This window comes from Coffea arabica, chromosome 6e (genome assembly GCF_036785885.1).
Source record: "Coffea arabica cultivar ET-39 chromosome 6e, Coffea Arabica ET-39 HiFi, whole genome shotgun sequence".
In the NCBI taxonomy this organism is placed as follows: Eukaryota; Viridiplantae; Streptophyta; class Magnoliopsida; order Gentianales; family Rubiaceae; genus Coffea; species Coffea arabica.
This window is the reverse complement of record NC_092321.1, coordinates 48,663,178-48,735,266: the sequence shown is the minus strand read 5'-3', so window position 1 is coordinate 48,735,266 and position 72,089 is coordinate 48,663,178. Positions and strand designations below refer to the sequence as shown.

At 37.1% G+C, this 72,089-nt stretch overlaps 2 protein-coding genes and 1 long non-coding RNA gene across 7 annotated transcripts; 1 reads left to right on the top strand and 2 right to left on the bottom strand.

Annotated features, from left to right (window-relative positions):
* Positions 1 to 28,756: 28,756 nt before the first annotated feature.
* Positions 28,757 to 31,356, top strand: LOC113737074 (uncharacterized). Of its 5 annotated transcripts, none has more exons than XM_027264321.2 (5): positions 28,757 to 29,040; positions 30,200 to 30,353; positions 30,445 to 30,538; positions 30,835 to 30,884; positions 30,960 to 31,103. In XM_027264321.2, the coding sequence occupies exons 2-5, from the start codon at positions 30,240 to 30,242 to the stop codon at positions 31,032 to 31,034; spliced, it is 333 nt and encodes a 110-aa protein (XP_027120122.1). In that variant the 5' UTR covers positions 28,757 to 29,040; positions 30,200 to 30,239; the 3' UTR covers positions 31,035 to 31,103. The 5 variants fall into 5 exon arrangements, with proteins under 5 accessions (XP_027120122.1, XP_027120125.1, XP_027120124.1 ...); XM_027264323.2 differs by lacking the exon at positions 30,835 to 30,884 and adding an exon at positions 29,593 to 29,791 and having other exon boundaries at positions 28,761 to 29,040; positions 30,960 to 31,356; XM_027264322.2 differs by lacking the exon at positions 30,835 to 30,884 and adding an exon at positions 29,587 to 29,791 and having other exon boundaries at positions 28,761 to 29,040; positions 30,960 to 31,356.
* Positions 31,357 to 48,136: 16,780 nt separating this feature from the next.
* Positions 48,137 to 48,414, bottom strand: LOC140009224 (uncharacterized). The gene is made up of 2 exons (XR_011816578.1): positions 48,335 to 48,414; positions 48,137 to 48,246 (listed from the first exon to the last, which is right to left on the bottom strand). It is a non-coding gene; the product is annotated as an uncharacterized lncRNA (long non-coding RNA).
* A 1,351-nt stretch (positions 48,415 to 49,765) lies between these two features.
* LOC113737275 (uncharacterized) lies at positions 49,766 to 53,473 on the bottom strand. Its single transcript, XM_027264526.2, has 4 exons — positions 51,225 to 53,473; positions 50,832 to 51,032; positions 50,630 to 50,717; positions 49,766 to 50,539 (listed from the first exon to the last, which is right to left on the bottom strand). Exons 1-4 carry the CDS (start codon positions 53,471 to 53,473, stop codon positions 49,766 to 49,768), a joined length of 3,312 nt encoding a protein of 1,103 aa, XP_027120327.2.
* Positions 53,474 to 72,089: the final 18,616 nt, after the last annotated feature.

The following is a 72,089-nucleotide window of genomic DNA, read 5'->3' as shown; positions in this document are numbered from 1 at the left end:
TTGGAAAAGGGAGTTTGATTTTAGTTTTGCAAGATAAACCAGTCCAAATTCAATTTTCCAGATTTTACAATTCACAGACAGTCACGAACTAGCGTTGGTTAATTTCGTCTCCAATAGTTTTGGCATCGAGTCTTGTTTCCAAATTGTTAGACTGGTCAAATCTACTCATCTAAGTTAGTTTCGGTCACCAATCCGTGTCTTTTAGTCCCAAGAATAGCCAATTTTCGAGCAACAACCAGAAGACTACCTCTTATATGGTGTGGTCACATCAACTTAGTCATTTGACACCCAAGTGAACCAAGTGAAGTACCACAATCAGACAATTACCTCTTGTAAAGCGTGGGCATGTCAACATAGCCATTTGACATCCAAGTGAACTAAGTGAAGTACCACAACTTGAGTTGGTTTTTGGTGTTAAGTTGGTTGATATTCTTGAGGAAAGATTTTGATTACTTCAAGTAGGATAATCCGAGGCATTGAGAACTATCTGGTGAGAATATTAGAGTGCTCAAACACTTGAGTGATACACCAGAGTGAGTGAAACATGTAAGGGAGCGAGTGAGGTAATTTCGTTTATTGTTAATAACATTTTCTTGCAGGGATTACTTAAGCTATGTCAAACGAAGGAGAAAATCCTGTCATTGATCCAACATTGAGACTAGAATCTATCTTGGGAGACTTCCAACGGCAAATAAACATCAGCATGGAGTCTTTGCATGACCGGATAGATCGATTGGAGAAATCTCAAAGCAATCCAATAGGACGCTAGGAAGAAAGAAAGAGCCATGGAGAACGATAAATTGATGAATTTAGTGACTCTAACTCCGAGGATGACCTTAGACAACGTCAATCAAGAAGAAACACAAGACCAGTGGGAGATGTTATAAAGGGAATCAATATGAAAATACCACTTTTTAGGGCAAATCCAATCCTAATGCTTACCTTGAATGGGAAAGGAGGATTGAACTGGTGTTTGACTACAACGACTACACTGAGCAAAAAGTGAGATTGGATGTAGTGAAATTCACAGACTATGCCATAGTCTGGTAAGACCAAGTTCGTGCAAGTAGGAGAAGGAAAGGGGAACCAGCTATCACGACTTGGCTTGAATTAAAGAGGTTGATGAGAAAATGCTTTGTACCAAGTCATTACCACAGGGACTTGTACCAAAAGCTCCAAACCCTCAACCAAGGTAGTAGAAGCATTGAAGACTATTATAAGGACATGAAAATATCAATACTTAGAGGAGACATTGCAGAGGATAAGGAAGCAACCATGGCACGTTTCTTGAATGGACTAAGGCCAGAGATTATTGATCAGTTAGAAATTCAACATTACATCGAGCTTGAGGATATGGGGGAGAAGGCTATCAAGATTGAGTGAAGGCTCAAGAGGAGGGGTCAAGACCAAAGATACTCTTCTTATACACCCTTTATCCTGTGAAACGCAGCTCCTAAAAGAGAGGAGAGAGCCTCAGGTTCATCAACTAACCCAAGGCCGAGACTAGAGCTTGCTAAAACCAAAATGAAAAGTAATTCTAAGCTGACTAATGATGCATCCAAGATGAGGAATCGCGACACAAAATGCTTTAAGTACCAGGCTGAGGACACATAGCTAGTCAGTGTCCCAACTCAAGAGCTATGATTGTTTTGCCTAGCGGAGACATCGTCACAAATGACGAGTAGGAGTACGCGGACATGCCTCCATTTGTAGAGGAGGACGAGATTGAAGAAATTCCTACCAATGACAAAGTTGGGCTGGTTGCAAGGCGCACCCTAACTACACAAGCTAGTCACCAGGAACTCCAAAGAGAAAACATCTTCTACACTCGATGTCACGTGAGAGACAAAGTGTGCAGCTTGGTGATCGATCCAGGGAGTTGCACCAACGTAGCTAGCATCCTAATGGTGGAAAAACTTGGCTTGTCAACTGATGAACACCCTCGACCATAAAAACTCCAATGGCTCTACAACAATGGAGAGGTACGTGTTCTAAAGCAAGTCTTAGTTTCTTTCTAAATAGGTAGATACGAAGATGAGATTTTATGTGACGTTGTGCCTATGCAAGCTGCTCATATCATTCTAGGATGTCCATCGTAGTTTGACAAAAGAGTTAGTTATGATGGTTTTAGTAATAAATACTCTTTTGTCCATTATAATAGGAAAATAACACTTGCACCACTTACACCACAGCAAGTGCATAAAGATCAAACTCAATTGCAAAAAGAATGCGATCTTGAGAGTGAAAAGAGGCAAAAGCCGAAAGGGAAAAGTGAGTCAAAGGCCGAAAAGAATAGAGGGAAAAAAGGCTTAAATGAATCAGTCATAGTTGAAACCAAAGAGAAGAAAATAACATAATGGCAAAAACCAGAGATGTGATGAGAGCTTTATTTTCTAATAGACCTCTTTTGAAGATCTGGTGTAAACGTATTTCATTAATCACTAACGATCTTGATATGTCTCTGCCTAGTAGTGTCACTAACCTTTTGCAGGAATACCAAGATGTGTTTCCTGAAGAAATACCTAGTGGTTTGCCACCCTTACAAGGAATTGAGCATCAAATTGACCTCATTTCGGGAGCTTCATTGCCAAACAAGCCTCCTTACTAGACTAATCCTGAGGAAACCAAGGAGCTCCAGCATCAGGTCGAAGAGCTATTAGCAAAAGAATGGGTCTAAGAGAGCTTGAGTCCATATGCAGTGCCTGTCTTATTGGTACCAAAGAAGGATGGCAGTTGGAGGATGTGCACAGACTGTCGGGCCATAAATGCCATTACGGTAAAGTATCGCCATCCCATACCTAGACTTGATGACATGCTTGATGAACTGTATGGTGCAATTATATTTACTAAGATTGACTTAAAAAATGGATACCCCTAAATTAGAATGAAAGAGGGAGATGAATGGAAGACGGCTTTTAAAATAAAACATGGGTTGTATGAGCAGTTAGTCATGTCATTTGGCTTAACTAATGCCCCTAGTATATTCATGCGTTTAACGAACTATGCCTTGCTTCCATTTCTTGGTAAATTTGTGGTTGTCTATTTTGATGATATCTTGGTATATAGTAAAAGTCTAGAACCAAGTTGATACAAACCTACCAAGAAAGGCATGAACTCATACCCCACATAGCCCCGGACCTAGATACAGTATCAAAGTTGGATTGTTGAAGAACCTCGATCTCTCTAACCCGTGAAGTTATGAACCTTGAATCTAATCGTGACCCACAGCTCAACAGAATAGCAAACCAAGATTTGTTGGTAGCAGAAGCGACAACCAATTGTGATTATTGGTTGATAAGTCAAATTGAACACTCTCAAGGTCGACTCTCAAGTATTCAAGTGGAAAAGCCAACCGACAAAGAGAGTTTAGAACTCACAAGAAGCTGGAAAATCTATCAAATAAATGAACGAGTTTGGCTCCTTATAGCCTATAAAGTCTTGAGAAACTGAAATAATTAAGTTAAGACTCCTACCTTTACTTGGACAATGACTAATTCGGCCCAGCCATTCTGGCCGTTCTAACAAATAATGAAACACTTGATCAAATAACTAAAACTAATACCCAGTTGAACCAATGCTTATGCTTGACACTTGAACTCGACAAGCTCAAACTATTCACCCTCATTCTTGTGGACCCCAAGCAAGGTGTAAAGTGTTTGGTATTTATCTTTAAGATCTTCAATCACACTAGCTTATCCCACCTGACCTTGAACTGAGCATACCAAGGCTTGAAGTGAATCTTTAATGTTCTTCGCAAGAGCTCTAGTCATCAGACCACTTGAAATGTCCATCAATGCGTCTCTTTGCCTTCGACCAGCTTTGATCCCTTCATCAGCTACATTTCATATCAACCATTTACACAGTGTTTCTCTCACCATTATTTTTTCACCAACCCAATACAATAAAGTCACAAATAACAAAACATGAATAATCATCAAGACACATTATTTTCAACAATTCACCTAATATACAAACAAGATACACAATAGTGATTCGAACCCAAACTTTGATACCACTAAATATCATGCCCCGTACCTGGAATGTAACACCACCACGCCCTAAACAAAACTAATGGCATAAGGTAACAAATTTTCAAAGCAACTACATTCACCTTTATATAAGCTTTCTAAATCTGCAAATACAAGATCATGCATAATAGCAATTCTGCATCTTCCAAAACAAAAGCAAGATCAAACCTTCTACAATATATACAATATTCAAATCTTATCATAAAGTATCTTATATAGAAGTACAAAAGTCATTCTCTAACCAAAAGCCATCTCCATCTCCATTACCACCCCCACGAGCTATCAAGATCTATCTCAATGAACACATCATTAACTGCATAATAACAACAAATGGTGAGTAAAATCTCACTCAATAAGCAGCGCATGTATCTCATTATTGGTCTGAGCATGTTGCATACATAGTACATTTCAAACATCTTTAACTTATATATATAACTTTATAAGAACATGATCATTATAAACATTTCAATGGCATATCATACATCACAAACATAAAGGAGCTCAAACCATAAGACAACAATTGATCTTGGATATCCAATTGTTAACTTAACCGATTAACATAGTTCATAGTGCTAGCTATAACACGGGCCCATTTCATATTACTAACTACAATGCGGTTAGTCTATTTCATATACCAACTACAACTGGGGAACTAGTCCTGTCAAAAAAAGTTATAAGCAACTACATTTATATAAGCAACTGTTTTTTTAATGACAAAAAAAGAAGTTGCTTATACAAGAGCTCAACAAATGTTGCATTTCATCTCACAAATGACCATGGCAAGAGTAATAACAAATATCACAAGTTATACATGCTCATGATACTTTAGCAATTAAACAAGTAGCTTTCAAAATCATCTTCCAAAAGATATAGAATACATGCACCAGTTTCCTTGGTCCAATGGATGCCCACGCTAATTCAAGTAATCAGAATAATGGCTACCTTCCTCAACTAGACATAATAATAAAATACTCAATCACAACCTTAAAGATACCAAGCTACTCCAAATTATCATAAAAAGGAGTCTAAGACTTCCCTTAACCACTAATTCCTAGTAAAAGATCATTTCCTCATCTTTCCTAATACTGACAAATCCTTGAGAAAGATTCTAAAATCATCCAATAATCAATTACCAACTATTCTACTTATCTAATATAATAATATGTGTGCTAAGATGTTCTATTGCCTAATTTACTAAATAATAAGAGATTATCCTACATAAAATGATCATCCAAGATTCAAAATGGTATATACAAACTTAATAGCTAAATATATTACCCACAAGAACATTTACTTCATTTATAGTCAAAATGACTAAACTAAATTTGAAATAACATTAAAAGCCTAGAAAAGTCTCCATTAACCTCTCCAATTCCATTTCATTTATGGCCTATCAAACCCAAATGAAACTAATGATGAATACCAATATTTAGTAGTCTTAAGAATCTAAATAAACCTCCAATAAACTAAATTTAGGCTGATATAATCAAAGCCCTGAAATTCCAAGAAAATAGCAAAGTTTGACTAATTTTTAAAAATTCATCTTACATTCGAAAATCATGAAAATTCAATTGAAGATAGCCCATAAGAAGATGAACGAAGCGGTATTTTTAGTTTTCCAAAATTCTAAATTTTTTTGGAGAAAATTTGAAAATATTAAATTGCAGTGAATAGTAACTGCCAAACTTTTGACCGGCGATTGCCAGCAACTCCGACGACCAAATGCCATTAAATTTGATGAGGCAGTGCTTGAGGTCATGGGTAATCAGATGGTTGTGTGCGTGCATATTGCCGGTGCTCCGGTGATGGCAAATTAAACCTCTAAATTTTGGTATTTTTGGGAGGAAATAGAAGGAAGAGAGAGATAAGAAAGGGATGAATAAAATGAAGAAGAAAGTGTGTTTGTGGGTATCGGCTCCCTTAGTTTCTAATTTATCACATAATAGCCTCAACCAAGAAATCAACCTATCAAATTGCACTAAAGTACTGGAGTTGGCTATTACAAGAAAATTGTCCACGAGATGGAACTACGGCTAATTAAGTGAATGAACTCCTTAGCTAATAAATAATCTTTGAAAATCTATGTAATAGAAATAAGAAATATGCCGCAACAAGCAGAGGTGTCAAAATAAGTATAGCTTAACACCCTTCCCCTTTCCTTACTGTAGCTTGTAGGTGTGCAAAGTCTTAAGTCTCAATTTTGCTGCTACGTTTGCAAAAATATCATCATCTTCTGGTCCTTCTAATCCCTCTTTCAACCACTCAAGTTCTTCTAAACCATCAGATTTGGCATCACTATCATCATCTTCACCTGCAGGCTGTTCTTTAGCTTCATCTTGCTGCTCCACAGCTTTTTTGCCTTTTTCCTTTGCTGATTTTGTGATTGCTTTATTATGCTTTTTGTTTCTAGCTTCTTTGGTTGGTCTTCTTATAGACTTTTTTGACTATTTGTTTCCCCTTTTTGTTTGCCGGCTTTTTGGGGTGGCTTTATCAGATGTCACATTTTTTGCCCCACTACCCCCTCCCATGTTCATGCCTAATAGGTTGTTTCTATTATCATCATGACAGTTCACAAGATGTGGGGCATTAGTGGTGGCACTTTTAATAGACTTTTTCCTCTAGCAGAAGCAACTTGACTAGGTATTTCATCATGCAATTCAGCATATATGTTGACAACATCTACGCCTTCATGCATAGCTAATATTAACTCTACATCTTTATCTCCTTTGACTTCAACTGCTCCAACATCCCACCCACATATTGGTATTTCAAAATATAGGTTCACATCTAAGGCATCACCATACCTAGCATACATTTTACACAACATATCCCTGGACAATTTTCTTGTCTCACAATTTTTAAATATGGCAACGTTGTTGCTAGTATAGATAGTTTCTGGTTCCTATATGAATATACTACCAAAATGCAATTTTATAGTGATTCTTTTTGAAGTTATCATTTTTTCAAAGCCTGCATTAGAAGTACTGAAAACACATGATAAGAAAAAGACACAATCTGATAAAGAAAAAGACATGTAGTATATTACATACTTCAATGGACCACATGATGGCTAACAACCTGGCAAGCAAGGATTAGTCAATGGCCAAATTGCCAACACTTTATTGGTAGCCAAATCACTCTATATTATTGACAACCAAACTGTGACGACCCGCAAAATTTTCTTATTTTATATTATTTTATTTTATTTCTTCATATGCATTTTCTTCACTATACTATATTATATTAATTTCCAGAGATTTTTATAAATGAATATAGTTTTTAAATCACTGTTCTGGTATAAGTTAGTTCATGTTAATTTTGAAGTGCATTATGGACGTGGGACCCGCTAGTGTGGTAAGTGCGATAAATTTTGACGACTAAGTGAAGTTTTGCATAACGAGATATTATTTTATAAGGTATTAGGAGATAATTAGAGATTAGCTATATCGGTTAGTCTTGAAAGACAAAAGGATGAGAATAAACATAGGAAAAGCCAAGTGTCATGAAATCAATGGATGTTGGACTTTGACCTAACTTTCCTTCACCTTTACTAAATACAAATTTGACCAAAAATCATCCTCATTTTCTTGCATCTTGGCCGGCCCTCTTGAGAGAAAAAACCAAGAGAGAAAACTTCATTTTCCAACGTCAAACTTGCTTCAATCTTGAGTTCCAACCAATAAGTTTACAAATTTCTCTATAAAAGTTGTTTACTAAGAAGGTTTAGAGTTTTTGGTGGAGTGACCTTGGAGAAGAAAGCACTAAGCTTCCATTTTTCTTGGAGGAACAAGGTAACATTGGCTAGAATCTTCCCTTTTCTTCAATTAATTGTCAACTAGTGGTTTAGGGTTGTGATTTTTGTAGTTTTATGGAAAAATTTCAAGGAGAAAGTGGTGACATGGGAAATTTCAGTTTTATGGTGAATTTTCTGCTCTTATTTGATGCTTGAGCATTGGCCATGGATTGATAGCTTTGTTATGTGTAATATTGAGCTTTTATATGCTAGTTTTACTTGCCTACGAAAAATTCCAGCTTGTGTGCCTAAATTTCAGTTTTACGGTTTCTAATTTGAGCATGATTAGGGTTAGTTTTGGAGCTACCAATTGGTTGTATTTGAAGGGTATTGTGGCCCTAATTAAGTGCATGTAATAGCTTATGATTTGTGGTTGCTATTGAGGTAGAATTGCTATAAGTTTTGGTGTTGATTGTAGGGTGGAAAATAAGGAAATTTAGGGGAAGTGCTGTCCAATTTTGGAGTTACTTGATTCCTTTGAGTTTGGATTGATTTGAGCTAGAAATGAAGGGCTTTGGGGTTGTTCATGTTTCTAGGACCAATCGCTACCTTTTCACTCCGAAGCCACCCTTTTGTACCCTTGCATTCGTAGTTCATTTGGATAGGCTTACGACCCGTAATCGAGTCGCACTTGTGAATTCCGTTTACTATGTTTCGGTTGCGGGAACCATAATTATTTTACCTTGGTTGTTCGTAGGACGTGCCGGTGATTCAAGGCGTATTTCGGGAGGAAACATTTGAAGTTGTTTTGTTTAAACTGGTGAGTGTACCATTCGCATGAATTGTTGATTCGTTGATTTATTTGTACTTGAAATCCGTGACTTGAATGACTGTGATTTCCGTTTATTCTGGACGAGACGAGGGTGTACTTTATCACACACACTCATCTCTCTTGCTTATTTGACTGTTTACTGTATAAACTTGAATCTGTTACCTGTGCCTGATATGATGTCGTTCGGAGGCTTGTATCCAATGACCTTCCTGTTAAATCTGAGCTGAACCTCATGAGTAATTAATTGAATCGAGCCAGCAAGAGGTTTGGTTGAGGAAAATTGACAAACTATGGGGGTCTGTTTCTTTGGAATCTTTGAGTATTGGAGACTCTCGATTCCTGGTATACTCGAGTATTACCACCCCTGTTTCTATTGAGGCGTTCGGGCCCAATAAGGGGTATGTTTGGTGGACGGAATTTGGTGTAAAGTGGTGTTCTACTGGACTGGATTTTTTACTTGAAAGTTGACAGAGTGTCAACTACTACCTGATCAAGCTCCGGTAAAGCAATGGGAATTCGCTTTTGAGAGCCATCTGTATCCTTCCTATTTGAGATCTTTATTCATTTCCTTATTTGGTGTGTATATTTGACTGATTAAAAGTAAAGCTCCATGATTTTTGACTGCTTGTACTTTTGGTACTTCATTGGGCGAAAGCTCATCCCCGTTACCTTTGTTTTCCTTACAGGGGTCAATATATTTTGGAACTATGATTTTGAAGATAAGAGTTGAGCTAGTTATAGACATTTTGTTCATGCTCCTCTGTAACCGAAACCCTAACTGTATTTTGTATAAGTGTAGATATTATGGCTTGTACTTCAAGTAATTTGTTGAAGACTTCAATGTATATACAAGTGTGTTTTGTCATGTATCTTGAGTGTATTTGTTTGAGTTTGTACTTTCCTTTGGCTTTGGTGAACTTTTCCGGAACCCGTTGGGAAATCGGGCATGAGCGAAGCTTGAACAGAAAAAAAAAAAGTTTTGGCGGGAAAATTCTTCAAGGAATCCAGCCATATATCCGGCCAAATCTTAGCCGGATACTTGGCCGGATTGGCAGGGCAATTTGAAAAAAAATTTGGAAAGGCTACTGCCATGAATCCGGCCGGATTGTGACATGGCAGCTGTCCTTGTGATTTTCCGTCGGAGTGTTTAATCGAAGTTCCATTGTTTCGTTTGACTTGATAATCATGTGTTCGGCTTAGTACATTAAATCTCCGATCGTTCGTTTCTCGCAGTTCTATCGCATTTTGTAGGGTTCATTTTTGTAGGGTTTATGTATAATTTGACTCCGTAGTCCTGGTAAGAGATGGGCAGGAAATTCGCTAACTCTTGGGGTACGCCCTAGAGGAAGGTGGGGCTGTCACATAAACCACCCAAATCTAACACTAATCAACATTTTTCAAACTGACATAACCATATTTTAACCATATTTAGCTGTAATCCCAATGATTTTAGAACTCGTGTATGCATTTTTTTTACCCTAATCTTAACACATAAGTTGAATCCTAGCCAATAAAAACTCTGTGCTTAAACATGATAATACAGGTTATCCCAAATTAGAAAAATTTTAAATTAATCAATGCTTAAGGGTCATAATCACTCAATTTATAAGATTTCCAACGCTCGATAGTACTATTTCTATTCAAACTGCTCAAGTGCATCCCAGATTCTAAAGTTGATGTCAAAATACTTACAGGACACAACAATAGCTTTCGTGATAGTCTTACACAACTACCTCTATTTCTATTCAAACTGCTCAAGTGCATCCCAGATTCTAAAGTTGATGTCAAAATACTTACAGGACACAACAATAGCTTTCGTGATAGTCTTACACAACTACCTTTTGATCTTCAATGGCAGATCTAGGGTTTTTTATTTTGTGGGTTAACATTTTTGTGGGTTTATAGCCATTGTCACTCCTTTATTTGTTGGTCTTTTTTCTCTCTCTTTCTCGCGACAAAGATTAGAGCACGAGAAATCTGCCTTCATCTACTCCTCCTTTTGTATTTATATTGTGATGACCCCACTTCCCCCTAGGGCGTACCCAAGAATTTGACGGACCGCCTGCCCAACTCTCGCTAGGACTCACTCACTCACTCAATCAACTCTCAAGATTAATCATTCAAGCCTCTAAAATAACATTTAAGTTCTGCAATTCAACCAAAATGCAAACTTATTTACAACCCAAAAACCAAATGTATGATACAACGTCAAATATCAAAACACAACCTATCAACCAAGAGTACAAGAGGGTTACACACTCTAGTTCACATTCAATTGTTCTGGACCTCCATTCCTGTAAGGAAAACAAAAACTAAAGGAATGAGTTAAAAGCCAAGTGAGGTTCCTAAACAAGCAATCAGGTAGATAAACCATGGAAGTATGGTATTTAACAGTTTGAACACTTTGCACAACAATAAACAGTCATTCATGAAATAAACATTCATTCATTGGAAGGATACGTGCTCACTTGAAGGCATTCATTCAGTCATTCAGTCGCCAATCATTTCCCTTATTCCTCCATCATTTGGAAACATTTAACAGTCAAAACTCCTTCAGTATTCATTGTCACTCATTCATTGATTTTATTGCATTGAATTCACTGGTCAGTTCTGTGAGAACCCGTAAATTTTCTCATTTTCTCATTTTTTAGGTTTTATTCTATTTAATGGCATGTTTTTCTGCATTTTCTTTATTAGGAAAATTTTTCGAATAATTTTTATGAGTAAATATAGTTTTTAGATAATTTTTCTAGTATCGGTTAGTTTTTGAGAAATTAAAAACGTATATCGGACGTGGGACCCGCTAGTGCGGAAAGTTCGGTAAAATTCGGCCAATTGGGTTAAGTTTTGTATACAGGGTTTAATTTACTAGGTGCGAAAAGATAATTAGAGGATACCATATGGATGAGAGTTGAGGAAACAAAGGGATATGCATGCATTAAATAGGGTGACAAGTGTCACCATATGATTAAATCTTGCATTTTTTACCACTATTCATTACTTTACCAAATTAATACCAAAATTGACCAAAAATTCACCATTTTCTTCCTCTTCTTGGCCGGCTCTCTCCAAGCAAAAAAGAAAAGAAAACTCTCTACCATCTTACCTCTAATCTTGCCCAATCTCTCAATTAAACCGTTTAATCTTCAAATTTCTCCATAAAACCTCTTAGTTTAGTGAAGTTAAGCTTGGTTGTGGAGTTGTTTGGAAGGCTAAGGTGGTTAGTTGCTTCCTTTCTTGCATTTTAAGGTGAGTATCTAAGGAACTCCTCTTTTGTTCTTGATGATGTGTAATTAATGGCTTGTGGTAGCCTAAGAGGTGTTTTGTGGGTTATTTCATGATTTTAGTGAGATTGATGACATTTTTCTATTTATTCATGATTTTTCTGTTTTAAGATGATTACTATTGTGTGGCCATGTATGATGGTTGGAAATGATCTAGAATGAAGCTAGAATGCGTAAATTGTGGTTGTTTGCGGAAAATTTCCGCATTGAACGGAAAAATTCGGAATTAGGGTTGCAATTGAACCCATTCTGCCCGGTACTGTTGCACCTAGTTAGAGGCTGAATTAGCCTTGGGTTAAAACATGAAAGTTGTAGGGAATAATATTTTATAGGTGCCTACAAAATTTCAGGCCAATCGGAGCAACGTAGCCTATGAAAAGACTGAAATACCCCTGCTGCCCTGTTTCTGTCCGAACTTGGTAATCAGTTTTGGTATTTGGTTAATTTGATTGGGAATACGATTGATTTGGTTGTTGATGTCTTCTTAAGAAATATATCCTGGTATCTTAGCTTTCGGATGGCTTTGGAATCACTTGAATTGGACTTAGGTAGCCTGACTTATGATGATTTAACCAGAATGCGGTTTATTAACCTGTTTATGCGGTTCTGGTTTGGTATATTGATCTTTTGATCTAGTTGCACTACAAAATGGACTGAGTGGCCTTCTTCAATATTGTAGCCCTTTCTGTTAGCTTCGAAACGGTGTATATTGTACATCCATCCGATAATCGTAGTGCCGGTTGTGGCCAATACGCTTAATGACGGCAAAACTGGTTTTAGGTCTTAGAGCTTAACTTTCATTTCCGGACTTTCCTTAGCTTACTTTAGTACTTATACATGTTAATGAAGCCTTATTTTTGGTAGTATGTGGAAATTGGTTTATAACTTGTAATCGAGTCTTATTGTGCCTATTTGAATATTTTAGGGCGTGACGGTGATTAAAGACGCTCGTGGGGCGGAAGTGTATGAAATTTCACTTGCTTACTTGGTAAGTATACTACTCACTCGTTTGTTTACAATGTGGCTTTGTTATATTTGAACTTGATGCCTTGAAGGCTTATTTGCACCGGTGAAATTGATTAAAGTGAGGGTGTACTTGAGCGCCCTCACCCCTTTTGTATTATATATGACTGTTAACTGTGGTACTTGAATAGTACATGAAATATTGGATTTGGTGTCGTATGTGTGACGACCCCACCTCCCCCTAAGGCGTACCAGAGGGTTTGGCGGACCGCCTGCCCAACTCTCGCCAGGACTCACTCACTATCTAAAATGAATCGCGTGCGTACATCCATGAACCATAAATAACATCCACAATTAAAACTTATCATTTTACATTGATACCAAATCAAGGTACAAAGCCTCAATATACCCAAACGGTTCAAAGTATATACAATCCCATAACAAAACATTCTATTCGAGAAATAGCGCGAGTACAAGTCAAAAGTCAAAATAACTAGACTACGCTAGTCTTTACACGTCTCATACGTCACTCGTACCCCTGTAAGGAAAACAAAACTAATAGGGTGAGCCAAAGCTTAGCGATGTTCCAGATATCAAATTGTCCAGCAAACAAGATACTACCAATGTAATAGTGAAATAGCGAGCAAACAAGTTCAAGTAAAGAGATAATACTTCAAGTAGTCAAGAAATGTGTGGATCATGTTCACAAGTAAGGATACAGTTGCTCATGTCTCGGCTCCATCCCAACTTGATCGAATAGTAGTTGACACTCCGTCAACTTTCAAGTAATAACTAGTCCAGAAAGAAAACTTCACTTCTCGTCAGTCTCCGTCCACCAATCAACCCCCTTCTCCGGGCCCGCATGCCACACGAAACACGGGTGGTAATACTCGAGTATACCGAATTGCCGAGGAGATAACACTCCACTCGACCTTACTAGTGACCCAGGGTTTGTTATCTAATCGACCAGGCCCTTGCCGGCTCGACTCGATTAACTAGCCACAGGGTTTCTGGAATTCCAGGCATAATATAATTCATGTGCATGTAGGGCAAGTCAAGCAAAGTCGATAAACAAGAACAATTTAGATAGGGCAAGTGCGATAAAATACACCCTTGCTCTATCAAATCACATATATATCACGTATTCATGTTGATCAAAGATAAATGGCAAATATCGAGTTCAATTAGATATTTGGAAGCACTCACCAAAATAGTGCCTCTAGTGCTCGTGTCTGGGTGGTACTCCGGGTTTGGAGTCCAAATCTGCGATAAACTTAACTTGAGAACTTTGAAAATCAACTAAGGTTCGAAACTTAAGCGTTTCGTTCAATAAGAATCAAGAAATTGAAATTCACTTGAGAAATAGTCGTGAAATAGTTGCTCGCTTTTCAAACTGAAAAATTTGATAACATGTTTGCTTGGAGATGACTTTTGAGTCAAAAGTGCAAGTAAAACGGTTTCATAGTGATTCATATTGTTTTCCTAAGAGTACAAGTTCGGCCAAGTCTTAACGTATAACCCTCGATAAACAAAGTAGCAAAGGTCCTCGATAGTTCAAGTGATAATCACTTTTAACCTTTACTCAAGTTGCAAGTATAGTTTTCTAGTCCTCAAGCGTAAATTTGGAGATCACTTAGTCCAGTTTCCAATGCAACCTAGCTAAATCCCCAATTTACAGAACCAAAATCCAACTAGTCGGCTAATAAACCGTACTACCTTTAAATGACTATATCTCAGGTTACCAAGGTCCGATTAAGGTGTTCTTAGAGGCGTTTAAAAGCTAAGACAGAATACTAAAACTTTCATGTTTTGGCAAAGAGCTAAATCAATACGGACCATAGTGAATAAATACGATTAACTGGATGAATTGTCCAGAATGGATCACTGGAATGCATCCTAGGGCAGCGATAATATTTTGGCTTTTTCACAGTCTACATAGCTCCAATTGGGCTGAAATTTTGTAGGAACCTACAAAATACCATTCTCTACAACTTTCATGTTTTAGGCCAAACCTAATTCGGCCTCTAACTATGAGTACTAAAACCGGGCAGAATGTAAACATAAAATTCCAGAAATCTGGAGTTTTTGGGATTTCATGACAATCTATTTATTTTCTTGCTTCCAACACTACCAAAGCCCCTTATATAATCTTACATACAACATATACTGACTATACAACAAGTTTAGGCAGAAATTTATTAAACCCTAACTTGCATATATCATCCAAAATCATCACAACAACTTGCATATCTTGTAATCAAGCCAAAACATGAACTAGATAACATCTTAAACCAAAATTTAAAAGAACAAGAACCATGATCAGATCTTATACCTCAAAGACAAAGCTTGGAAGAGTGATACTCCACCTCCTTTGGAAATTTTTAGTTCCCCTAGCTTCTCAAACCCATAACTAACACTTTAACCGGTTTAGAAGTTTAATTTCTCACTTGGATGGCTAAAATCAAGAAGAAGGAAGTTGTTTCTTGCTCTCTCTTTCTCTCCTCTCTTGTTCGGCCAAGCAGCAGAAATAATGAAGGAAAAGGAGCAAAAATTGGGGATAAGAAGGAAGACCATCTCTTGGTCAAGAAACCCTTAGGTGGCGTCACCACCTCCTCTCATTTTTCTCTTTCTTTTCCTTGCTATTTCCAACCCTAAGTTTCGGTCAAGCTAGCTGGCAAATGAGAAGATATTTTGCTCAAGTATTAATGAGCTTGTATGGTAAGAAAGTGTTGCGTTCAATCGGTAATGCACGGTACCCGTCGGTTCACACCGTTTTTCTTAAAAACACATGTACTAGGGTTTTTTCTTCCTATTCACTAACCTTATATCATTGCCCCTAATCACATATTATTTCTCACTTAAAAGTCACTTTTAATCACCAAATTTGATCCTTGTTCCATACCGAAAATTCATCCGGCGAGAAATCGCGAAAACCCTAATTTTGCCCCAATCTTGAAACCAAAAGTGAAACCCTACTTTCTAGGTTTATTTGCACTTATTGTGGAATGATTGGGTGGTAGGGCTTTAATAAATAATAATTTCCAAATAAAAGGCATTTTTGAGGAAAATATAAGAAATTTGCGAGTCCTCACACTCTCTCCCCCTTAAAAGAATTTCGACATCGAAATTCATACCTTTCATCGTGAACAGGTCGGGATATTTTTCTTGCATGTCCTTTTCTAACTCCCAAGTTGCTTCTTCCACTTCATGATGCTTCCATAGAACCTTTACTAAAGGAATCTGCTTGTTTCTTAGGTCATTCACCTTTCGATCCAATATTTGAATAGGTCGTTCTTCATAGGTTAAGGACTCGTCAAGTTCAACATTTTCGGGTGGCAAAATGTGAGTCGGATCCAGATGGTATTTTTTAAGCAGAGAAACGTGGAAAACGTCATGGATCCTAGACAAACTAGCTGGTAGCTCAAGTCGATAAGCCACATTTCCTATTTGCTGAAGTATATTGAAAGGTCCTGTATATCGTGGTTGCAACTTTTTCCCTTTTCCTGCTCTAATATTTCCCCTCAATGGGGTAATCCGAAGAAACACTTTATCCCCTATCTCAAACTCCAAATCCTTTCTCCGATGATCGGCATAACTTTTTTGTCGGCTTTGGGCTGTTTGAAGTCTCTGACGGATCACCTTTACCCTTTCATAGGCTTTCTCAATCCATGGTATTGTGGTCGGATCTATAATTTTTCTCTTTCCTATTTCATCCCAATGGATTGGTGATCGACATCGTCGTCCATACAAGACTTCATATGGGGCCATTTGAATAGAGGAATAATAACTATTATTATATGCAAATTCAACCAAGGTCAAGTATTGACTTCAACCTCCTCCAAAATCCACAATACAGGCTCTCAGCATATTCTCAAGAGTTTGAATAGTTCTCTCAAATTGTCCATCAGTTTGCGGGTGATACGCTGTGCTATAACTCAATTTAGTTCCTAGAGCCTCTTGCAATTTCTGCCAGAATCGGGATACAAATCTAGGGTCTTTATCAGATACAATGCTCACTGGTACCCCGTGTAGTCTCACCACTTCATCCATATAAAGTTTAGCAAGTTTTTCTAAGGAATATTTCATATTTACTGGCAGAAAATGTGCAGTCTTAGTTAATCGATCCACTATTACCCAAATTGCATCATGCCCCTTTTGTATTCGTGGCAACCCTAATACAAAATCCATCGTTATGTGCTCCCATTTCCATTCAGGAATCTCTAAAGACTGTAATAAACCTGACGGCTTTTAATACTCAGCTTTTACTTGTTGGCACATAAGACACTTTTGCACAAACTGAGCCATCTCCGCCTTCATATTCTCCCACCAATACAGACTTTTAAGATCTTGGTACATCTTATTATTCACTGGGTGTACCGTATACCTAGAGCGATGTGATTCCTCCAAAATCTCCCTCTTCAATTTCTCATCCCTAGGTACAACAACACGATTTCGGAACTTCAAGATTCCATCAGGGCTTAGATTAAAATTAGGTAACTCCCCTTTCTTCACCTTTTCCACCCACTTTTACACTATTGGATCCTTTACTTGGCCTTCTTTGATCCGCTCCATCAATGCCGACTTCACCTCAATATTTTCAAAAATCACCTTCTTTGGTTCCAAACGAGGTCTCCACTCACAGACATCTTCTAACAGGCTTCACTCTCTCACTATGAAACTTGCTAGTTGGGCTTTTCGGCTTAAAGCATCTGCTACAACGTTGGCTTTTCCAGAATGGTAGTTAATTGTACAGTCATAATCCTCTAAGAACTCTACCCTCCGACGTTGTCTTTAATTTAGCTCCTTCTGAGAAAACAGATACTTAAGGCTCTTATGATCCGTATAAATCTCAAAAGTTACACCATAGAGATAATGTCGCCATTTCTTCAAAGCGAACACTACAACTGCAAGCTCCAAATCATTGGTCGGATAATTCTGCTCATGAGGTTTTAACTTCCGAGATGCATAGGCAATCACATTCCTATTTTGCATCAACACACACCCTAACCCTTCTTTGGAAGCATCGGTATAAACCGTATAATTATCACTCCCACTGGGCAGAGCTAAAACTGGAGCCATAGTCAATTGTTTCTTAAGCTCTTGGAAACTACCTTCACACTTGATATCCCAAATATACTTTCCTTGTTTCTTGGTCAAGTTAGTCAAGGGTCCCGTAATTCTCGAGAAGTACTGTATAAATCGACGGTAGTACCCTGCTAGACCTAGAAAACTTCGCACCTCTGTGGAATTTTCTGGCTGCTTCCATTTGGCTATGGCTTCCTTCTTTGCCGGGTCTACAGCAAGGCTATCTTTTGAAATTATGTGACTTAGAAACGTCACCTTTTCCAACCAAAATTCACACTTACTGAACTTAGCGAACAGTTGGTGCTCTCTTAGGGTTTGCAGCACTATCCGCAAATGTTGTTCATGTTCCTCCCTTGACTTCGAATACACTAAGATATCATCAATGAACACCACTACAAACCTATCCAAGTAAGGTTTGAACACTCGATGCATCAAATCCATGAATGCTGCTGGGGCATTGGTTAAACCAAAAGGCATTACCGCGAACTCAAAATGCCCATATCGAGTGTTAAACGTCATTTTTGGCACATCTTCCTTTCTAATTCTCAATTGATAGTACTCTTGTCGAAGATCCAATTTAGAAAACACCAAAGCCCTTTGTAACTGATCAAACAACTCATCAATATGAGGTAATGGGTATTTATTCTTAACAGTTACTGCATTCAACCCTCGATAGTCAATGCACAACCTTAAACTCCCGTCCTTCTTCTTAACAAATAGCACTGGAGCTCCCCACGGGGACTCGCTCTCATGAATAAACCCTCGTTCTAGTAAATCTTACAATTGCACCTTTAACTCCTTAAACTCAGCAGGAGCCATTCGATAAGGAGTTTTAGAGATGGGAGTAGTTCCGGGTACTAGATCAACCATAAATTCAATTTCTCTTTCAGGTGGCAGAGACTCCAACTCCTCCGAAAATACGTCCGGGTATTCACTGATTACTGGCATGTCTTCCAACTTAATCTTTTCTCCCGGAGTGTTAATCAGAAAAGCTAAGTAACCACGTGCCCCACGACTAAGCAATTTCCTAGCCTTTATTCCCGAAATAAGCGCAGAAGAGGCTATCATACCCCTCACGTCTAACTTTAGAGTTGCCTCCCCCGGTATACAAAATTCAACCACTTTCATCCTACAATCTACCCGAGCATGATAGTGAGCTAGCCAATCCATACCTAGAATGACATCGTACCCCTTGATGGCTAGACTAATGAGGTCAACTACCAATTTTCGTTCACCAACCCAAATATCACAATTCCTATACACCTCATTCGCAAGCAAAATTTGATTACCCGTAGGTGTTCTTACCTCTAAGTCATAAGGTAACCTTTCAACTTTCAAATCAATTCCAAGCATAAATGCGGGATTAACAAAAGAATGAGTAGCACCGGGGTCTATCAAAATTCTGGCTAACCGGTGAAAAACAGAGATTGTGCCTTCTACCACCTTCGTCGGTTCAGGCACGGTTGTTTGATCCAGCGAATATACTCTGGCCGGTACCCTCGACTTGGCCCCTCCAGCATTGGTCGGCTTTGGGTTTGACCTGGCAGTCGACTGGGTGTCACTGATCAACGGGCAGTTGACTATCTGGTGATCCACACCTCCGCACCTCAGGCACTTTCGAGCCTTTCTCCAGCACTCATCCTCGGTGTGGTTCGATTTCCCGCAGTACCCACACGTTACCCAGGGAGTGGAGGTTTGGCCTCCCTGGGGAATACCTCTACCTTGGCCTCTACCGCTTTGGCCTCCCCTCTGGGCACTTCCTCTCGGAGCACTTTCCCTAGATGTGCTAAAAAACCGTCCACCTCCAGCCCCACGACCGGATTTAGCAGGTGGCATGCTCCGATCACCTCGTACTGACCCTTGGGCTCCACTAGGTGCCCCTCTCCGCTTAGCATGGAATTTTCTCACTTGCCCCCTAGCAGTCTCTATCCTTAGGGCCTTCTCCAGAACCTCCGTGAATATATTAATTTGGGCCGCCGCTAAGACTTCTTGTAACTCCACATTCAGTCCTTGCTCAAACCTCCATACTTTTCTTTGCTCCGTAACTATTAGTTCGGGAGCAAATTTGGACAACTTTGTAAACTGAGTCTCATACTCAGTTACACTCAACATTTCCTGGCGGAGTTTAATGAAATCATCCTCTCGCTTCTCCTGGACGATGGGTGGAAGGTATTTTTCGTTAAATTCTCGTACGAAATTTAACCAGGTCCATGCAGTCGCCTCTCCCTCCCACTTGGCCCTCACTACGTTCCACCAAGCCCTAGCTGGCCTCTCGAATTAGAAAACAGCGAATTGGACATGCCTCTCCTCTGTATAGTTTAGGGCGGCAAAAATATTAATCATGGCCTCCAGCCATTTCTCGGCTCCGTCAGGGTCTGGTCCTCTCAAGAACTTGGGTGGGGAGAACTTTTGGAATCTCTCCAAGGCCCTATCCTACCCCATCTTGGGGTCCCTAGGTTGATTTACAGGGGGCTTGACCCTGTTGTTCCACTAAACGGGCCAGAATGTTAGTCATCTGTTGAATGGCAGTTGCCATTTGATCTCCCCCTGTAGCCTGGGGTTCAGGTTGTGGCTCAACCATTGCCTCTCTCTCCTCCCTCGGTTCTGGCACCGGTTCCTGTGCCTGTCTACCCCCACGGTCTCGACTAGGACTGCGTCCTCGGTTAGTTCCCCTGGTTTGACTTCTTCTACCCTCCATATTTTGGATTTAGGCAACTATAAACATATAAACAAGGTAAGGTATAGCTCGTATAGCTTGTATAACACGTTATAAAAGGCTAAATAAAGGCAATAAAACACGTAATAAACAAGCACTTTATATACATAGCAAACAAGTCATATTTACATGCCAGCCTAGGCAAGTCAGAGGCTATACTAGCCAAGGAACATAGAACAAAAGAAGCCCTTTTTACATCCACCGTAACACGTCAAAGTCGAAAACAAAAGGAAACGTGTCGTCCTACTATGTTCCTAACTATCCTACAAAAATCTCCTCAGTCCTAAATCCTAACAGGTCGTCTGACTAGACGCCGACCCCACAGACTCCGAGGATGCACTTGGCTCCTCCTCCGGGTCCTCCTCAGGATCCTTCTCAGGAGCACCAGGAGCGCCAGGAGCTACAGGCGCTTGGCCTTCTCCGGCCAAGTCCTGAAGCACATCATCCACTAGTGCCTCGCACTCAGTCAGGATGTGGCCGGTCCGGTTTCGTATATCCGCAACTACTCGCATAAGGCGTCCGGTCGTCGCCTGAGCCTACACGCGGAAGGCATCCGTCCGCTACGGCTCCTCCAATATCGAGGCCTCCAGCTCTCGGATCCTAACTCCCTGGCCTAGGAGGGTAGCCTGAAGGCGCTCTATCTCTGAGTGGCACCTACGATTGGCGCTACCCAATCGTCGCTGCTCGTCATCCACGGCAAGCACTACCCGATCGGGGTAGGAGTAGGTCTTCCAGCAGTCGCAGCGTCGGATCTTGCGCGCTGGGGACCACCACTGCACTGACCCACCGGGGCTCTCCTGATACGTGGTCACACGGCTAACAGGCCCCTCTAGGTACGGCTCGTCAATAGGAGCGTCAGTAGGCGCGTCAGTCGGTAAGTCAGTCGGCACAGGCTGGGACGGTCCAGCACTCCCAGAGGCGTCAGTACCCGCCATAACCTAGGTTTACAAGTAACATGGCAAAAATAAGTGCACGACACGTAGAAAACAAGGCTAAAAGCTAAGCTCAAAAATAAAATCCTAGCCTATCGTATCAAGCATTCAATCTACCCAGATCAATTCACAACCTAGGCTCTGATATCACCTGTGACGATCCCACCTTCCCCTAAGGCGTACCAGAGGGTTCGGCGGACCGCCTGCCCAACTCTCGCCAAGACTCACTCACTATCTAAAACGAATCGCGTGCTTACATCCATGAACCATAAATAACATCCACAATTAGACCTTATCATTTTACATTGATACCAAATCAAGGTACAAAGTCTCAATATACCCAAACGGTTCAAAGTATATACAATCCCATAACAAAACATTCTATTCGAGGAATAGCGCGAGTACAAGTCAAAAGTCAAAATAACTAGACTACGCTAGTCTTTACACGTCTCACGTGTCACTCGTACCCCTGTAAGGAAAACAAAACTAATAGGGTGAGCCAAAACTCAGCGATGTTCCAGATATCAAATTGTCCAGCAAACAAGAAATACCAATGTAATAGTGAAATAGCAAGCAAACAAGTTCAAGTAAAGAGATAATACTTCAAGTAGTCAAGAAATGTGTGGATCATGTTCACAAGTAAGGATACAGTTGCTCATGTCTCGGCTCCATCCCAGCTTGATCGAATAGTAGTTGACACTCCGTCAGCTTTCAAGTAATAACTAGTCCAGAAAGAAAACTCCACTTCTTGCCAGTCTCCGTCCACCAATCAACCCCCCTTCTCCAGGCCCGCACGCCACATGAAACACGGGTAGTAATACTCGAGTATACCGAATTGCCGAGGAGATAACACTCCACTCGACCTTACTAGTGACCCAGAATTTGTTATCTAATCGATCAGACCCTTGCCGGCTCGACTCGATTAACTAGCCACAGGGTTTCTGAAATTTCAGGCATAATATAATTCATGTGCATGTAGTGCAAGTCAAGCAAAGTCGATAAACAAGAACAATTTGGATAGGGCAAGTGCGATAAAGTACACTCTTGCTCTATCAAATCACATATATATCACGTATTCACGTTGATCAAAGATAGATGGCAAATATCGAGTTCAATTAGATATTTGGAAGCACTCACCAAAATAGTGCCTCTAGTGCTCGTGTCTGGGTGGTACTCCGGATTCGGAGTCCAAATCTGCGATAAACTTAACTTGAGAACTTTGAAAATTAACTAAGGTTCGAAACTTAAGCGTTTCGTTCAATAAGAATCAAGAAATTGAAATTCACTTGAGAAATAGTCGTGAAATAGTTGCTCGCTTTTCAAACTGAAAAATTTGATAACATGTTTGCTTGGAGATGACTTTTGAGTCAAAAGTGCAAGTAAAACGGTTTCATAGTGATTCATATCGTTTTCCTAAGAGTACAAGTTCGGCCAAGTCCTAACGTATAACCCTCGATAAACAAAGTAGCAAAGGTCCTCGATAGTTCAAGTGATAATCACTTTTAACCTTTACTCAAGTTGCAAGTATAGTTTTCTAGTCCTCAAGCGTAAATTTGGGAAGCATGCCCTTTATTTTTACCAAATTTTCCAGCCATTTATGGCTTCATTATTTTTCCTCAGCCAATCCCAAAGTCATACCTATCATAGATTCAAGTAAATAGCCATTCCATAGGCTCATAACAACATAAGAACAAAAGTCAAAGTGATAACAAGTGCGGAAATGTAACCTAGCAAAAGACAGATTTGATGTGTGGTTGCGGAAAGAACACATCTGAGGCTACGCTTATCGGATTGAGGCACAAATTATACCGTTTCGAAGTTAAGACACAAGGCTACAATTTTCATGAAGATAACTTAGTCCAGTTTCCAATGCAACCTAGCCAAATCCCCAATTTACAGAACCAAAATCCAACTAGTCGGCTAATAAACCGCACTGCCTTTAAATGACTATATCTCAGGTTACCAAGGTCCGATTAAGGTGTTCTTAGAGGCGTTTAAAAGCTAAGACAGAATACTAAAACTTTCATGTTTTGAAAAATAGCTAAATCAGTACGGACCATAGTGAATAAATACGATTAACTGGATGAATTGTCCAAAACGGATCACTGGAATGCATCCAAGGGCAGCGAGAGTATTTTGGCCTTTTCACAGTCTACATAGCTCCGATTGGGTTGAAATTTTGTAGGAACCTACAAAATACCATTCTCTACAACTTTTATGTTTTAGGCCAAACCTAATTCGGCCTCTAACTATGAGTAATAAAACTGGACAGAATGTAAACATAAAATTCCAGAAATCTGGAGTTTTTGGGATTTCATGACAATCTATTTATTTTCTTGCTTCCAACACTACCAAAGCCCCTTATATAATCTTATATACAACATATACTAACTATACAACAAGTTTAGGCAGAAATTTATCTTGTAATAAAGCCAAAACATGAACTAGATAACATCTTAAACCAAAATTTAAAAGAACAAGAACCATGATCAGATCTTATACCTCAAAGACAAAGCTTGGAAGAGTGATACTCCACCTCCTTTGGAAATTTTTAGTTTCCCTAGCTTCTCAAGCCCACAACTAACACTTTAACCGGTTTAGAAGTTTAATTTCTCACTTGGATGGCTAAAATCAAGAAGAAGGAAGTTGTTTCTTGCTCTCTCTTTCTCTCCTCTCTTGTTCGACCAAGCAGCAGAAATAATGAAGGAAAAGGAGCAAAAATTGGGGATAAGAAGGAAGATCATCTCTTGGTCAAGAAACCCTTAGATGGCGACACTTGGTGCCACCACCTCCTCTCATTTTTCTCTTTCTTTTCCTTGCTATTTCCAACCCTAAGTTTCGGTCAAGCTAGCTGGCAAATGAGAAGATATTTTGCTCAAGTATTAATGAGCTTGTATGGTAAGAAAGTGGTGGTCAAGTGGTGCGTTCAATCGGTAATGCACGGTACTCGTCGGTTCGCACCGTTTTTCTTAAAAACACATGTACTAGGGTTTTTTCTTCCTATTCACTAACCTTATATCATTGCCCCTAATCACATATTATTTCTCACTTAAAAGTCACTTTTAATCACCAAATTTGATCCTTGTTCCATACCGAAAATTCATCCGGCGAAAAATCGCAAAAACCCTAATTTTGCCCCAATCTTGAAACCAAAAGTGAAACCTTACTTTCTAGGTTTATTTGCACTTATTGTGGAATGATTCGGTGGTAGGGTTTTAATAAATAATAATTTCCAAATAAAAGGTATTTTTGAGGAAAATATAAGAAATTTGCGAGTTCTCACAGTATGGACGAGTATCCAAGAGTCCTCACAGTATGGACGAGTATCCAACGGCCATTACTGTTACTAATGAACTCAACCCCATTGGTAGTCGATTAGATCGAGCCGGTGAGGGCTTGGTCGTGAAAATTGACTAGTCATGGGGACTGTTATATGGAATCTTGTAGTATGAGACTCTCGATTCCGGTATACTCGAGTATTACCAAATTTATACTGTTTGGAGTTTGGGCCCGGTATGGGTATGTTGGGTGGAAGGAATGGAAGTAAAGTGGAACCTACGGTTGGTTACTTTGTAAACATTGACGGAGGGTCAATGAAATCCGATCAAGTATACAAGCGAGGAAAGGGGCTCTTGAGAGCTGTCCGTATCCTTTTAACCATGTTGTGAATGTGTGATCTTGGTTTACTTCATTATTGAACGTTTTATGCCTGTATGAACTTGGTTGTTTGAGTGATAGTATCTCAATGGGCGTAAGCTCACTCTATTCCTTTTGTTTTCCTTACAGGAATATAAACACTTTTGGAATGGCTTTTGATAGTTGGTTGCCGAGTTGAGCTTGTTGTAACTATCTTTTGAATAGCTCCTTTTGGGCAAAACCCTAAGTGCATTTTGATCCAACCAAGTCGTTGAGTTGTAATTTGCAAACCGTACATGTACAAACTTGTTGGATAACTTTTATATGCTACTTTGGATTGTAAATGCCTAATTTCAAGGTGTATATGTTTGATGGATGTTTGGTGAGATTCCGGCCGGATTCTGACGTGTCAGTTACTATTCATGTCGGCTTCGATTTTTCATTTTTTTTATTTTGTGATTTTGACTTGTTTAAACGCGCTTGTATGTTCCGGAACGTTTAGATTGTACTGAACTGTCCCGTTAGTCCTGGCGAGAGCTAGGCAGGCAGTCCGTCAACCCCTTTGGTTCGCCTTAGGGGAAGGTGGGGCTGTCACAAGTTCTCTATCAGACTTCGTAGTAATACTCGAGTATACCAAAATACTGTCCCAGGGTCACCAGCCGCCCGACCGAGTCCGCTTTTGGCTCGAGTCGACTGGCAACGAAGGGCAACGGCCCAATTCAGCCAAAAGACTTACATTCATGCACAAGTAGCATTCAATCATTTAATCATTGAAAATTTCACGTTCACTTAGATCGAGTGCGATAAAGTACACACTCACCTATCGAAAATTCATTTAACAATCATTGAAAATACATTTAACATTCAAGCAAACATTCACAACAATCTACATAGTCATTGGAAGCACAATATGCAAAGAACACTCACCAGTTTAAACAAAATAACGTCAAAAGTTTTCTTCCGGGCTATGCCCTTGATCACCGACAAACTCTAAGAATAACCAAGAGAAAATATTATGGTTCAACCATTCAAAGTTTAGGTGAACCAAAGAAAATCCGAGTAACTACTAGTACAAAGGTTCAAATATAGTTTTGGAGTGAAAAGAGAACATTTAGACCCAAGGACCATGAGGAATCAAGAATTTCCTCATTCCAATCATAAACCCAGCTCAAAATGGTTTAACAACTCCAACTTAAAGTTGGAAATGAAAATAAGAACAATTTTAGGAAAACAGAATTTTTCCAATTTTGCACGATGCTATTTGAAAAATCATATCTCAAGCTTCTTAAGTCCAAAATTTATAAACTTTATACCGTTGGAAAATAGATTCAAATATTTACAATTTCTTAGAAGACAACTTTGCAAGATTCTGTCCACAAATCAGTCAAAATTCAATCTCAAGTGGCTGCTTTATCCAGTAGAAAGACAGAATAGGAATGGAAATTTAGTCAAATTTGGAAAATCACAGATATTCATAGGAATTGAGAAAAATTCTGAAATTTTCACGATAGAAAGTACTCTGAATTTAGTTTCAAACGCAAGAAGTAAAACTCAATTTGGATTTTTCTACACCAAGATATGACAAATTTTCCAAGACTGCTCAGAGTCTCTTGCGAAAAAAATTTCAGCAGCACTTCCTTTGTGTTTACCAATTTTTCCAACCATGTCAAGGCTACACTTTCACCACAAGACAGCCCCAATCAAGTTCATAAGATATATGATACATAGAGTACTTATTTTAACCACAAAACTAGCTATAACCAACATATATCTAGGCTGAAAATTAACCAAACCCTAGCAAAACCATGAAATTACCATAAAACATGCTTCCTTCAACTTCAATCACAACATATCTTTCTTGCATAAATCTCAAGAAACAAATAAAAAGAAATGTTTTCTTGAAATTTTACCTCAAAACCCCAAGATAACAAGCAACTCAAGAGCTTTCTTCCTCAAGTAACTCCACCAAAAGTTTCCCTCTAAGGTTAACTCAAGATTAATCAGTATGGACTAGGGTTAGTGTTTGGATTTTTCACAAATCAAGCAATAAAATCAAGATGGAATTTGGAAATGTTTTCTCTCTTCTTTTCTCTCTCAACTTCATCTATCATGGAGCAAGAAAGTGATGGTTTATCTTCAATTTTTCCAAGATAAATACAAAGACTAATCTTGGTCAATATTTGGTTGAAGGGTTGACAAGTGTCACCCAACTATTTTGTCTTTCTTTTCCTTTTTCTTAGTCAATAATGGAGGCTGACTTAAGGATTAATTTAGGGAAATTAAATGAAATAAAAACAAGGAGATTAGGGTATGAAAGTATTTGTCAAGCGGTGTACTTAACCGCTAACAAACGGCGCACGTCAGTTCAAGCCTATTTCCCTTAACTCCCTTGTACTTTTGTTTTAACTTATGATTCACTAACTTATTATTAGCACTTCTAATCACACACTTCCTCTTACCTAATACTCACTCTTATCCACCAAATTTAGTGCACACACTTCACCAATTGATCATACTACCAAAATGCACCAAAACCCTAACTTACTCTAACTTTAAAAGTAAAAATAAAACTCTTGACTCAACTAATGAAATCACCATGAAAATTAGGGCTAGTAAATAGTTAAATAGCCAAGTAAAGAAATATAGAAGGAAATATAAATTAATTTTTCAAAAATGGGAAAAAATTCTAAAGGAATTTTCGTGTCCTCACATATATTAGGGTAATTTGGACATTTGGCCCACGAAATATCACGATGGATGCTTTCCATTTGTTAGACATTTCAACCCAAACCACAGGGAAAGTTATGTATAGCTTTTAGAATCATGTGGGGGGGGGTTATGTGGTTTATTGAGAAACCATAGGAGGGTAAAGTATAATTTGCCCTTAATTTTTTGAATTGTGATTTTAGGAGGCTGCTTTGCAATGGAGATGAGAGATAAAGAAGAGAACAAAAGGAGGTTGTTAGGGTTTTTTTTCCCTTCTTAATCGTGATATTGGGAATATTTTTTCCCTTTTCTTTAGTAGTGACTTTTGGAAGATTTTTATGTTAATGGGTTTTAGTTATACAGATTTTGTTTCTCTACTTGGTTATTTGGTTGGCTATTCGGTTAACTTAATGTGGTCTGAGTGGGTTTAGGATTGATTTATTAAATGACACTTGGCATGATAAGAACAAGCGAGATAGGAAGTGAATCAGGAGGGTTTGAGACTGAAGATCCATTGGAAAAAATTAGAATTATACATTTTAAGTAGTTGGAAAGGTAAAATTTATCAATTAATAGTTGAATGGACAAAAGTTGAACTATATAATAGTTTGAGGGTCACTGCTATACACGTCATGCTATTTTGTTAAACATAATGACTCAATTTGATGAAAGGGTTAGAATTATATGTTTTGATTAGTTGAAGTGTTAAAAATTATTAATAAATAGTTAGTGACTTGAAAGTTAAATTGCGTAATAATTTGAGCGTCATTGGAGCATTTTGCAAAAAAAAAAAAAAAGAAAAAAAAAGAAAGAAGACGACATAGCTTGCATTATGTTATGTTAAGGAAAAAACCACCATCGGCCTTTTAGCACCGAAGCCTTCCCAATTTAAAAGCCTAAGGTTTACACCAGCGAAATTGAGAACACAAATCAACCCCAAATTGAGCCCAAATTCATCATTAAAATGTCTACTTATGCCGAAGCCATCTTGAGCTGCTACAATTCAGAGAGATTTATTTTTTTCGCTTGATCCGACAAGTGCGAAACAAGAGACGAATTGGGTCAAACCCATCGCCGAAAATAAGTGCCACCAGCGTTGCTGCTTCGTCCAACTGCGGGAAATAGGTAGGTCTAAAAGTTGTTCATTGTTGCTGTCCGATTGTTAATGGTTTAGATGAAGAAAATTTTTTTCCCGTAGCTTAACTCCATTGCTGCTGTCCGATTGCTAATGATATTCTTCTCCATGTTAGCTTTCAAATGATGACTAATTATGGTTGATTTGGCGTTATAATGTGTGCATTGTGAAGGGTTTAGGATTTTGTGAAACCATCATGCACAGTTGTTCTCTCTGCTAAATTCTAAATACCCAATAGTTTGGTTTTGGCCCTTTTTTTTCAGACTTATTATGCAAAGTGTTATTCCATGGTGATTCATGTTCTTTTTGTAAATTCAGGGTTGACTTGTCAAATATCTTCTGTCTTTTGTGTCCCATCTGATTTTTCACTCTTGAATATGATGCTGCATGTCTTGTACATAAAAACACATGGCTTGTAATCAATCAAACAATGAGGAAATGAGGAATTGAGTTGGCATTTAGTTTGTTACAAAGGGTAAATCCCAAGTATTGCATATTCTCCCCATCTCTTGCTGACTGAATCTTTAACCCTCAAGTACCAGCTCCTCAGGCCCGCAAGTTCTCTCTCCGCCCATCCAAGCAATTGCAAACACAAAAGGATGCTCTTTCCTTTTGCTTTTGGATCTATAGATGCTGGGTTTTGTACAAGGAAGGATAAGAAGATCTCAGAACCCAATGTTAACTTTGATTCTGACAACTACAAAAAGCCGTTGAATGACTGATTTACATCAGTGATTTTGTGTATATCTATTATCCCCTTAATGTAGATATACAAGATTAGAAACTTGTGTATATTCATATTGAGTGTCTTAAATATTCATTCAGTTGCGCATATACTCTTCTGGGATTAGGGAGAACAGAGAAAGGAAGGGAAAATAAAGAAGAGAGAGAGTGTGTGAGGAAAGGTAAACAACAGAAAGGAATGAAAATGCTCATGGTTTTGAGTCAAATCAAAGAGTTTGTTTTCTTTTCTAATCATCTAGATATCTCTGTTTTCCTTTATTTATGGCCACTGTGTGTTAGTGCTCCATTTTTGTGCATCTTGCATATGTATTACTTCTTTATTTTAAGTTGTGAAGTTAAACAACCGAGTGAGTATTATGTTACTTTGATACCTTCTTTTTTTTACCCCCTTGTTTTAACTTGTAGAGACGTACATAAATAGTGGATTATCCTAAAAGTGACTGCAATGGAATTTTGTCCAACTTGTGGGATGTTATTGCAGTATGAATTGCCACATATGGACCGCCCTGCCAGATTCTTCTGTCCAACATGCCCGTATGTATGTCACATAGATAGTAAGGTAAGCCATTATAAATCCTTGTTGAGGGTTTATTTACTGGCTATTCACAATGTCTACTGTGTCATTGCTGAGTTATCAATGCATGCGGCAGGTTAAAATAAAAAGAAAGCATCGGTTAGTTAAGAAAGAACTAGATCCTATCATTTCCAAAGACGACGAGCTTGACAATTTACCAGAAACTGAAGGTTCGTTATTTGCTGTACTCTTGTATACATCCTCTGTTTGATTGACTGGTGCATGCTTGAATTAAGAAGTTTCATAGAGCTTCAGGTGTTGTTTTTGGATCCATTGCATGTTTCTTAAGTCATTTCCAGCATAACCAATATCAAGTTCTCTCTAGTTTGCATTTCTGCTTTCTCATTGCCCTACATGGGCAGGTAGGGGTTTAATTAGAAATCTTCTTGCTAAAGTTACTTTTCAATGTATGTTTAGATCCAGAATCATGTCTAAGTGCTATCATGTTCCCTGAATGCTTTATTAGGTTGGTGTAGATTTAATCTGGGCAAAGCAAGCTTGAGCTATCTGGTTGAGGTGCAGAAACTGCTAAAACTTCCATAGGATTACCATACGTAATTTGGTCCTGATTCTTTATTTCTTTTCTTCCAGCTCCGTGTCCTAATTGTGGTTATCTTAAGGCAGCCTTTGGTCAACAACAGACCAGATCTGCTGATGAGCCGATGACAACCTATTACACATGCAAGAAATGTAGACACAATTGGAAAGAAGACTAACATTGCTATTCAAGCAAAATCTTTTGGCTTACTGCTGGTTTTCCATGAGGTTACTCTTTTTAGGGGAAGCATTACTCGTTGATTGGGTTGTATTTCTATCAATTCAGCATTAAGCATCTTGGTGTTTTTGCAGAGGCTCCGTGCCTATGACTGTTTGTTGTGCTACCTGGAATGATCTATACTTGCCTCTTCTTTTCTCATAGTTCTGTTAAGCTAACTGAAAACCAAGAGCTAACCTTCTTTAATTAGTCATAATTTTCACCATCCTGATAGATGTGCTTGGGTCGTTTTATGTCTGTTGAAAGTTTCTGCTTTGCTATTTCTTTTTTGTTGACCATTTGTTTGAGAATTAGACTAACGGTCTTCCTCAACTGGAGTTTCCCTGCAGTTGGCAGAAAAACTGGGCCATTATGTCGATGGCTGGAGATTGAGTCAGGCCTGATCTTATCTTCCTCGTTCTAAGTATAAAAAGAATTCTCTTAAAAGAAGGGTCTTCCTCAACTTATGCCAAGTACATTGTTTGAGTTGTTCAAAAATAAATAAGCAAATGAAAGTCATTTTGCTATGCCTGGCGTTATTGCATTGCTAGAGCAGAGCAATTTTGCTCTAAAATATTGAAATGCCCTTCACTAGGCAAACTCAAAACTCCCACTAAACTAAAGGGTTAATGCCAATGCAGCTTCCTCTCTCCTTGTGTACCGAATACACTTTTGGGGCCTCAGATATGGTAGAAAACAGCTACCCCAAGTATGGCTATTGAAAGAGGGTTAAAATTATAAAGCCAGTTCATGTTTTCTATGGCCTTCACTGTTGACTCCATGGAACAAACCAAAAGTCCAAAACCAATACGGTGCAAATAGCAAAGATCCAACAAAGGAACTGATCTAGAAGATAATGAGGATCCTTGTCTCCCGCTTCCAATCTTGAATGCATAAACTTGTTTCTTTTGAAGAAATGACATGAAATTGCGAATGTTTTCAAATGCAGCCCTCCATAATTAAGAGTGCCTTTTTCGTAATATTATGGTACCACGAGCTCTGTCCATCATCTTATTTATATGCCAAACATCGAGTAACGAAAAGGAAGGAATCCGTCCATGTATCCATGGTGGATACCAAGTAGATGTGTTAAGGACAAAGTCATGGGCTGATGAAGAAAAGGCTAGCCTGCATCTACAAATTGTAGCCTTAATTGGGAAAGCCGAAAAGGCAGTAGAGCTTGGAAGGAGGAAATGTGAAAAAGGAGAAAAAGGCAATAGTCACTAGGCTTGCTTTTGACCAATTGAGAAAAAATTGAGTGTTCAAAGCAAAATCGCTCTAGCAGGAAAGTTTTACGCTGACAGTATCACCAACTTTTTGCTATGACTAATGCATGAATTTTACTCTTTTTTTTTTTTTGGGCACTGTGGGTATCCGGGACCACCCGACTAATTCCACAGCGCTCAGGCAGAGCGGGTCCGACCGATGCCTAGGACGGTAAACAACTGGATTGCAGACTGGAATCGAACTCAAGCAGATTTGGAGTAATGACCCCGCCTCCACCGTCCGAACAACCCAGCGCGGGTGCACGAATTTTACTCAACATCACAGGAATTGGTATGTAAAATGCACTTTATCAAATGAACGGAAATCAAAGGGTCAACTAATGTGATATCTGCAATTTTCACATGCTCATAAGGACTCGCATGTTAACAAGGAGGTGATATTGGATGATATCCTTTAAGTTCTTAGAAAGGAGGTGAGATCCAAATACAGGAGGTTTCAGTCTGCACATTCACGAGCCTTCAGAGATGGTTTTGCTTGGTACTGAAAACCACAATAATTTAAAAAAAGAAATAGAATACACAAATCAAATGCATTGATTTTCTTTTTCCTTCAATAATCTGCTAATTTCTTTTTTGTCATCCATCTTTTGCTGGTGGCTTCAATTGCCTTCTCTCATTCTAGATAGTTCTTGAAGCCACTGATGTTGTATGTCGTTGCATCTAACTCTGTCTTTAACTCAGTTTCCTTACTACAAAGATGAATAGCTTGTTAGATTTGTAACTTTAGAAGCTTTACTTAGATTTGTGAAACTTGTTACATAATTCTTTACAACTTCATTCCAAGCTACATGTTCTACACCACCCCAATCATTTTCTTGCATCTTACATTCGTCATTATAGAATTCCGTAAAGCCCATCTTAGAAGTGCTATAACATTTAGAGACCTCCCTAATATTATAATCAAGAGATTCAGAAAGTTCTCATTCCTAACCGATGTATTTTCTCCCATTACCTCAGAAGTTATTGATCCACAGGATACTTCACCATCTTATGTGGCAGGTTGAAGAAAGTCAAATGCAGTGCAAGGTGACGTATCACTTGGATTTGTATTGGTACAAGAATTATCTTTATTAGCCATGATATTCATTCGAAAATTGTTATTAACCATAGTATGACTGTCTAGCTTGAGTCCCAGCTTGGCCGGAGAGCCACTTGGAGTTGAAAACCATATTCTTGCTACTAAGTTTGGGCCTGCCGTTGAAATGCCTTCATACATCCTTTTCTCCCCACTTCAACAATCATCAGACAAGGGTACCCAACTATAAAATTCTCAACATCAAATAGTCAATAAAATCAACAATAAAAGCTACGTCATGATTTGCCAATGACAGTTGTTCCACCATCTCTCTTGCAACAGAGAGTGCGGAGTCTGTATCAAGACAGAAAAGAAAATATATGTTCTTGACTGGACCTGCAGCTGAAACAAAAATCAATGGAGACAAAAACCTATTATATTGTCAAAAATAATATAAAGCAGTAGAAACAATAGTTAGGCAATTACCACGCTGGTCCGCTATTTGTAGAGTTAACGTGTAAAACCCACGGTTTTGGGTTCAATTTTTTATTCTTACCCAATTAATTAAATGGTAATTTACCATGAGTAAAAGTAAAATTAATTGTAAGATAGGTTAAATGGTTAATTGGGGGATAGGAATGAGATAAGATAGGATAAAAGTTCACAACAGTTTGAACCCTTATCTAAACCACCAAATGGTGGGTAGTTATTAGGGTTTATCACAATTATCAAAAAAAAAAAAAAATCATTCCTCCCTTTCATTGTCTGCCTCCCCTTAGAGAAAGAGCCATCAGAGAGTAGAGAAGAAGAAGAAGGCATCGCTGTCAATCAATCAGTAACTAGGCACCTAGACCTGTAAGTCCCAAATTCACGTGAAAACTCCTCTTTTAAGTTCTATTAGTCGCATTAATTATTTTAAAGATTTTACAGATATATATTATGTTATGTATATATATATATATATATATATATAGATATATGCTTGTATAGGAGATTTAGGAGGATTCGTATCTGGATTAGTAGGATTAGGGTATTAAATTTTAATTACGGGATGAATAGGATTTACCCAAATCTATTGGAAAGTTATAAAAAAAAGAAAGAAAAAAAAAAGAGGGGGAAGGGGAGAGCAGCGGCGCTAATTGTGCACCATTGCTGAAGCTTAATGCGAAAAAATAAATTAGGAGAAGAGTCACTAGCAAGTGGCTGGCGACATGGATCAAGTAGGAAAGGTTGGCCGAAAGAAAAAAAAAAAAAAAAAGGAGCCCCCAACAAGTGCTGGTGACAGAGGTTCCATTAGAAAGGTTGGCCCAAACCTTTCGACCAATCAAAGGGAAAAAAATTATATTAATAATAATAGATTCTGAAATATATATATAGTATGGGTTTAGTGAATATCCAATAATTAAATTTTAGGTATATAGGAACTAAATTTCAAGACCCAACCTAAATTAAGTGAATATTTTAAAAGATTTCGTCAGTAAGACTTATTTAATTAGCCTAAGGTATTTAAGTAGAAATCTAAGACATTTTAATTTATCACTATTAGATTAAGTTATAAAATATAAGATAGGTTAAATGCTTAAAATAATAACAATAATAATAACAATATAGATATAGATGAAGTAAATTAAATATAAAAATGAAAATAAAATGAAAATATAAATACAAGTGGAGTAAACTAAGTCAATAATTACAATAATAAACCAATATATATACATAAATAGTAATAACACCCATACATGCGCAAAAATGGAAGTAAAATAAAAGATAATAGGAATTAATCATCAAATATATAAATGGTAATAAATAAAATAGCGATGACAAGGACAATAACAATAATGATGAATAATAATAAAATAATATATATACATATATATATATGCATAGTAAGATAATAGTCAAGATGATAAATATGATTATGAATAATTACTTTCTTTTAAAGTTAAGAAACTTTACAAAAGGGAAACTTTCCAAATTAGGAAACATTCTAAAAATGGAAACCTTCCAAAAATAGAAACGTCCAATTTAGAAATACACTGCTAGGATGTATGTAATGGTCTAGACATGAATTTTCTACTCGCTCGGAATTTGTATATTTATTCATTAATAGGAAATAATAACTAATTAGGAAACATATGTATTTGATAGGTACGATACAAGTTTAAAAGACCTAAAGTAGTTTCACTCGAGCAGCCAGACAAAGGTAGGTGGTACTTACCCTACTAAGATTTCAAAAGTTTAAAATGAAATTTTTGTCATCGATTATATTTTTACGTGTTAATCTGAATTGTTTTTGGTTGAATGATTTACTTGACTGTTTAAGCAAGTTCTATTTTGACTATACAAAAATGGATCATGTGACTTATTTGAGACTTCTTGATATGTTATTATATACCAAATGAGCTGTATCTTTTATGAAATCAAGACCTATGCATGTGACGTATGAAATGAATTAATATCAAGAAAATATCAAAATTGTCATGGAATAGACGGTAGGGGCTATAATCCTGTCTAATAGTCAAGGTAACCTGTAAGGATCGAAAACAACCTAAGAGGGGGATGAATTAGGTGGTTTAAAAAATTAGCCAAAATATGAGTCACTTTTTGAGAACTTGTCCTCTTTTTTTAAAGGACAACACAATGGAGCAATTGATGAGGAAGCACAACTGCTTGGGAGTAGAAGAGATAGACAATTTATATTGCAAGACAGTAAGTAAAAGGATAGAATAGCAAACCAAGTTTCAAATTCCACTTGAGTTTGAATACCACTTTATATAGCAAGGTTCTTCAAGTTGATCAACTTACAACCAATCTCTTGTGTACAAAGGAATGATCACTTCCTCCTCGCCCCAAGTAACACTTGGTCAAGCAAGGAAGTTTTACTATCATTCGGATAACCCTCACAAAACTACACTATTGAAGAAATAGAAACACACTTGAAAATCTTATCGAAAGTTACACAACTGAGAGTACAAATCTTCTTTAAAAAGCATTCTCACACTTGAATCACTCAAGATCTGATGTAGTCTCAATGTGCAAAAGTTATCTGAAGTGATTGACTTTTTCCTTTTTATAAGAGGCCAAAAAATTCTTCAATTAATGCTACCAACGGATAGAAGGCAGCTGAAGAGTCAACTAGCCGTTGGTGGTGTCGGACATCTGGTAGGCTAGTTTTCTGCGTCCGAACGCAGGCAGTGAGTTCAAGAAATTTTCTTGAAATATTTAGGACGTCCGGTACCTCCAAAATATGCGTCCGAAAGTATGATGTAAAACTGGAAATTCTCATTCAATTCGTTCGGACGTCCCGTGCATCCAATGTTTTGCGTCTGAAGTGTCACAACGTTTTTCGGACGTCCGGTACTCAGGTGTTGTACGTCCGATCGAGATCAATTAGCTTAGAGGACTTGGCTTATCATCTTCGAACGTCCGAGAGTGGGTTCTTCATGCGTCCGAAGTTACTCAATGGTTGTCGGACGGCCGATGCAGTCTTTATGTGCGTCCAACAGCTATTTCAGCATATGTTAGCCTTTGAACCTGTTCTGCTCCAATTCTGAAAAGATCTAATCAGAGAATATTAGTAACATCTATTTTTTGTAATCATCAAAAGTTACGGATTGAGATAAATAATCTTCCCCTTTTTGATGATGACAAAACAATGGATGGAGTAAAAAGATTTTAGGTACAGCTCCCCCTAACTTAATGCATTCAAGGAGTATACACAACTTCCCTTCAGAATAATGTCCACTCATGATTATTCACAACTCCCCCTTAAAATGACTCCCCCTCACATATAATTACATATCCATTTACATATCCATATCTCCCCCTTTTTGTCATCATTGAATCAAGCAGTAAAATTATCCATATTACCAACAATGTGGTTGTTCATTGGCTCACCAATATTATCACCAGGTATTATCAGCAAGATAAAACATAGCAACACACATCCAAACTGAATTTAGCAAAACAGTAAAATAAAACACAGCAGAACAACAATATCATCCATCCAGTACCAAAACCAAAACATTATCAACCAGAAACTAATATTGACAGATAAACTGAAATAAGCAATATTCAACGGAAAGGATAACTAAATAGTTTTACAGACTAGTAGAGGAGTAAAATCCTTAAGACAGAGCACACCAAATGTTTTTAAGTGCAAAAGATACAGAAACCTACTATGAACTATTATCCTAATCATGAAGTGCAATAGCCTAATAATGCCTATATGGTGATCTTAGAGGATCCAGGCCTTTTTCTAATCAGGCGAAACTGGGCAGGGTCTTCTTCCCCAGTGTCCTCATCCTCATCATCATCATCCTCTTCAGTCTCTTCTTCAGTTGCTGGAGTTTTTCCCTTGTCCTGTGATTGAGAACTGGAGGCACGGTACTCTGGGGTAGTTTCAGTGGTTGGCTCAGTTCTAGGCTCCTTTCGGTGTGCATTTTCATTTTTTGGAGGAATGGGAGGTACAAGCAGATTTCTTTTGGCAACGAAGGTGGCTTGTTGTTCAGAAGTCATGATCATCATCAAGCCATCTTCAAGAAGCAGGATATGTTGTTTGAGGTCATCAAGCAGAGAGATGACCTCAAGATTGGATGAAGTATGCATAGAGGCTGATCTTCTAGGATGAAGGGTCAAGGGTGTCCATACATAGATTGGTCTCGAGAAGTCCTAAGGGTTACAGGAGTTTCATGAAAATTTTTTCTTCTAGACTCAGAGACAGTTTCTTTGTAGCACCAATGACCCTCAATAAATTTTAGATTTTTCCTTTCAAGGTAAGCCTTTGAAAACACAGTTGATGCACTCTCTTTTGGAGATTTGCCAGTAAAGGAAATTTCAAAATGAGTAAAAATAGGAGTCAGAAATTTTTCATAGGACAGTTTCATACGGTTGTCAGTGCTGATTTTGAGCAGAAATTTGCACATGACAAAACCAAAATCAATTCGGATTTTTTCAAGAAAACAGCAGACAGATAAAGTTCCATTTTGTTTGCATCAGTTCTGTGACCATCAGTGGGCACCAACAGATTTGAAATTATGGTAAAAATGATCAGGTTTTGAGGACTAAGATCTTCCAATCTTGCCTCAGTAGGAGTATTAAAGTAAGACTGAAAATAGGTCATCAATTTTGCAACATGAAAGTGATGTTATGCAGAGGGAAATTCTTCATAAGAAAAGAAATTTACAATTTTGCCTTTAAAACCATCTTCAATTTTGGTTTCCAAAACAGAGATGACAATTTCAGGATTCAGCTCTATGTTAACAGAATTGACACGTAAAATGAGATCAGTATGTGATTTACTCTTTTTGAGGTTTGCAAAAAATTGATGAAGCATGTCAGGATAGTAGGTGTTTGGAATGGTAAAAAGATGAGTCCATTTTTAGAATTCAAAAAGGTTGAGAACAGGTTCAAGGTCAAGCTTACGGAATTCGTAGGGAATGATGGTCCTTTGAGTGATGAAACCTTTCTGCGAGATCCATTCAAATCTATCCCTAACTTCATCATCGATGAACTTGGGCAGGAAAGTAGGTTCAACAGCAGTTTGGATCTCTGGTTCATTTTCTGGACGCTTTTTTTTTTCATTGCGCAGAGTAGTTGGTGCAGTACCCTGGACACCAGACCTTGTCCTTGGTGACTTCCTGGTAGATGGTTCATCAGTCTGTTATTCCTCAGTATTTTTCTCTGCATCCTGCTGTTCCCCAGAAGGATCAGCAGTTTGCCTTCCCTTGGGTTGAGCAATGCTCTTCCTTTTGGCAATCCTTTTTCCTTTCCTGGGTGATTTCGTGGTGGTTACATCTGCATTTGTAAGCTGCTCCAGTTCCTCTTCATTGCCACTTATTGGATGCCCTTTAGATTGATGCTCCTCCATCTGCTCATCGGATGGTTCAACAGATGGCTCTCTGGTTTGCGCATTCTGCTTTTTCCTTGCAGATTGCTTTGTTTTTCCACCACGATTTCCAGTTTTTTTTTTGGGTGATTTGATGGAAGGTTCGACAACTTGAACATCTTCATCTTTCTCATCACGAAGCTTGAAGGTGCGTCCGATACTCACGGGTCCTCCTCTAATCCTCACTATGATTGCAATGCAGTGTGGTTTTGTTGTGTAATGTGAAACAAATAAGTATCAAACGATGAGGAGTGCAGTATGAACTACAGTGGATGCACGAACTGTCCACAGAGGGAGAAATTTTTGTGATTAGGGTTTCGGGTAAGAATTGAGATTTATAGTGCAGTTGGCGGTTGGGGGAAGTTATGATGCGCAATAAACTCGGAATAGGTATGTGAAAGTGTCGGTTAGAGTGATTTGGTACTTGTTCTGAGGAGAGATGAATTTGAATTTTGAAATTGAGGGAATATGAAGAGTTGCGTCCGAGACAAAAGGATAAGAATGAACTGAATAACGCAGAGGGTTTCCTTATAAGACGCAATTTTTGAGTGTCGGACGGCTGAACGAAGTAGAGCGTCCGATCCCTCCATCCGAACCAAAATTTTCTGGGTAAATGATCAAGAACACTGTCAGACGTCCGTTCTAACACATCGGACATCCGATAAAGAGTGTGACGACCCCACTTCTCCCAAGGGCGAACCCAAGGGTATCGGCGGGCCGCCTGCCTAGCTCGCGCCAGGACTCAAAACTTAAAGCTAATAAAACTCTTCTAAGCCACAAGAACACGATTCATAATATATACAACCACCAAAAGTCTATTTACATCTTCAAAAGCATCAAGCCAAACCGCTCTAATATACTATAACAATAACCAGCAAAAGGTAGACCCTAAGAAGGGTCCTTATACAAACCACCAAAACAAAAACAAACATCCTAACTGTTCAACTATTACAAGCCAATCTACCTATACTAGTATACGAGCCAAAAGTCCCCGCGTCGGCCCCTGCTAAGGAAAACAAAAGGAAAGGGGTAAGCTAAATGCTTAGTAAGTAAACAGGGGCGAAAGCATAAATTCACGTAGCAACAATTACACAATAAGAGTAAAGCAAAAGCAGAAAAGAACAACATCATATAATAAGGATACAGGTGGCTCCAAAGCCAATTCATATGCCATGCGTGATCTCCTGCCGACACTCCGTCGACCACACTCAATGGTCCGTAGAACTTCACTTGTACACCCACCGACACCTTATCACCCTCACTGGCCAGTCACCTCACAAACTTGCCCGAGCGAACGAAATCACAAACTTGAGCTTGAGTCACAAGCTCGGGTCACAAACTTGGTCACCTTCTCGGTGAACCGGATTCACAAAATTGGTTCATAACATGAACCTACAAACTTGGTGACCTCAGACTAAGTTGGACTGACTTCGACCAAGCCCTAACCGGCTCGAATAGTCCATACAGGTCTTAGATCGGGCCCACGAACTCACAAACTTTGCAAACTTCACAAACTTTACTCGAAAGTCGCCCCGAGCCACAAGCTCAAGGGTTTTGGTTCCAAAAGGTTCATATACATATGCCAAGTACAATTATACATTCAAATTAGGGTTTAGGTCGAGTGTGATAAAGTACACCCTCGCCTAAGTACCCTTTTCACATATCTCAAACACATAGCAAAGAAAACACACCAAACTGGCCTGAATACTTACTCAAAATACCAAAAGTAGTACGAAAGCAAAATCGCTTCGCGCGTTCGCTAGTAGTGGGCCCCACCGGCTCCGCCTAGCTCACCGCTGTCTGAAATAGAAGATTTTATCACAAACGGCCACTAACATGCCCAAAACAAGCAAAACGGCAAAACGACACGCGCGCACGTAAATATGACGGACGGAAACGGAAACGGCAGATTTGATACTCATTTCTAGTTTACCCATAAGTTGAGCTACGAATATCGGATTAAGGCGTATGAGATGCCAAATCGAAGCTTAAAGGATGAACAACAACTGTTATGAAGACATCCAGAACTGAAACTGGAGGCTTCAGTCCCAAATGACCAAACACAATCACTTACGAAATCTGGCCAATGCACAAATGGTCAGTTTTGAGTGCGACTGTTTTCTATGCTACACATGGTCAAAAGAGCTGAAAATTGGCAGTTAGATAGTTCATTCCAAATGGAACAACTTTCATGAAGGTCGGCAATCCAAATTCGGAACGGAAATTGGTCATCAAGACCAAAACAGATCTGACCAGAAAATGGTCATCTTCACGGCCAGGCCTTATTTGCTCGGCTATATCTCAGGTTTTATAAATCCGATTCATGAAATTCCAAGGGCGTTAGAAAGCTCTGATATAAGGCTATAAGTTTGGTGTTTTGGTCGCAAGCCCAAACAGCTTGTAACCCAGTCAAATGTGAAGCCAAAGTTCCAGTCATAAACTGTCCAAAAACGTAACAGAATTTGACGGTCAAAACAGGTCTGAGTATTTCGTTTATAGCTCAGGATATACTAATCCGTTTAACCTGAAAATTTACAGGGATATCCGGGACTTAAGGGGCTACAATGTTGAAGAAGGAAACTTTGTCCAATTTTGAATGTAACAAGGTCAAAAATGCAAGACACTATACCAGAATTGCAAAACAGGATCACAAACCGTATTTGACCTTAATATGCGGTAATGGCACCAAATTCACTACGGTTATCGGATGGGGGTGTAAGACCCACCGTTTCGAAGCTAAGAAACAGGGTTACAATATTGGAGAAGGCCACTCAATCCAGTTCCTAGCACAACTAGGTCAAATGTGCCAAATACTAAACCAGATTCACCAAAACAGGTTTGCAAAACACAGAAAACTGTAATCGATATAACTCAGTCCATACAAGTCCAAATGCCGAAATTCCAAAGGCATATGTTAGCTAAGACATCCAGTTACATTTCATCAGAAGACACCAACTTCAAAATCCAAACCAATTCCAGTCAAAACAGCCAAATACCAACGCAGTTTTCGCATTCTGATCAAAGCAGAACAGCTACAGTAATTTCGTCATAACTCATTCTACACTAATCCAAATGCCCTGAAATTTTACAGGCACCGTATACACATCAATACCTACAACTTTCATGTTTTGAGCAAAGTCTAATTCGGCCTCTAACCCTATGATCCAAAACCAGACAGAATTGGGATTTTATAAACCCTAACTTTCCATTTTTCCATCCAAATCCATAATTGATTGCATTTATCAACAATTCACACCTACTAGAGTTATTATAGTCCATTGCCAATCATCATACAAGGCCACAACATCCCATTCATTTTAAACCAGAAAATTCATCATAAAATGAAAAACTTCACCAAAACTCTTCAAATCAAGAAATAAATCGTATATTCTAACACTTATGCCACCATTAAGCACAAAATAACCATCATTAAGTATAAGGAAGTAGTAAAACATCACTTACCTAAGAACAAGAGATGTAGAGAGGTGTTGGACACTTAGCTCTTCAAACAAACTTCACTACAACCCTTACTAGCACTAGAAGATAGGATTTTATGGAGTGAAATCTAGTCTAAGCTTTTGTTTATAGAAGATTGAAGCTTATGGAAGCTTGAAAGTTGGTGGAATTTCCTTCTTCTTTGCAAGGAGAGAGCCGGCCACAAGGAAGAGAAAAATGGTGAATTTTGGGCATTTTTTTTTATATTTAATCCTTTGGTCAAAAAAGTCAAGAAAGTAAATAGTAATTCTTAAAGTCCAACCAATAGGAAAGTGACACTTGTCACCTCCATTAATGCCTTCTTATCTTTCTTTTCTCTCTCACATCAATCACTTCACACACACTACTTATCTCTTAACACCCGATAAATTTTACACAGTATCCGAAACTTAACCTTATTGGCCGAATTTTTCCGAACTTTTCGCACTAGTGGGTCCCATATCCGATATACGTTCTTAATTTCTCAAAAACTAACTAATACTAGAAAAATCATCTAAAAACTCTATTTACTCAATAAAAATTAACTGGGGAATTTTCTAATAAAGAAAATGTAGAAGAAACGGGTTTTCAATCTTAACCGGAACTTAGGGTTTAAATCTTAATCCCTACTTAGGGTTTTCGAAATACTCCCAAACCAAACGTTACCGCCCAAATAATGAATATCTCAACGTAGAACGAACTGGGGCCTCACAAAGAGTGACCAGAGAATTTTTAGAGTATTTTTTCTGAAACGCCCAATTTTGTTCTCAAAGACACAAATTGATCCAGTGGTAAAGCTTTTATGAGAATATCAGTAATTTGATCTTTTGAACAGACATATTGAACACAAATTTCACCCTTATGGACAAGATCGTGAATGAAATGATACTTTATGTCTATGTCCTTTATCATAGAATATTGGATGGGATTTTTTGTCAAATTTATTGCACTAGTGTTATCACAATACATAGGCACACAATCATACATCAATCCAAAATCATTCAATGTGTTTTTCATCCACAATAATTGAGCACAACAAGCTCCAACGGCAACATATTCAGCTTCAGTTGTAGATAGTGAAATAGCATTTTGTTCTTGGTAAACCAGGATACTAAGCAATTTTCAAGAAAGTTACATATACCTGTTGTACTTTTTCTATCAACCCTACAACCGCCGAAATCAGCATTAGAGAATCCATACAAAGGAAGTTCATGACACTTAGGATACCATATGCCAAAATTCAAGATTCCTTTTAGATATCTAAAAATTCTTTTTACTGCATTTAAATGAGATTCCTTTGGACAAGACTGAAAACGAGCACATAAGCACACAACAAACATGATATCAGGTCTATTAGTCGTTAAGTAAAGCAAACTACCAATCATACCTCTATACTTTTTTTCATCAACTTTTGTACCTTCTTCATCCTTGTCAAGTTTGGTAGACGTGCACATAGGTGTTCCGACCTGCTTTGAATCCTCAATTCCAAATCTTTTGAGTAGTTCCTTGGTGTATTTTGTTTGATTGATGAACGTTCCATCTCGGGTTTGAACCACTTGGAGTCCAAGGAAGAAATTTAATTCTCCCATCATGCTCATTTCAAACTCTTTTTGCATGATATTGAAAAAATCCTTGCACAAATTCTCATTAGTAACACCGAATATAATATCATCCACATATATTTGTACAATTAAAAGATAACGTGAACTTTGCTTAGTGAAAAGAGTAGTATCTACAATATCTCTTTTAAAACCATTTTTAATCAAAAAACCACTGAAACATTCATACCATACTCTTGGAGCTTGTTTTAGTCCATAAAAAGCTTTTGAGAATTTAAATACATGATTTGGATAAATTTCAATTTCAAAATCAGGAGGTTGATCAACATATACTTCTTGATCAATAAATCCATTTAAGAAAGCACTTTTAACATCCATTTGAAATAATTTAAAGTTCTTGAAACATGCAAAGGCCAAAAATATTCTAATTGATTCCAGCCTAGCTACGGGTGCAAATGATTCATCAAAATTAATTCCTTCTTCTTGAGTATATCCCTTGGCTACAAGTCTAGCCTTATTTCTTACTACCTCACCTTTGTATCTTCTTCCACCTGCACCTTGGACTTGAGTTTCAACTCATAAGAAGTTAGAGAATTAATAAGAGATTCAATGGGCAAGGTATTTAGATCTTTAGCTTCCTCAATGGCAGTCACTTTACTCTCCCAATCCTTTGATAAAGTATTCAGAATTTTTCTATTTTTTTCACCTAGAGAGTAATCCTTTTCAAATATTTCTAAATTCTTAATAACATCATTGAATCTGCAATACATCTTGTCAATATTTTCCTGAGGTTCCATCTTAAAAGATTCATATTTAGTGACCAGAATGGACTTCTTTTGTTCTCTCACATTCTCATTTCCTTCATAAATTTTTTTGAGTTTATCCCAAATCTCTTTTGCAGATCTACAACCTTTGACTCTAATAGACTCATTTGAATCTAAAGCACTGTATAAAACATTCATAGCCTTGACATTTAAAGTAAGATGAGTTCTATCATCACCAGTCAACTCACTCCTTATTTTTGGTCTCGACCTAAGAGTAAGTTCATCAATACTAGAGGCATCATATGGACCTTCATTGACAATAAACCACAACTTAATATCAATAAATTGTAAGAAGATAATCATCCTCTCCTTTCAACTCACATAATTTGATCCATTGAATATTGGGGGTCTAGTGACGGATTGTCCTTAAAAAAATATGACATTGTTAGTTGTCATTTTTACTCCAAAACCGATTGAGTTTAATCTCTAGGAGACCAAACTCTGATACCAATTGTAAGGATCGAAAATAACCTAAGAGGGGGGGTGAATTAGGTGGTTTAAAAAATTGGCCAAGATATGAGTCATTTTTTAGAACTTGCCCTTTTTTTTTAAAAGACCACACAATGGAGCAATTGATGAGGAAGCACAAGTGTTTGAGAGTAGAAGAGATAGACAATTTATATTGCAAGACAGTAAGTAAAAAGATAGAATAGCAAACCAAGTTTCAAACTCCACTTGAGTTTGAATACCACTTTATATAGCAAGTTTCTTCAAGTTGATCAACTTACAATCAATCTCTTGTGTACAAAGGAAGGATCACTTCCTCCTCGCCTCAAGCCGCACTTGGTCAAGCAAGGAAATTTTACTATCGTTCGGATAACCCTCACAAATCTACACTATTGAAGAAATAGAAACACATTTGAAAAACTTATCGAAAGTTACACAACTAAGAGTACAAATCTTCTTTAAAGAGTATTCTCACACTTGAATCACTCACTACAAGAAAATTGTTCATCAGTGACAACACAAAGTCATCACAGAACATACAAATATCGTCACAAATACCTTTTATTGACGACTTTTTGATCGTCACAAAGTCGTCACTAAATCCCCGTCGGTAAAAGTAAACAGTGACGACCTAAAATGTCGTCACTAAATAGTTATCATTAGTGACGACTTTAAGTAGAGCATTTTTGACAAAAGATCAAGTCGTCAATAAAACACTTCCGGATTGTCGTCACTAATGACAACTATTTAGTGACGACCTGAAATGTCATCACTAAATAGTTGTCATTAGTGACGACAATCTGGAAGTGTTTTATTGATGACTTGATCTTTTGTCAAAAATGCTCTACTTAAAGTCGTCACTAAAAGCACCGAAAGCCATTGTATATAACTATTTTACTGACAACAATTGCCGTCACAAATGTAGCTTAGATTTAGTGACAGTCTCTGTTGTGACAAGGAGTTTTTATTTTCTATTTTGTGACAACTTTTTTTTGTCATTAGATAATTTCTCAATAGCTTAATAGTCATAATTTGGCGACTGATATCATTGCTAAATCATTGATTTTAAACAAACCATACAAATAAACATGAACGATTGATAACCAAAAGTATTTGCATTAGATTACATGGTAATAATATAGCATTCTCAAATGCCAAATTCAAGTGTACATTACCCAACTAATGCCTACAAAAATAACATTTGTCCAAAATATCACTTGTACATAAGGTACATTTACAAAAGTAATCACAGTTTAAGAAATTGAAGAATATCTAAATGAACCACTCCATGAGCAAAAGGCAATTTTGTCTTCAACATGCTTCAACCATAACCATAGATATCTTTCAAAAGCTAGTATGAATAGCATTTATCTGTCATAAAAGAGTAAAAGAAGTAGGTAAGGGGAGGAGTACAATAATAAAGAACAAGTAATGAGACTTAGATTATTAAGACAAAAATTACAATTCATTAAGAACCTCATATAATTTGGACCCACATATTACAACACCAGCAAAAAGTTAGAAATCACAATCCAATCTATACAAATACAACACTGCATAAGCTCAACTAAAGAGCTCTCTAAAACAGTCCACAGTGACCACAAGTTACCAAAAACTACAGGTCAGCCATAACCATAACCATAAACTACACAACTATAACAAAAAATAGTCCAAAATGATGCATAACATCAGCCCCAATAAATGCTATTACCAGCTATTACCAAAAAACAGTCCACAGTGACCACAAGTTACCCAAAAACAGGTCACATCAGCCCCAAAAAATGCTATTATCAAAAACAGTCCACAATGATGCATAACATCAGCCCCAAAATCAATAAGTTAAAGGATCAGAATAGCAATAGTTCACATTAGTATTGTAATTCAATTATTCGTATGAGAAGGATGCATTACCAGCTATTACTACCAGATGCATTTCCATTGCCTTGGTTCTTGGACTGCAATTCTGCTCGTAAAGCCTTGAGGAGTTCCTGCATTTCAAGCTGCTGGTTTTGCATTTCAGTTTGTTGATTCTCAAGCCTTTGCATCAGTTGCTGTTGAGATTGGACTTGAACTTCCAATTCAGCTGATCGTTTCTCAGCTTGTTCTGCCCTTTTTTTGAATTCTTCTATCTCTGCAAGTTTTTGTGTAATTAAACTAGCCTTGGAGGGGCCACGACCACGTACATATCCAGTTATACGCCCAGTCACCTCAATACAGATGTCTTCTTCGGTTCGATTTACACCACTAGATTGAGCTTCTAGCTGTAACTCCTTCATTTTGCTCTACAATCACAGGTTTGCTATTATTGATATATGCATAAGAGACATGAAGCATTGGTATTCAGTTGAAAGTGATATATTTCTTACCAGTTTTTCAGTTGATGTCTCGTCAACCATAGCATTCTTCTTTCGACTAAAATGTGTCATGTCATAAAGTTCAATTGGTCCAACTGTCCTTCCCTCCTTAGCTTCCTATTAGCAAAACAGGTTAAATAACCCAACCACACATCATAAATGAACTACTTTACACGTTTACTGACCCGGTCATCCTTATGACGTAAAAATGATTTTGTTCCAGCTGTATGGGCAGTTTGCTGCTTTGATCTGTTCAGCTTATTTCGCTCACTTAAGGCCTACAATTGTCAATTCTATCTCAGATCTAGATAAAAAAGAGACATTGGCAAAGTATATAGCAAATTAACAAGTATGTGCTACACATACCTTGAATTCTGGACTACAATAGTAATCGCAAAGGTAAATCCAATCTGATTCTTCCACATATTCTGGTCGACGTGCAAGAGCTTCTTCCTTAGAGCCACATTTTTTGAATAGCATGTGAAAATTATAACGTCGACTTCTATACTGTGAATTTAATTGCTTAATTAAAGCTGGTTTCACATGCTCTCCTCCATCATAAGTGAAACTATTCTGAATTAAAAATAGAAGGACATATCAAAATCAGAAAAAATTAATGGACTAATTTAAATTGCGTCTAGAAAACCAAAAAAATACTATGATAGCAGATTCTTACATTAGTAATTCTTAGCAGTTGATATCTATCATCTTTAGGAAGCTTGCCCCATTTAGGTGCTTTCCACTTGCCATACTTTCGAATAACGCAGCTTGCCTCTGAAATGTATCGCTGAGCACCTTCTCCAACTAGTCTTCCACTTATTTCAGAAACAGTAATGTTCACCTTTTTTCCAGCTTTCTTTTCATTTGATAGTGCAATATTACGCGTATATCCTCTTTTTCTTTTTAACGTCACTTGGTCTAGTAGATACAACGTAAACAAGACCATAAGTGCTAACAATAGCAGCCATGGCAGTAATTAGTTAATTAGAGTAGAATTACACATAAAACTGACATACCTGAACCGTTTGACTCAAGGTCTTGCATACTTTCAGTTTCATTGCTTTCACAACCAATAGCTTGATTAGATCCAACATGCTGTGAAGTAGGAGTTCCATCAATTTGCATCCCAGCAGCTTCTTGTGATGTCATTCCATTGTCTAAAGATTTTTCAGCAATCTGTCTACTCTCAGCTTGTATACCTGAATTTCTTGTAGCATTTTCTCTAGCAGAGGATGCACTAGGAATCTATAATCCAGCAATTTAAGCCACCATTATACAACGACATGTAAAAGTTGAATCAATTGCTTTGTCATAAACCAGTTTATCTAAGTGGCAGATTGAAAAAAATAATAACTAACCTCAGATTCATCAAATAGACGGATCCTAGAAGACCTTTTTGTCAATACAGGTTCAGTGACATTGCTTGTCTTGGGAATTGCACTATTTTTTGGTTCACTAGCTTGCTACAATAACATAAGAATGCGCTTATCAATAGTAACTAGTTTAGGATGATAATTGCTAGTTTAGGAAAAAAGAAAATATCTGGAAATGACTCTTGTTTCTTTACCTGACAGCTTACATTTTCTTCAGTTTGCTCCACAATTCCTCGCCCAGCATCCCGACTTTGTCGTAAAGTAAATTTTCCCTTTTTCCCCGGTCTAGCCATCTATCTACATAATCATATAACGCAAGCACCACCAAAATCGTAAACAACACAAGCAGCCATGACAACATATCATAAACTACAGAAAAAATACAAGAAAAAATTTGATTAAGAAATTCAATGAACAACATTGTTTAATCTGATTCATAGTCATCGATTTGTACAAATTGTTCATTTTCATCCTCAGAATTGAATTGTTGCTCAATTTCCTCATCATTATCAATAAAATTGTCATCCAATTGCCTTGTACGGCTAGCTGACAATTCTATAAAAAACATAGCACCAGCCTCTATCCTTTCTTCAGTTTGCACATCTCCTATCTTCAAACTGACCAACTCAAGATTTTCTTGTACACCAATCAAATCTTCATGATATTCTTCTTGGTAAGCCTCTTCGTTATCAACCAAATCATCTTCATGCTTCTCAGGAACATCATAAGATGAGCGTGGACTAACTAACTCTACAACATGCCAATTACCTCCAAGCTTCATATCTTGAAGATAGAAAACTTGTTCAGCTTGGGATGCTAATATAAAAGGCTGGTCTGAGTACCATGTTTTTGACATGTTGATGCTAGTGATATTGCTCTGCTTGTCTACTTTGATTCCCGAAGTATTTCTCAAGTCCCACCAATCACATTTAAACACAACTACTCGATTTTGAGTAAATGAGTATTCAACCTCAACTATATCAGTAATTGTACCATAGAAGTATGTTTCTTTATCAGCATGCTCCCCCTTTACCATAACTCCACTATTTTGTGTCTTTCTTTCTCTTTCCCGAGCCTTAATGTGGAATCTAAATCCATTCACATTACAGCCAACAAATGTATTGACTCGAAAATCAGGTCCTCTAGCCAAGGACAACAATTCATCAGTACATTCTCCACGTGCATGTGTATACATGACCTACATCAGCCATACCAGATTCTTTAATAGTTTACTAAAATAAAAAGTAAAGGAAATTGACAAGTTTTTAACTTCTCTTCCAATACTTACACGTTTTTCAAACCACTTTGAAAACTTCGAGTCTAGCCTTTGCTGTACGCTCGATAAATTTTGCTTTTCAAGAATTTGTCTATGCTCCCTAAATTTGTAGTAGTAGAAGTAGTTACATATTCTATCAAATGACTTTAATTATAAGCAATGAAGAACATATTATAGAACACGGCATAGATTTAGCATTAAAGTATATTATTACCTCATGTAAGCATCTACTTCTTCACAATTTTTCAAGATGAATAGGTGTATTCTTTGCAATTCAACCTCACTTAGATAACCAATCAGTGCTGCCCCAAAGGGCCGAGCCAAGCTAGAAAATATAGATAATTTTCCAGCAGCTTCGTGTTTCTCCATATTTCGTTCCGTTTGATTAAACCTGGTCGGAACATCATGCAAATACCTGGAAATGAATGTAAGTCATTCATCATCCAAGTACCGCTCAGCTATACAGCCTTCAGGTCGTGCCCTATTATTCACATAGCCTTTGTATTGACCCATTTTTCTATCCAAAAAAAATTCAGCCGGAGTTGTTAGAAAATAAGAAAATTGGAGGTAAATCAAATAGGCATTATTAAAATTAAGAGGCATGTACCTCTCAAATGGAAACATCCACCGGTATTGGGCTGGTCCAGCAATCTTGGATTCAGTGGGTAAATGGACCATTAAATGGACCATTACATCAAAGAAATTTGGAGGAAAAATTTTCTCAAGTTTGCATAGTATTAAAATAATATTTTTTTCCTGCATTTCCAGCTCATCTAGATAGAGAGTTCGAGAACAAATTTTTCGAAAAAAATTGCTGATCTCTACTAAAATCTGAGATACATCTTTTGACAGCATTCCTCTAGTTGCTAGTGGAAGAAGTCGTTGTATGAACACATAGTAGTCATGACTCTTCATTCCTAAAAGTTGACGCTCCTTGGTCTTCACACATCGAGGAATGTTTGAAGCAAAGCCATCCGGGAACTTGATAGTGCTAAAAAACTGGCAGAAATTCTTTTTCTCTAGGCTTGATAAAGTGTAACATGCAGGTGGCATAACTTTAGATGTGCCACCTCCCGGTTGTAGATGCAACTCTTCCCTTAATCCCATTTCTTTTAAATACTCCCTAGCCTGCCATGTGTCCTTAGTTCTCGAAGGGATATTCATTAATGTACCTACCAAAGATTCACATACATTCTTGACAATGTGCATAATATCCAAATTATGTCTAATTTTATTGGTACTCCAATATGGAAGTTCAAAGAATATGCTCTTCTTCTTCCAATTTGAACTGTTCTGCACGCGTTTTCTTTTCTTTTGTTGCAGCAAATCAGGTGCCTTGCCAAACTCAACTTGCTCAATACGAAGAAGTTGTTGGAGGACTTCCTCACCTGATAGGGTCCTAGGAGGCTGTCTATGTTCTCTTTCTCCATTAAATTGCTTTTTTTCTCGACGACATTTATGATCAATAGGCAGAAAACGGCGATGGCCCATGTAACAACATTTGTGACCATTATTAAGATATAGACTAGTCGTCTCATCTAAGCACATAGGACATGCCTTGTACCCTTTTGTACTCCATCCCGACAAATAGCCATATGCTGGAAAATCGTTTATTGTCCACAAAAGTGCTGCACGTAACATGAACTTCTCCTCCCTGAAGGCATCATATGTCTCCACACCAGTGGCAAATAACTCTTTTAACTCATCAACTAGTGGTCTAAAGAATATGTCAATGTCATTTCCAGGTGCTTTGGGACCAGGAATAATCATTGATAGGAAAAAAAATGGATCTTTTAAGCATTTCCAAGGAGGTAGATTGTAAGGAACAAGGATAACAGGCCATATACTGTATGAATTGCTCATGGTTCCAAAGGGATTAAAGCCATCACTAGCAAGTCCTAGCCTCACATTTCTAGGATCTTCAGCGAAGGACTTGTGATTTCTATCAAAATCCTTCCAAGCTAATGAATCAGCAGGGTGTCGCATCATGTTCTCATTATCTACACGTCTCTCCTTATGCCACCTCATATCCCGAGCAATCTCTTTGTTCACAAACAGTCTTTGCAGCCTTGGTTTTAATGGAAAATAACGCAACACCTTTCTAGGTATTTTGGAATTTGGAGATTTATACCGCGGTGCTTTACATTTTTCATTTGGACAATGATCAAGGCCTTTATTTTCATTCCAAAAAAGTGCGCAATCATTTTCACAGGCGTGGATCTTTTCACACTTCAGCCCCAACTCACGGATGAAATTTTTTGCCTCGTAATATGAACTGGGAATCAAAGCTGTAGGAAATACTTGATGCAAGAACTTCAGCAACATATCAGTAGATTTACAAGTCCACCGATTCATTGTTTTCAAGTGGAGGATATGGACAATAAACGAGAGTTTTGAATACTTTTCACAGCCCGGGTATAGAGATTTTTCAGCCTCCGATAATAATCTGAGAAACCTACTTGCTTCTCCTTCTTTCTCGGTACAAGCACCCGTATCAAGTTCCGGTGAATGTCTCCAACTCTCACCAAAGTTAGCAACTCCTACATCATTTAACAACTCCTCCATACTGTCAAAGTCACTATCGTTGTCACTTATTTCTATGTCATCATTCTCATCATCAGATTCAAACCCTTCGCCATGATATATCCACCTAGTATAACTATCAACAATTCCTTGACACAAGTGATTGGCCATGACTTCCTTAGTTTGATCCTCAAAATTATTGCATACTTTGCAAGGACATGGCAGTTTACAATTAGGATCCTTGCCTAGAAAATCAAACTTAATAAATTCATCAACTCCATCTAAATACTTGGGGTCGAGGTAGTTCTTAATAGACATCCAACTCCTATCCATATTGTTGCAGCCCTTTATCCTACCATAAAGAATATGACCGCCACATTATATAGAAAACAAATGCAATGTAATATGAACTAAATTTAAACTCCTCAAATACTAGCAATGGGATCCAAGGTGTAAAACACATTTTTAGCAAAAATCAACCATCTCAAGTACAAATGCATTAGTAAGGCAACAAACTAAATAGAATCTGCAGCCACAGTATAAGATCAATCTTTTTTGCACGGCAAATCTTGTAAGTAAATTAGAGTACTTTTTTAAGTCGTGTAACTTGAAGTTGCCACTTGCCAGCCTGTTGAATCAGAATTTGCAGAAATAGTATAGCATCTATGGCCAAATTTTGAAGTATATCGATTCCCTTGGATGGCTTAAGCCATTAACCAACCACAATAATGATATAATGGCAACTAAGAAGTACAAAAAAGATTAATAGCAAACGGTGCTATAAAGTAATGCATTGGTTGTCTTCACGATGGCTTATGATTCTGAGAATTAGTCAGAACTAATTAAGTAAAGGAAATATTGTAACGGAAGTTGCAATCAACAATGTCCAAGAAATTAGGGAGCTGCAAATAATTATTTTCCAACAAAAATCTAGGATGACAATGCCATATATGAGATATCAAAATGAAGTTCTTCTTCTTCTCTTTATTATTGCACTGGCATTTATCATTGTTTCTGCCCAATATATGATGTAGTACTACAAGATGTACGCTAGTGAAACATTTTTTACAATATCCCAATGAAAGAGAAACTTCCAAAAGTTGAGCCAACATCTGTACCAAGATTCTAGTCTATGCTTTCCATCATCTGGATCCCAATAGCTATGATAGCATCTAATAATCAAGAGCTGCTAAAAGATTTTGGGCAGAAATTTGCAAAAAATATTGTAGAATATTAGGGATTTGGAAAAATTGGGGAAAATGTTTAGGAGAGAGAAAAATGAACCTTTCTAATGAAAACCTTGCCCTTTAATGCTGGACAGCCATGGTGATGCTAGTGAGAAGCCAGAGAACGGATTTGTTGTGTGGGTGAAAGTATCAGGTGCCGTGCGGAAGCTCTGTTTTGTGCTGATTCGCTTCCCTTTTCTCCGTCCTTGTTTCTTTTGTTTCTGTTCAGCCCGTCCGCCGCCCCCTTTACTTTCTCTTCTATTCTCTTGTTCTCTCGCAATCTTCAGCCGCCCCCTCTAGCCGTTGTTTCTCTCTCTCTCACTCAGCGCTGCCCCTTCTTTTCCAGCCGTAAACAACCCCCAGCCCGTTACTGCTAGCTCTCTCCGCTGGTGGTTCTCTCTTTTTTCTCTCAAAGTTCTCCTCTCTTCTTGTTTTTCTCTCAGCTATCTCGCTGTCCTCTTTCTCCCCGTCTGTCAAAACCTAGCTCTCTCTGGTTTTTCAGCCATCAACTTCCCCGCCGTTGTTTTTCTCTCTCTCTTGCCCCTCTTGTTTCCTAACTCAACCAGCCGCCAACTCTCTTGCTTCATCAGCCCTCCAGACCCTCTGCTCCCAGCCGTCAGTGCAGAAGCTTGTTTGTTTCAGCTCGGTGAAAGTTTGTGTTTCAGCTCGGAAGCTCTGTTTCAGCTCAGTGCAGAAGCTTGTTTGTTTGCTTTAACTCAGACCAAGTGTTCCGTTGTTTTTGTTTTCAGAATGTGTTCCGCTGCTTTGGTCTTTGCTTTGCTTTGGATATTATTTTTGTTGCGCGGCACTTTCACTATGATTTGATCAAAATTTTGACTTCACTCATTTTCCCTCCATTTGATACCAAAAATCATGTTTTTTTTTGGATTTGTAATATGGTTTGAACCATAGATTTTAATGCTATAGTATTATTCTTTATTTTTTAGCAAAAAATAAAAATTTTCATCAACATAGGTGGCAAAATTTGTTAATTTCATATAATTGAAAATGTACTTTTATAATTTGCTAATATTTTATACTAATTTCTTATAATTGCAGCACTAAAGAACATCATGTAATTGAAAATAATTAAACTCAAATTATATGGTTATAACATAGTTTCAATAAAAATAATCATTTTCCCAACATTTGAGACCAATCATCATGCTTTTTTTTATTTTTAATTTGGTTTGAAGCATAGATTTTATTGCTATAGTATTATTCTTTATTTTTTAGTACAAAAACACAAATTTTAATCAATATAGGTGGCAAAATTTGTTAATTACATATAAGTGAAAATATACTTTTATAATTTGCAAATATTTTAGCCCTGCAATTTTTTATAATTGCAGCACTAAAGTACATCATTAATTGAAAATAACAAAAGTCAAATTCTATGGTTATAACAGACTTTCATTAAAAATAATCAAATGCTATTAATAAGACATTATTGTTAAGTCAAAATCAAAGAAAATTTAGTGATGACATAATGTTATCACTAATTTATTCAAGATTATAGTGACAAGAAAAGTCGTCACTAATTAAATTGCTAGTTTTTAATATTGTCAATTGCTAGTTTTTAATACTTTTGTGAAAATATTGATAATGGTTGAGAAAATTTTGTTACATTACTGCAAGTGATAAATGTACTTTTGTTCTTTTTCAAACATTTATTTTAATGTTTAATTTTGTTTAAAACTATTGTACTAGTATAGATTTGCAAGACAAAACTTAAGTTCTCAATAGTTAAAAAATTCATTACAGAGAAAACACAAAGTAGTTGTTGTAAAATGTGTATAAATTACAGATATTTTAATGTGTATAAATTACAGTTTATTTTAATGTTTAATTTTGTTTGAAACTATTTTACTAGTATAGATTTGCAAGACATAGATTTATGGGTAATTTCTTTTTTTTTTTTTTTTGCTTTCACATATTTAATTTATGTTAAATACAAAACCTACCAGTTTCCCTTTCATAAAAATATTAGTGCAACACTTTTTGAATTTTACTTACAAACATTTATGTATTTAACATAAATTAAATGATTCAGAGTGAAATGCCCATAAAGAGCAGAATATTTGTTCATGTAATGGAGGAAACCCACAAAGAGTTGGTACTTTATGGGCCATTTCTTTTTTTTCAAAATATTTAATTTATGTTGAAAAGATAACCTGCCAGTTTTCGTTTTGTAAGAAATTAGTGTAACACTTTTTGAATTTTACTTACAAACATTTATAAATTTATCATAAATTATATGTTTGAGAGTAAAATGCCCATAAAAAGCTGGTACTTTGAATAGATAATGCTCATTTGCCCATAAACTACACTCCCTGAAGGCTATTTTGTTAATTACTTTGTAGTACTTTGTTATTCCTTTGCTAATACTACTTGGCATGTAGTACAAAGGATAAATCTGGCATAAATTTCTTATTCCATTGATAAAAAGACCTGCCTGCCTTATAACTATTGTAATGAAAGATATATCTTTAGAGTTTATAACAAATTATTACTTAAGTTTGAGAAAATTATAAAACATTTATGCATAGTTTATCAAGCTACCATTCGCAATTTCCTAATAAAAAAATTGGGGCTAAATTGTAAAAGTTAGGGTGCCATAATAGAAATAATAAAATTGGTGTATTACATATGGGGGTTAAATTGCAAAAGTTAGAGTGCCATATTAGAATTAATGAAATTGGTGAATTACATATGGGGCTAAATTACAAAAGTTAGGGAGTAATAATAGAATTAAAGAAATCGGTGTACTACATATGGGGCTAAATTGTAAAAGTTAAGGTATCATAATGGAATTAATGGAATTTTTTACAACATTTGGGGCTAAATCGCAAAAGTTAGGGTGGCACAGTAGAATTAATGAAAGTGACTTAGAAATAAGTACTTTAAACAGTGACGATTAATTCTTGTCACTAAATCCGAATCGGTAGAGTAACAGTGACGATATTAGAAGTTGTCACTATATAGATCATTTTAGTGACAACGTTTTTCAAGGTCGTCACTGAAGACTTAGTTGCTTTGAGCAATTATGACAACTTTCCTTATCGTCACTAAACAAACACGTTTTGTGACGACTTTTTTCGTCACTAGCAAATGTTGTCACTAATAACCATATTTCTTGCAGTGTAGTTTGTGACGAAAATAACGGGTCGTCACTAAATATTTAGTTGCTTTGATACAATTGTGACAACTTTACGTGTCGCGACTAAAGAAGCTCTTTTTGTGACCACTTATTGTCATCACTAAAAAATGTTGTCACTAATAACTATTTTTTTTAGTGATCAGTGACGACAACAAAAAGTCATCCGTAAATAGGCCAAGCAATAGTGATGATGTTCTTAATGTCGTCACTATTGTGTGTTCTAACACTCCCGCGCTCTTGTTAAATCTTGGCGGGAATTTACTAGTGACGACTTTTCACAAATGAGTTGGCTCCCATTAGAGGTTTGTGACGAGTTAGAAAGTCGTCAATAAAGGATCCCCTTTTGTGACAACTTTTTTTCGTCACAGAGAAAAGTTGTCACTAATGACCAATTTTCTTGAAGTGACTCAAGATTTGATGTAGTCTCAATGTGTAAAAGTTATCTGAAGTGGTTGACTTTTTCCTTTTTATAAGAGACCAAAAAATTTTTCAATTAATGCTACCAACGGATAGTAGGCAGCTGAAGAGTCAACTTGCCGTTGGTGGTGTCGGACGTCCGGTAGGCTAGTTTTCTGCGTCCGAATGCAGGTAGTGAGTTCAAGAAATTTTCTTCAAATATTTAGAACGTCCGGTATCTCCAGAATATGCGTTCGAAGGTATGATGTAAAACTGGAAATTCTCATTCAATTCGTTCGGACGTCTGGTGCCTCCAATGTTTTGCGTCCGAAGTGTCGCAACGTTTGTCGGACGTCCGGTACTCAGGTGTTGTACGTCCGATCGAGGTCAATTAGCTTAGAGGACTTGGCTTATCATCTTCGGACGTCCGAGAGTGGGTTCTTCATGTGTCCGGAGTTACTCAATGGTTGTCGGACGGCCGATGAAGTGTTTATGTGCGTCCGACAACTATTTTAGCATATGTTAGCCTTTGAATCTGTTCTGCTCCAATTCTGAAAAGATCTAATCAGAGAATATTAGTAACATCCATTTTTTGTAATCATCAAAAGTTACAGATTGAGATAAACATAGCCTGGTATAGATTCCGACCGATTGACAAGGCCATGGTAACCTGGTATAAAGTCCAGCCGATTGACCCATGTATGTAATGAGACCAATCGGTAGTCATGAAACCTATTGGTCGCCCACCTAGAAGGGGTTTAATCTCTAGGCTGAGTACTCAGTAACCGGTCATTACATGTACTTGTTATGAGCTGATATGCAGAGACTTATGAATTGATATGAAATGATCTGTGACTTTATGACCTTCATGTAGGGTTGCCAATAAGATGCTTTGAAATTGCTTTGTCACTCGTTACTACTAATTGTTTTACCCATAACATTATTTTCATGATTATGGATGTGAACGATGTGTAAATAATTTGATTTATATATGTATGTATCTGTAAAGTTACGAGCGCATGGTCCAACAGAGGAGTAGATATTAGCTACTGAGCGATTTGTCGCTCAACCCACTTTTTACCATCTTTGCAGATTCTGAAGAGTATGAGTTGATTTAAATAGAAGACCCTAAGGACGATTTTTATTAGTTTTTAAGTGAACAGAAGTCAGCAAGCTAGCTACTTCTAGTTGTTAGTTTTATTTATTTTTGTTTCCGCTGTTCAACCAGAGAATAAATGTACGAACTTATTAGATATTCGTAGACTATCCTTCATATGAGAGTTGCACTGCACTTCATCTAGTTATATTATTTAGTATTTTTAAAGTTTAGTATAGTATGATGTTGCCTTGTATTCTTGAGCGAGATTTGAGGATACGGCAGATGTCACGTGACTGGGTGCGGGCTCAGAGCGTGACATTTTTAGTGGTATCAGAGCTTAAGTTATATAATCTGAAAGTATGTGAAATAGTGGTTGAGATATTAGGGTTTTGAGAATTGAAATGAGATGAAAAGAAAAGAGGATTAAAGGAAATAAGACATTCTGGTGATTTTAATGTTATCAAACTTTAGGTTATGCGATCTAGATGTATGTTGAATGATGTTTGTAATATTAGTGATTTTAGGAATTGGAATGAAGTTAGAGAGAAGATTGTGAAATAAGAGATTTCCATAATATTTAGTGATAACAGAGCCTGTGGAACGATTTTCTTTTTAGAGGAAATACACACTAGGAAATGATCAATTGTGACTGAATAAATAGGCTAGAAAATTTGCATGTGTGAATAGTTGAAATGGTACTATTGGTATTTATGATGTCCCTTTATTGGATATGATTTTGGTAGTACATTCTAGGTTTAAGATGTCAAACATATAGAAAATATTATATATATTTGAAGTATTGTCTGCAAGAAATTGAAAGTATCAAGGAATTAAAGTACGCAGCAAGCGTGATGGATTAAATAACGAAACCCAATTTTAGTAGTGTAGGATTAATTGCACGATGGGTGACAATGACATTGGAGGTTTTGTTGACTTATCTTGATGTGGGCTAAGGCTTCACGGATGAAACCAGTTCAAAGGATGAAGAATGAAATGTTGTGGACCTTTTCTATTTGCAATAGTGCTCTATAAATAGTGTTCTTACCTAGATAGAAGTACTACTAATGTTGTTACTATTCTACTCTAGTTGAACTATTACCACTACTAGTGACAACTAATAAGTGTATAACCTTATCCCATACAAATTGATATAGTCTAGCAATAGTATTCCTTTGGTGGGAGATGTGGCCAAGAGTGAATAGACTTGTCTCTTTTTGAGATTTACAACAATTAGATCTAATGCCCCAAACAATTATTGAACTAGCTTATTGGCATTATTACATCACATCGTCCTTAGTCAATAAATATGTTAGAAATTTCTTAGAATACATAATCTTACATAGTTCTTGTCTTAAAAAAAAAATTTATTTTCTGAACAAATGTTAATCAAGATTTTTGAATAAGTATCTTTATCAAATAAATATAATTTCTATAAATATGTATATACCAAGATACATAAATTAACAATAAAAAATGAATAAACACCATAAATAATTATATCCTATAACCCTGTACAAATGTTTTTATGATACTCATCCTATTTCAAAAAGAGTTATAGGTAAAAGTGTTCTACAAAAAAAAAAAAATCATATCAAGTAGAAAGAATCTAACAATAATTCTTGATAAATTCTCTTCGTACTCTAATTTCTAATGGTATAAGAAGTACAATTAACTAACTTATGTGTTTCAAACACTTCCAGGTTTCTATAGATAAATACTTTAACAAAAATCATGATAAAGTTATTATATTCAAATATGAGAATTTGGCGATAATTTTTGTATAAAATTTTGTGTGTTTTGGTATGTGTTACCATAATATGAATATGTGTTTTGGAAATTGAATTGAGGTAATATATATATATACATATATATATATATATATAATCAAAGGAAATAAGATTCCCATGGCATTTAGTGGTGTTGATCTTGATCCCTATCTTTTGATGTTTACAAAACAAATGGATGTTACTAATGTCTCTTAAAAGATCTATTCAGTTATGAAGCAAATTAGTTCCAAAGATCAAGTACAATTGAAAGATGACAAAGTATACTGAAACTGTCGGACGCTCAAGAAGTCAGGATCGGACGTCCGATAATCATTGCACAACTTCGGACGCATGCTTCGGACGTCCGATAGGATCCTTCGAAGTCGACGAAACTATCGGACGCTGAATATGTCTCTACCGGACGTCCGATAGAAACAAGATAATTTCTCAAATCTGTTTGTTTGCTGTCGGACGCACAAAGAGCTTGCACTGGACGTCCGAAAGAATTGAAGAAAATCTCTGAAACTCACTGCCTGCTGTCGGACGCATAAAACAGGGCTATCGGACGTCCGACACTACCAACGGCTAGTTGACTGTTCAGCTACTTTCTATCCGTTGGAAGCATTAATGAGGCACTTTCTTGGTCCTATATAAATAGTGGTTGGTCAGACACTTCAAACAACTTTTGCACACTGAAGATACAAAAGATCTAGAGTGATTTTAGTGAGAAAATACTCATCAAAGAAGATTTGTAGTCTTAGTGGTGTGAGGTTCATTGTAAGCTTTTCATTTGTGAGTGAATCCTTCATGAGTGTAGCTCTGTGAGGGTTGTCCTGAGGGATAGTAAAACGTCCTGGCTTGACCGAGTAGTGTTCGGGGCAAGGAGGAGGTGAACCTTCCTTTGTACGCAAGAGTGATTGTAATTCGTCAATTTGAAGAAGTTTATTTGAATTAATCTACAAGCTCAAGAGGAGCTGTGTAGTTAATTGGTTTGCAATTCCTTCCTTTTTATTTACTTACTGTTACGTTTATGATTGGTTGTTTTCGATCCTAACAATTGGTATCAGAGCTTGGTCTCTTAGAGATTAAGCTCAATCGGCTTTGGAGTAAAGATGACAACCAATAATGCTATATTTTTTGAAGGACATTCTGTTATTAGACCACCTGTGTGTTTAATGGGTCAAATTATATGAGTTGGAAAGAAAGAATGATTATCTTTTTGCAATCTATTGATATCGAATTGTGGTTTATTATTAGTGAAGGTCCATATGATGCCTCTCTTATAGATGAAAATACTCATGCATCTAGACCGAAAACAAGAAGTGAACTGACTACTGTGGATAGAGCTCATCTCACCTTAAATGCAAAAGCCATGAATGTGTTATATTGTGCATTAGACTCAAATGAATCTATTCGAGTCAAGGGTTGCAAGTCAGCTAAAGAAATTTGGGACAAACTGAAAGAAATTCATGAAGGTAGTGAGAATGTTAGAGAACAAAAGAAGTCCATTCTAGTTACAAAGTATGAATCTTTCAAGATGGAACCTCATGAAAATGTTGATCAAATGTATTGTACATTCAATGATCTCATTAAAGATTTAGAGGTGCTGGAAAAAGAATATTCTCTTGGTGAGAAAAATAGAAAAATCCTGAATGCCTTGTCCAATGATTGGGAAAATAAAGTGACTGCTATTGAGGAGGCTAGAGATTTGAATACTATGCCTATTGAATCTCTTATTAATTCTCTTACCTCTTATGAGCTGAAACTTAAGACTAAGGTGCAAGAGGAAGAGGATGCAAAAGTGCGAAAGAATATTGCTCTAAAAGCCTCACAAGATGAAGATGATTCTGCCTCCCTCGATGAAGAAGATGTGGAAGGTGATGACAATGATATCGCTCTCATCACAAGAAGTTTCAAACAAATACTCAACAAGAGGAGATTCAGAAAAGGTGGACCTAGCAATTCATTCCCAAATCAGTTCAACAACTCAAGAAACAAAGGGAAGCTAGAGTTCAACAAAAAGCAAACTGATCAGTGCTTTGAATGCGGCCAACCTGGACACTATGCAAGTGACTGTCCAGTGATGAAGAAGAAAGAAGGAAGAAAACCAAGAATAAACAAATTTCAATTCACATGGAATGAATGCAATTCCGATGGTGAAATTGAAGAGAAAGATCAATCTGCTCAATTGGCTTTCATGGCCATTGGAGATGATGAGGTAACATCTTCTAACTCTCAATCTGATTGTGATGATGAAACTGAAGATGATCTTGAACATTTCATTAAAAAATTGCATGATAGTTTGAAAGAATCTTATACTAGAAACAAGGAGTTAAAACAGAAAATTAGTTTTTTACTTCGAGATAATGCAAATCTTTTTCAACAAAACAAAAAGTTGATTGCTGAAAATGATTACTTCAAAAAGAGTGAGACTGCTTTACATTTTGAGCTTGATAGAAAAGCAAAGCTTTGTGATTTGTTCAAAAAGGAACAAGGTGATTTGAAAAGAAGAATGGATGGTCTAAATGAGTTGCTTAAACACAAGAAACAAGTCTATTTTCAAAAGAATAGATTGAATTCTAATTCAAATGAGTTTGCTATCCATAGGAGAAGACAAGTAAGATTTATTAAACCTGTTCATGTAAATAACTCTTTGGTTATGTGTAATTTTTGTTGTCGAAAAGGTCACATGAATAGTGATTGTTATGTGAGAAAGAATATGAGAATAGGCATGAAATGCATGTGGATAGTTAGACATGATGCTAATTTTAACAAGTATGAGGTTTTGTCTAATCATTGCAGTGATTCTTGTTCATAACATTTTTTCTTTTGATACTTTGATCTGAGTTTTCGCTGATATCTTTGAATACTACTGAATCTATATGATGTCAAAAAGAGTGATAAAAGAATAATGCTGATCTCATGATGATTTGCTGTGATTGCTGTCATTTCTCTATTTTTTCTTGAAATATTGAATTCTTTGTTATTGTTGCTGGATTACAGTAGTTGATTTTTACTCTTATGATGACAAAAAAGGAGAGAAATGGATGCAATGTGTAAGGGGGAGTTATTATGAGATTATGAGTTTGGCTCTTAAAAGTTTTGGTTGCAATGATTGAGGGGGAGCTTATACTTATTTTTGTTTCTTTCCATCCATTGTTTTGTCATCATCAAAAAGGGGGAGATTGTTGATCTTGATCCCTATCTTTCGATGTTTACAAAACAAATGGATGTTACTAATGTCTCTTAAAAGATCTATTCAGTTATGAAGCAAATTAGTTCCAAAGATCAAGTACAATTGAAAGATGACAAAGTATACTGAAACTGTCGGACGCTCAAGAAGTCAGGATCGGACGTCCGATAATCATTGCACAACTTCGGACGCATGCTTCGGACGTCCGATAGGATCCTTTGAAGTCGACGAAACTATCGGACGCTGAATATGTCTCTACCGGACGTCCGATAGAAACAAGATAATTTCTCAAATCTGTTTGTTTGCTGTCGGACGCACAAAGAGCTTGCACCGGACGTCCGAAAGAATTGAAGAAAATCTCTGAAACTCACTGCCTGCTGTCGGACGCATAAAACAGGGCTATCGGACGTCCGACACTACCAACGGCTAGTTGACTGTTCAGCTACTTTCTATCCGTTGGAAGCATTAATGAGGCACTTTCTTGGTCCTATATAAATAGTGGTTGGTCAGACACTTCAAACAACTTTTGCACACTGAAGATACAAAAGATCTAGAGTGATTTTAGTGAGAAAATACTCATCAAAGAAGATTTGTAGTCTTAGTGGTGTGAGGTTCATTGTAAGCTTTTCATTTGTGAGTGAATCCTTCATGAGTGTAGCTCTGTGAGGGTTGTCCTGAGGGATAGTAAAACGTCCTGGCTTGACCGAGTGGTGTTCGGGGCAAGGAGGAGGTGAACCTTCCTTTGTACGCAAGAGTGATTGTAATTCATCAATTTGAAGAAGTTTATTTGAATTAATCTACAAGCTCAAGAGGAGCTGTGTAGTTAATTGGTTTGCAATTCCTTCCTTTTTATTTACTTACTGTTACGTTTATGATTGGTTTTTTTCGATCCTAACAATTGGTATCAGAGCTTGGTCTCCTAGAGATTAAGCTCAATCGGCTTTGGAGTAAAGATGACAACCAATAATGCTATATTTTTTGAAGGACATTCTGTTATTAGACCACCTGTGTGTTTAATGGGTCAAATTATATGAGTTGGAAAGAAAGAATGATTATCTTTTTGCAATCTATTGATATCGAATTGTGGTTTATTATTAGTGAAGGTCCATATGATGCCTCTCTTATAGATGAAAATACTCATGCATCTAGACCGAAAACAAGAAGTGAACTGACTACTGTGGATAGAGCTCATCTCACCTTAAATGCAAAAGCCATGAATGTGTTATATTGTGCATTAGACTCAAATGAATCTATTCGAGTCAAGGGTTGCAAGTCAGCTAAAGAAATTTGGGACAAACTGAAAGAAATTCATGAAGGTAGTGAGAATGTTAGAGAACAAAAGAAGTCCATTCTAGTTACAAAGTATGAATCTTTCAAGATGGAACCTCATGAAAATGTTGATCAAATGTATTGTAGATTCAATGATCTCATTAAAGATTTAGAGGTGCTGGAAAAAGAATATTCTCTTGGTGAGAAAAATAGAAAAATCCTGAATGCCTTGTCCAATGATTGGGAAAATAAAGTGACTGCTATTGAGGAGGCTAGAGATTTGAATACTATGCCTATTGAATCTCTTATTAATTCTCTTACCTCTTATGAGCTGAAACTTAAGACTAAGGTGCAAGAGGAAGAGGATGCAAAAGTGCGAAAGAATATTGCTCTAAAAGCCTCACAAGATGAAGATGATTCTGCCTCCCTCGATGAAGAAGATGTGGAAGGTGATGACAATGATATCGCTCTCATCACAAGAAGTTTCAAACAAATACTCAACAAGAGGAGATTCAGAAAAGGTGGACCTAGCAATTCATTCCCAAATCAGTTCAACAACTCAAGAAACAAAGGGAAGCTAGAGTTCAACAAAAAGCAAACTGATCAGTGCTTTGAATGCGGCCAACCTGGACACTATGCAAGTGACTGTCCAGTGATGAAGAAGAAAGAAGGAAGAAAACCAAGAATAAACAAATTTCAATTCACATGGAATGAATGCAATTCCGATGGTGAAATTGAAGAGAAAGATCAATCTGCTCAATTGGCTTTCATGGCCATTGGAGATGATGAGGTAACATCTTCTAACTCTCAATCTGATTGTGATGATGAAACTGAAGATGATCTTGAACATTTCATTAAAAAATTGCATGATAGTTTGAAAGAATCTTATACTAGAAACAAGGAGTTAAAACAGAAAATTAGTTTTTTACTTCGAGATAATGCAAATCTTTTTCAACAAAACAAAAAGTTGATTGCTGAAAATGATTACTTCAAAAAGAGTGAGACTGCTTTACATTTTGAGCTTGATAGAAAAGCAAAGCTTTGTGATTTGTTCAAAAAGGAACAAGGTGATTTGAAAAGAAGAATGGATGGTCTAAATGAGTTGCTTAAACACAAGAAACAAGTCTATTTTCAAAAGAATAGATTGAATTCTAATTCAAATGAGTTTGCTATCCATAGGAGAAGACAAGTAAGATTTATTAAACCTGTTCATGTAAATAACTCTTTGGTTATGTGTAATTTTTGTTGTCGAAAAGGTCACATGAATAGTGATTGTTATGTGAGAAAGAATATGAGAATAGGCATGAAATGCATGTGGATAGTTAGACATGATGCTAATTTTAACAAGTATGAGGTTTTGTCTAATCATTGCAGTGATTCTTGTTCATAACATTTTTTCTTTTGATACTTTGATCTGAGTTTTCGCTGATATCTTTGAATACTACTGAATCTATATGATGTCAAAAAGAGTGATAAAAGAATAATGCTGATCTCATGATGATTTGCTGTGATTGCTGTCATTTCTCTATTTTTTCTTGAAATATTGAATTCTTTGTTATTGTTGCTGGATTACAGTAGTTGATTTTTACTCTTATGATGACAAAAAAGGAGAGAAATGGATGCAATGTGTAAGGGGGAGTTATTATGAGATTATGAGTTTGGCTCTTAAAAGTTTTGGTTGCAATGATTGAGGGGGAGCTTATACTTATTTTTGTTTCTTTCCATCCATTGTTTTGTCATCATCAAAAAGGGGGAGATTGTTGATCTTGATCCCTATCTTTCGATGTTTACAAAACAAATGGATGTTACTAATGTCTCTTAAAAGATCTATTCAGTTATGAAGCAAATTAGTTCCAAAGATCAAGTACAATTGAAAGATGACAAAGTATACTGAAACTGTCGGACGCTCAAGAAGTCAGGATCGGACGTCCGATAATCATTGCACAACTTCGGACGCATGCTTCGGACGTCCGATAGGATCCTTTGAAGTCGACGAAACTATCGGACGCTGAATATGTCTCTACCGGACGTCCGATAGAAACAAGATAATTTCTCAAATCTGTTTGTTTGCTGTCGGACGCACAAAGAGCTTGCACCGGACGTCCGAAAGAATTGAAGAAAATCTCTGAAACTCACTGCCTGCTGTCGGACGCATAAAACAGGGCTATCGGACGTCCGACACTACCAACGGCTAGTTGACTGTTCAGCTACTTTCTATCCGTTGGAAGCATTAATGAGGCACTTTCTTGGTCCTATATAAATAGTGGTTGGTCAGACACTTCAAACAACTTTTGCACACTGAAGATACAAAAGATCTAGAGTGATTTTAGTGAGAAAATACTCATCAAAGAAGATTTGTAGTCTTAGTGGTGTGAGGTTCATTGTAAGCTTTTCATTTGTGAGTGAATCCTTCATGAGTGTAGCTCTGTGAGGGTTGTCCTGAGGGATAGTAAAACGTCCTGGCTTGACCGAGTGGTGTTCGGGGCAAGGAGGAGGTGAACCTTCCTTTGTACGCAAGAGTGATTGTAATTCATCAATTTGAAGAAGTTTATTTGAATTAATCTACAAGCTCAAGAGGAGCTGTGTAGTTAATTGGTTTGCAATTCCTTCTTTTTTATTTACTTACTGTTACGTTTATGATTGATTTTTTTCGATCCTAACAATTGGTATCAGAGCTTGGTCTCCTAGAGATTAAGCTCAATCGGCTTTGGAGTAAAGATGACAACCAATAATGCTATATTTTTTGAAGGACATTCTGTTATTAGACCACCTGTGTGTTTAATGGGTCAAATTATATGAGTTGGAAAGAAAGAATGATTATCTTTTTGCAATCTATTGATATCGAATTGTGGTTTATTATTAGTGAAGGTCCATATGATGCCTCTCTTATAGATGAAAATACTCATGCATCTAGACCGAAAACAAGAAGTGAACTGACTACTGTGGATAGAGCTCATCTCACCTTAAATGCAAAAGCCATGAATGTGTTATATTGTGCATTAGACTCAAATGAATCTATTCGAGTCAAGGGTTGCAAGTCAGCTAAAGAAATTTGGGACAAACTGAAAGAAATTCATGAAGGTAGTGAGAATGTTAGAGAACAAAAGAAGTCCATTCTAGTTACAAAGTATGAATCTTTCAAGATGGAACCTCATGAAAATGTTGATCAAATGTATTGTAGATTCAATGATCTCATTAAAGATTTAGAGGTGCTGGAAAAAGAATATTCTCTTGGTGAGAAAAATAGAAAAATCCTGAATGCCTTGTCCAATGATTGGGAAAATAAAGTGACTGCTATTGAGGAGGCTAGAGATTTGAATACTATGCCTATTGAATCTCTTATTAATTCTCTTACCTCTTATGAGCTGAAACTTAAGACTAAGGTGCAAGAGGAAGAGGATGCAAAAGTGCGAAAGAATATTGCTCTAAAAGCCTCACAAGATGAAGATGATTCTGCCTCCCTCGATGAAGAAGATGTGGAAGGTGATGACAATGATATCGCTCTCATCACAAGAAGTTTCAAACAAATACTCAACAAGAGGAGATTCAGAAAAGGTGGACCTAGCAATTCATTCCCAAATCAGTTCAACAACTCAAGAAACAAAGGGAAGCTAGAGTTCAACAAAAAGCAAACTGATCAGTGCTTTGAATGCGGCCAACCTGGACACTATGCAAGTGACTGTCCAGTGATGAAGAAGAAAGAAGGAAGAAAACCAAGAATAAACAAATTTCAATTCACATGGAATGAATGCAATTCCGATGGTGAAATTGAAGAGAAAGATCAATCTGCTCAATTGGCTTTCATGGCCATTGGAGATGATGAGGTAACATCTTCTAACTCTCAATCTGATTGTGATGATGAAACTGAAGATGATCTTGAACATTTCATTAAAAAATTGCATGATAGTTTGAAAGAATCTTATACTAGAAACAAGGAGTTAAAACAGAAAATTAGTTTTTTACTTCGAGATAATGCAAATCTTTTTCAACAAAACAAAAAGTTGATTGCTGAAAATGATTACTTCAAAAAGAGTGAGACTGCTTTACATTTTGAGCTTGATAGAAAAGCAAAGCTTTGTGATTTGTTCAAAAAGGAACAAGGTGATTTGAAAAGAAGAATGGATGGTCTAAATGAGTTGCTTAAACACAAGAAACAAGTCTATTTTCAAAAGAATAGATTGAATTCTAATTCAAATGAGTTTGCTATCCATAGGAGAAGACAAGTAAGATTTATTAAACCTGTTCATGTAAATAACTCTTTGGTTATGTGTAATTTTTGTTGTCGAAAAGGTCACATGAATAGTGATTGTTATGTGAGAAAGAATATGAGAATAGGCATGAAATGCATGTGGATAGTTAGACATGATGCTAATTTTAACAAGTATGAGGTTTTGTCTAATCATTGCAGTGATTCTTGTTCATAACATTTTTTCTTTTGATACTTTGATCTGAGTTTTCGCTGATATCTTTGAATACTACTGAATCTATATGATGTCAAAAAGAGTGATAAAAGAATAATGCTGATCTCATGATGATTTGCTGTGATTGCTGTCATTTCTCTATTTTTTCTTGAAATATTGAATTCTTTGTTATTGTTGCTGGATTACAGTAGTTGATTTTTACTCTTATGATGACAAAAAAGGAGAGAAATGGATGCAATGTGTAAGGGGGAGTTATTATGAGATTATGAGTTTGGCTCTTAAAAGTTTTGGTTGCAATGATTGAGGGGGAGCTTATACTTATTTTTGTTTCTTTCCATCCATTGTTTTGTCATCATCAAAAAGGGGGAGATTGTTGATCTTGATCCCTATCTTTCGATGTTTACAAAACAAATGGATGTTACTAATGTCTCTTAAAAGATCTATTCAGTTATGAAGCAAATTAGTTCCAAAGATCAAGTACAATTGAAAGATGACAAAGTATACTGAAACTGTCGGACGCTCAAGAAGTCAGGATCGGACGTCCGATAATCATTGCACAACTTCGGACGCATGCTTCGGACGTCCGATAGGATCCTTTGAAGTCGACGAAACTATCGGACGCTGAATATGTCTCTACCGGACGTCCGATAGAAACAAGATAATTTCTCAAATCTGTTTGTTTGCTGTCGGACGCACAAAGAGCTTGCACCGGACGTCCGAAAGAATTGAAGAAAATCTCTGAAACTCACTGCCTGCTGTCGGACGCATAAAACAGGGCTATCGGACGTCCGACACTACCAACGGCTAGTTGACTGTTCAGCTACTTTCTATCCGTTGGAAGCATTAATGAGGCACTTTCTTGGTCCTATATAAATAGTGGTTGGTCAGACACTTCAAACAACTTTTGCACACTGAAGATACAAAAGATCTAGAGTGATTTTAGTGAGAAAATACTCATCAAAGAAGATTTGTAGTCTTAGTGGTGTGAGGTTCATTGTAAGCTTTTCATTTGTGAGTGAATCCTTCATGAGTGTAGCTCTGTGAGGGTTGTCCTGAGGGATAGTAAAACGTCCTGGCTTGACCGAGTGGTGTTCGGGGCAAGGAGGAGGTGAACCTTCCTTTGTACGCAAGAGTGATTGTAATTCATCAATTTGAAGAAGTTTATTTGAATTAATCTACAAGCTCAAGAGGAGCTGTGTAGTTAATTGGTTTGCAATTCCTTCCTTTTTATTTACTTACTGTTACGTTTATGATTGGTTTTTTTCGATCCTAACAATTGGTATCAGAGCTTGGTCTCCTAGAGATTAAGCTCAATCGGCTTTGGAGTAAAGATGACAACCAATAATGCTATATTTTTTGAAGGACATTCTGTTATTAGACCACCTGTGTGTTTAATGGGTCAAATTATATGAGTTGGAAAGAAAGAATGATTATCTTTTTGCAATCTATTGATATCGAATTGTGGTTTATTATTAGTGAAGGTCCATATGATGCCTCTCTTATAGATGAAAATACTCATGCATCTAGACCGAAAACAAGAAGTGAACTGACTACTGTGGATAGAGCTCATCTCACCTTAAATGCAAAAGCCATGAATGTGTTATATTGTGCATTAGACTCAAATGAATCTATTCGAGTCAAGGGTTGCAAGTCAGCTAAAGAAATTTGGGACAAACTGAAAGAAATTCATGAAGGTAGTGAGAATGTTAGAGAACAAAAGAAGTCCATTCTAGTTACAAAGTATGAATCTTTCAAGATGGAACCTCATGAAAATGTTGATCAAATGTATTGTAGATTCAATGATCTCATTAAAGATTTAGAGGTGCTGGAAAAAGAATATTCTCTTGGTGAGAAAAATAGAAAAATCCTGAATGCCTTGTCCAATGATTGGGAAAATAAAGTGACTGCTATTGAGGAGGCTAGAGATTTGAATACTATGCCTATTGAATCTCTTATTAATTCTCTTACCTCTTATGAGCTGAAACTTAAGACTAAGGTGCAAGAGGAAGAGGATGCAAAAGTGCGAAAGAATATTGCTCTAAAAGCCTCACAAGATGAAGATGATTCTGCCTCCCTCGATGAAGAAGATGTGGAAGGTGATGACAATGATATCGCTCTCATCACAAGAAGTTTCAAACAAATACTCAACAAGAGGAGATTCAGAAAAGGTGGACCTAGCAATTCATTCCCAAATCAGTTCAACAACTCAAGAAACAAAGGGAAGCTAGAGTTCAACAAAAAGCAAACTGATCAGTGCTTTGAATGCGGCCAACCTGGACACTATGCAAGTGACTGTCCAGTGATGAAGAAGAAAGAAGGAAGAAAACCAAGAATAAACAAATTTCAATTCACATGGAATGAATGCAATTCCGATGGTGAAATTGAAGAGAAAGATCAATCTGCTCAATTGGCTTTCATG

Bases quoted from the DNA above. Each gene is read 5' to 3' on its own strand.
- LOC113737074 (XM_027264323.2), top strand. From the start codon at position 30,240: ATGGAATTTTGTCCAACTTGTGGGATGTTATTGCAGTATGAATTGCCA. The intron at 30,354-30,444 runs GTAAGCCATTAT...TGCATGCGGCAG, and splicing joins TATGTCACATAGATAGTAAG to GTTAAAATAAAAAGAAAGCA. The intron at 30,539-30,959 runs GTTCGTTATTTG...CTTTTCTTCCAG, and splicing joins CAATTTACCAGAAACTGAAG to CTCCGTGTCCTAATTGTGGT.
- LOC113737275 (XM_027264526.2), bottom strand. From the start codon at position 53,473: ATGGATAGGAGTTGGATGTCTATTAAGAACTACCTCGACCCCAAGTAT. The intron at 50,718-50,831 runs GTAATAATATAC...CTACAAATTTAG, and splicing joins GAAGTAGATGCTTACATGAG to GGAGCATAGACAAATTCTTG. The intron at 50,540-50,629 runs GTAAGTATTGGA...TGGCTGATGTAG, and splicing joins CAAAGTGGTTTGAAAAACGT to GTCATGTATACACATGCACG.